Source organism: Pogona vitticeps, chromosome 2 (genome assembly GCF_051106095.1).
Source record: "Pogona vitticeps strain Pit_001003342236 chromosome 2, PviZW2.1, whole genome shotgun sequence".
In the NCBI taxonomy this organism is placed as follows: Eukaryota; Metazoa; Chordata; class Lepidosauria; order Squamata; family Agamidae; genus Pogona; species Pogona vitticeps.
This window is the reverse complement of record NC_135784.1, coordinates 121,188,047-121,260,135: the sequence shown is the minus strand read 5'-3', so window position 1 is coordinate 121,260,135 and position 72,089 is coordinate 121,188,047. Positions and strand designations below refer to the sequence as shown.

At 40.6% G+C, this 72,089-nt stretch overlaps 1 protein-coding gene across 4 annotated transcripts; it reads left to right on the top strand.

The window, feature by feature from the left end:
* Positions 1–17,648: 17,648 nt before the first annotated feature.
* On the top strand, positions 17,649–70,391 carry GABRA6 (gamma-aminobutyric acid type A receptor subunit alpha6). Of its 4 annotated transcripts, XM_072990287.2 has the most exons (11): positions 17,649–17,948; positions 18,162–18,304; positions 19,013–19,080; positions 22,286–22,506; positions 22,599–22,681; positions 27,462–27,605; positions 28,465–28,617; positions 28,705–28,857; positions 30,107–30,366; positions 55,408–55,689; positions 66,546–70,391. In XM_072990287.2, the coding sequence occupies exons 1-11, from the start codon at positions 17,911–17,913 to the stop codon at positions 66,594–66,596; spliced, it is 1,596 nt and encodes a 531-aa protein (XP_072846388.2). In that variant the 5' UTR covers positions 17,649–17,910; the 3' UTR covers positions 66,597–70,391. The 4 variants fall into 4 exon arrangements, with proteins under 4 accessions (XP_072846388.2, XP_020664035.3, XP_020664034.3 ...); XM_020808376.3 differs by lacking the exon at positions 28,465–28,617; XM_020808375.3 differs by lacking the exon at positions 28,705–28,857.
* The last annotated feature ends 1,698 nt before the right edge of the window (positions 70,392–72,089 follow it).

The window sequence follows — 72,089 nt, the reverse complement described above, 5'->3', positions numbered from 1 at the left end:
CAGTAATAAAACCCACTACAGGGAAATTCAGTAGGGCAAGGGAGGTAATTATATGCAACCATATGTGGGTGTGGGTATGTGGGGGGAATAAATCACTGTAATCCCGAACTAAGTGCCAGTTGAAACCAACTCATTCACCTAGTAAACTGCCAATGTCCAAACAGAAACAGGTTTTAAGATGTAGAATGACACTGTAAATTCAGATATATAGCTTCAAAGTGTGTAGGACTCAAAAGGATGATAGTGATGTAGAGGAAAATGTAAACCGTTCCCTTAACTTCTGCACTATATCCAGATGTTCTGCTGATCTTCACATGCTCAACACTAAGGGCTCTGCATAAGCAACTCAAAAGTCACAGAAACAGCTGCACAACTGCCTGTGTAGTCCCTTGTGGCAAACATGTGAAGATTTGAGGGGATTCCAGGTGAGAAGGACAAGGGGAAAGGGCTTAGCATTGTCTTCTTGTTACCACTGCCCTTTGAGCTCTACATGTGTTGGGGATGAAGTCTGAATATATCACCTTATATCAAAGCGAATGGAAAAATGCAATCTCCAAATTGCTGGCCCAAAGATTAACAAGAGCTGCAGGCTTGAGTCTGTAGTTGTTAGCAGCTAGGAAGCAACTGCTGGGCTTTAAGTAGCCTAGCCTATGAAACTGGGAAATGCACAGAACTAGAACACATTGACCATGGACTGACTGAAAATCCAGATGAACATGGAAGACAGCAACAAGACATATTCAGAGGAACTTCAGAAGCAGGTTGAATGAGATGAAAATCTGGATTTAAAAAAAAAGTAGAGATTGACAAAAGTGGGAAGTTAGTCAAGAAACCTTCTATGTTATGTGCCAAAAGGTTAGAACCAACTTACAGTGACCTTAATAATGACATATTTAATCAGTGGTTTTACCAGTTCTACTCCTTTCCCAGAAGTTTCCATAGCCGAGCAGGGATTGGAACCAGGTCTCCAAAGTCCTAGTGGGTAATCCCACATCCCACTCAGTAAGGGAAACTATCAGTAACTTTCATGCAGCCTCTGGTAATAAAGAGAGTGGTCTCAAGCACTACCTGGTTCCTGCCAGGAAGCACAAGCCCTTTCCAATGCATCTACTAGCTTTTTCATATTGTTACACCTTCTATAGCAAGAGGAGTAGAAAACACAAATTTATTGTTCTAATTTTCACTTGTAGTACTTTCTGCGATAGCTTTGTCAGCATTTAGGAGTAATGGTAGGGCCAAAGGGGAAAAGGCCTAGAAGGAGTGGAAAGGGTATTTTTGGGGGGTTGGCCTGCCAGATGAGCAACATCCCACTGCCTGAAACAGTATATCAAAAGTCTGAGACCTAGGGCCAGGCCCTTGCGATGTCACAGGTAGCTGACCATTGTGATGCCGCAAGGGCATGCCCTTCAGTGACAATTGCAAAATTGGTGTATATGTGATGGACAACAAAAAGACTCATTATGTCCAAAACAGCCATTCAAAGGACTTTGGCACAGAGAGACAGCAGTCACATCCCAGCTGTTCTTGGTTCTGCCCTCCCCCAGCAACCATAGTACAGACCATGTGATCATCTTCAGGGAGCCTCTAGCACTGGGTACATCTATGTGAGGGAAGATGCACCTTAGAATTTGCCTGTAATGTTATGTATAACTAAACTTCCATTACAAAATCTAAGAAATTAAATTCTTCCAAAAAAAAAAAAATCATTGAAAGTATTTCTCTACTTTCTCCAAATCTGGCACAGAGCAAGCTTATGCTGCCTGCAGTCACTTGGTTAATATGGTCCTGATTCAAGAACTCAGTCCAAAGTACTGTTTGTACTGCCCTTTCTACCAAGAATGGCTTTTTGGGATGTTGTTTTCTCTGATCAAATTAATTTACAAGGCAATATGTGAACTCCTGTAGAAGCAGTTAAAAACATTCAAGACTCTGGAGAAAATCCTGTTGACAAAGAAAGGGAGAGCATAGTTACATATGTATTGGCATAAACTGGATCCAGACAATGGAAATAATTTAAATGAACTGAAAGCTTTCTATGCACACACACCCTGGACACTTTCACATTTCAAGACTCCCTGGGGCTACCTTTTGCCCTGAAGAAGCTTTTCTGAGCCTTGGGATGGGGGGGGGGGAGACTTTCAGGTTAAAAATCACCACTTGATCGCTGACAGTGGTCCTGATCTCAGCAGCAACAAGCCCGCAGTGATTACAGTGGGGTCTTGACTTGAGAACTTAATCTGTATTGGAAGGCGGTTCTCAAGTCAAAAAGTTCTCAGGTCAAATCTGCATTTCCCATAGGAATGCATTGAAAACCATTTGATCCGTATCTGCTCTTTTCCGTCCATAGAAACTAATGGGAAGTTGCTATTCTGCCTTCGACCACTAGAGGGGGATATTTTGTTTCTTTTTTTTCTTAGGTCAAGAAAGGTTCAGGGAAGGCAAGGAAAATACAGTCCGGGCAGTACAGTACCAGGCAGTCCGAAGACTGTCTCCCAATCCACTCTCTAAACGCTGGGAGGAGTGAGGAAGCAGACAGGCACCCTTTTCACTGGCCAACAGTTAACTGAAAGTTCAAATTTTGCACTTTCCCTGCCTCCCACGTGGTTTTTTTCCAGTTCTTAACTCAAATCTAAGTACTTAAGTCAAGTCAATATTTTCCTACGAGAGCGGTTCTTAAGTCAAAATGTTCTTAACTCAAGCCGTTCTTAAGTCAAGACCCCACTGTATTAACTAGGATACTTTTAACTGAAAAGTATCCCCCTCCCTCCACCTCCCAAAACTCTCAAGGGCTTCCCTTGGGCAAAAAGAAGTCCTAGGGAGACTCAGAACATAAAAGGGGGGAAAGAATGAGAAGCTTTCAAATTGTTTCAAATAATTATTTGCATTGCTGAAATCCGCTTTACATCAGCGGAATTACACCAACAGGATTTTGCCCAGTGGGAAAGGCAGGGGTGTTTCTGAGTACAGTATGTCTAAATTGTATGTGTTCCTTCATTCCATGAAAATGAAAGGTTGCCAGGTAAGCAACACTGTACTCCCTGAGAATTCAGGTCCAAAATCTGAGTGAGTTCCAACTTGACCACCCTTGCTCTTCTAGTTGGCATTCTGGAATTCAAAGGGTTTAATGCAAGAAATTGAACGCAACTGGACTCTCCATTCATCGGTTGACCACTGTTCTGTTTCAACAAATAGAATGATTGGAGTATGGTAGAAATCATCCTTCCAAATTATTCAGGGTGCTGAAGAAAGTTTACCGAGATCATTCAACTTTGGGAAGAAGCCCCACACACACCTCAGAAGGTCTGGATAATATCCAATTCAGTTCAGTCTCCACTTTTCCTTGCTGAAGCTCTGGCCTTTTCCTGAAGAGTCCAGTAATTCATAATCAGATTTGCATCTGTCAGGCAGGTATTAGGCTGTGACTGCATTGTAGAGAACTTCCTTTTTTCACTCATGTTGTAAAAAGAATTATATACAGCAATGATGCAATTTGCCTAAGATGCAACACCATTTTCCAGGCAAAACAGCCAAACGACATTTATCCTCTCTTGTCCTCCCACCCCACCCCTATGAATGTTATTGTTAGAAATGTGTATTTGCTGTTGCCGCAGCAAACTATTTTTATGAATATGTCATGCTTTAGGCGGAGAATGACTTCACATTACTGTCAGAAAGGGGATTAGTGCTGCATGTTATTAGCAGGGAGACAAAAGTGATGAGAAGTGCTTTGCATAAGTAATATTAAGCAACCTTGAAAAGTCTACAAATTCAGCCCAGCTGACTTCAGGGAGACTTATGAGGTGGGTGGGTGGAACAGCTCACTAAATTCCTGCTAGAATAGATTACCTTTGGTATATAAGGCAAGGCTTCTGCATTTTTTAGTAGGTACAAAAATGCAACTCAAAAATCTGAGGCTGGTTAGCATTTTCATGTTGAACAAGGCTTTGTCCAACATGAAAAGAATGCTTGGATTGCTTCCCTATGCTTTAAGAAAGAAGCATACAAATAGGAGAACTTGCTTAGTCAGCTTTCTGGTTTACTAATAGAGTGAAAGGAGGTTTAATGGAAAGCCTCTGTATCTAGAAGCGAAGGGACAAAGCCTTCATAGACATGTTAATAGTGTATAAAATGGATAGGCTGAAATTTGTGGAATTATTTTTTCCACAGGAATGCCTACAAACTGGATTTTCTGTCACCGCCATAAATCTAAAGAGAGAAGACAAATGAATGCTATAAAAAAAGGCAAGAAATACTATTGCATCAAGGTTGGGTATATTTCTTCCCCTTCTTTTTTGCCAGAATTTCTTTCAATTTATTGTAAAAGAAGTAAAATGTCCAACAATTTTCCCCCAACCCCAGATGCGTGCTCTTCTCTTGGCCAAGAATTAATTGGTGTAATCTTTATCAAAGCAGTTAGAACTTTAGCAGCTTGTTCAGGATTGGGAGGGGAACCATCCTGTTCCTGAATCCCCAGCACATATTGCAAGTCCAGGAGACTATTCTGGTGAATGGCATCAAGCCACTAGGATCTCCACAAGTATTAGCAGAATCATACTTCCCTAGTCTTGCTCCTGGCATACATTGTTTACCCTGGAGGGTTCTGTGCTGAACTGGGCCTGGACATTTATTGTATTGGGTCTAGCATATAGGTTTCTTCCCAAAGACCATGGAATTCTACAACCACCATGGAATTCTACAATCAACCTATCCTTTTTATACACTATTAACATGTCTATGAAGGCTTTGTCCCTTAACTTCTAGATACAGAAGCTTTCTAGAGGCTTGTGTTGGTTGATAATTATTGTAATTATTTAAATTCAAAGAAGTCTTCTTAAAAAGCACCTTCGGCTCTGACCCAGTGCTTGGGAAATATAATTTTGGCTATAGCCTCCAGGGTCCAATCCAGCCACCTGATTTGTGGTGGTGGTGGTGGTGGTGGCCATGTAATTCTGGGAGCCCACAGGTCTCACTGGAAATTCTTGGAAGTGCAGATTGTTGGATGTGGACTACAGTTTATTTACGTCAAGAAAATATAAATCTTGATAGGAAAAATACTCCTAAATTGGTCATACAGGGAGGATTATAGGGGCTGGTTTCCATTACTTAATCAGATCCAAATAATTTAAGATTTTAAAAGCTAGCACCAAGACTTTAAATGATACTCTTAACACTAACTGGGAGTCTCTGAAATTAGTACAAGAGTGAGTGACCTGTACAGGTGACCTGTATAACCCGTAAAAGTGAACTGAATTACTCCATTCTGAACTCATTCTCACAGGCAGCAACAAGTGAAACACATTCCAGGTACTTTAGAAGGGTATGTACATCTGCATGGCACAGGCTGCAGGAGCACAGCTCTTCCTTTGTATACTATTACTAAGTCATTTTGAATTGGGTTAGAAGCAGTTCCTCGGGGATACACTGCACCCAACAATTTTCTTTCATGGAAATTAAGAAGGGATAGGCCACAGCAGCCATTGCTGCACTGCACAAAAGAAGTGCATCACCAAGAAAAAAAAGAGGACATGCCAATTCATTTGGAGATACAACTTTTGAAGTAATCACTGTAATTTAATTTGAATTTCGTACAGCTTGCCACAGTGTGGAAGGTGTGATCAGATGACATAAATGTTGGTTTTGCTGTCCAGGTGCTGATTGTGAATAAGTTTAAGGTCTTGTTCTCTTTCTTAGCCTGTACCATTGGAGCTCTGGACTTGGGGTAGACAGCCCTCCAAAAAGAAAAAGAAAAAAAAGGATCTCTTCAAATTCTCACATATCCCCCTCCCCAGATCTACCAAATAATAGCAGATAATTCTTTTGTTGTTGCTGAAGACAACAATTGTTTGCTTCTGTCTGTCCTCACTTTTTACAGCTCTTACTAGCTACATCTTCCCACTAAAATCTATAAATATCAATAAAGCAGCAACTGCAACAATTTCTATATTTTGTAATTAATTAGAATGAACCAAATATTTCAAAATAGGTGTGGTAAATGTGCTTTCCCCTTCATCAAATGATTAACTAGAAGTTTATACTGTAACGGCATAGATGCTTTCTACTGAAAGTGTCATTTTGAGACAAAATATAAGTGATAATATACAATTTGATGCAAACAGCAAATAATTCCAACATTATAAACTTTCATTTTTTATGAACCAGAGTGCAATAGATCTTCTTTCAAAGGGGTGCTTGCCTAACATGTTTAAGATGTTTATCATATTCTTTGATTTGCTCTGAAACATTCTATTACTTCCAGTCTCAGAAGCAAAAAGTAAATATTGAAATAACTACATTTGATAAATTAGGAAAGAATATGGTCCTTTCTTGGATTAAAGTGATTCAAAATATTTCAAGATGTTTGTTGGAGATTATTTCTTTAATTGTTGCAGTGCAATGGATTGTTGCATGTGCTTTTTTGTCATGTGCCTTTTGCCACTTCATGCAACATTATTTTGCTGGGATTATTACACAGTCCAGAAAGCCTGTTGGTATGTTGAACTGGCTCCAATCAATGTACATTATAATTAGAGGCAGAATATTTAATCAGGTCATCTGGCCACTTGACTGATTAAAAACCTTCCTCCTCAATGAAGTGGCCACCATTTCTGAAGGGTATTTCAGTCTTCTCTCTCATTCTTTGCCGGGACCCACCACATTCTTGTTTTCAATCTGTTCCTACTTGGGAGAGAGACTGAGGAGAAGGACTTGGATCAAGAGTGGAGAACTTCATTGTGCCAACTGTTGCATTCTAGTTTGGAAATGCCACCTTCCAGCAGTGGGAATGTGGCTAAGGAGGGGGGGGCAATGGCAGAATAGGTGAGGTAAAGCACTGTAAGCAGGACCAAGTGTAAATTATTAGCAATGTGGATATTATTCAAGCATAGAGCACAAAGCATCTTTTCTCTTTCTAGACCACAGCTCAGCTTCATATACCAGTTTGACTCAATGTAAAACTCAATTTTGAATGCTCAAACCTCTTTTCATTAAAACAAATTATCATACTGATTATCTAAGTTTCTCACTTCATAAAATTCAAATGCATAATATATTTCAGCCTAACCTCCTGTTATGTGTAAATATATTCATAATTCATGAAGCCATTACTTTTAATTTCTGAAATCAAATACTGCCTAGCTTCAATTTTATTGATGTATGCAGGAAAGAAATATAAGCTAAAATCATGCAGTTAACACATCCTCTTTCTGAGAAAAATAAATGTGCTTATTTAAATAAACTATAAATTGTAAACTGACAACTCGAGAGGATTTTTGCAATCCATACTAGTTCTATGAAACTTAAAAATCAGAACCAAATGCTGAGAATTAGCAATGGGACAGTAAAATGGGACAGTAAAACTTCTAAATTTTAAGTGCAAACAATTTGTATATTTAGATGTTATTAAAAAAAACCCTGTGAATTCTTCATCATGCTACAGTACTTTGCTATTAAACAATAAGACAGAAAAAAGACTATAAAAGCCACCTGTTTGCAGCTTAGAAAAGATTACTGTAGTGCAACCCTAAACATCTTTATCAGGGGATAAACTTCAAGGGATGTAAGAGGATTGCACTATTGGACTTCTACTCAGGTGGGAAAATTGCGATTTGAAGCTAGGAGCATTTTGGTTTTACAAAACTGGGGTTCCTGCTTGTGTGGAGAACCTCCACAAAAACAGCTCTCCAGATTTGTCACTTTCCACATGGAGAAACCAATGGTGGTGACAAAAAGCTAAGTGCCCTCTTCTTTGTTTGCTAGACGAGGCAGGGTTCATAATGCCTGAATAGGGCTCTACTGAAAATAGTTGTGAGACCTGGGACAAAAAGAAGTGAGTCAGATAATTTTGGGGGCGAGTGAGTGATGGATATAATTCCAGCCATACAGCATGGTCCATTACTTGATTGTAATGCTGGACCTATGCACCTTTGCTATGTACCTTATAAGATTAGAGCTTCATTCAGTGAATGTCTCTTGGGTCCTGGAGAATGAGAGATGTCAAACGGCTTCAGCAAATGTCCAACAGTTGCTTTTAGTAACATTTTGAGTGACCTTGAGCAGCAAACAGATTCCAGTTGCCTGGGCTGAACCACAAAATCCTGTCCATCAGAAAGATTTGCTCTTGAAACTTGGAAAAAAACATCTGTCAGCTAAAATGGAAAGAGTTACGGGCATGCCCAAGGGCTTGGCTATACCCAGTGGGATTTTGGAATCTTCCTTTCCCTTTCGGACAGCAAAATCCATGCCATATGACAAACTATTTTTAAAGAACGGTTTGGAGGGGGCCCACCTCATGTATCAGCAGACTATGTGTCATGAGCAACTGCTGTTCAATACAGCCAAACCTTAAACCCCTTGGGTAGCATGGCTCCAGCTGCAACTCTCACCTGTCCTTGTCTCTCGTTTATTTCCTAGCTGTGACTCTAAGATGCTCATATACGCAAGAGCTCATACAAAGGGATGTAGTTTGGTAAAGGTTGGTAACCAGCACATCCCCACAGATGTGAAGGTCAATAAAGTTGTGGCCATGCCAAATGGAATGCACATTCCTTCTCATCCACTTGTGCGTTGGACAAGAGAGCCATGCTTTAGCAGGGCAACCCTTTATTGTCCTCAGTTTCTGGGAAGAGTAGCCTACCATATCCTCATTCCAAGTTGTTTAAGGGTCCAAGGATTTTACCACTATAATGGACAAGGTAACCATTAGAAACATTATTTTTTTAACTGGACTGAGTAAACGATAGGGTCCGAAATTGTTAACAGGACACCTACACTATTTCTTAACAGAAATACTCTTAATAGGAATAATGTTCTATTCCTTCTATTTTTCCTTTAGTAGTTGTCCGGTAATCTATGATTCCTGGTGATTAGTATGGAATAGGGAAAGAGAAACCCTCCATTGTTTGAGTTCTTCGGTATTTTCTAGGATATTTTCTGATGTTGTGTAAATTTCAATGTATTGAGGGTTAGCAGCAGACTTTAGAGTTTGAATTACATTTACACATCTCACATATGCTGTCCTGACTCACTGAGAGTTCCAGTGTTCCTAGTCACAATTATATGGCTTAATGATACAGGAAAATGAACAGTTGTGTAAAGCCTAAAATATGCCTACACAACATACAAAGCAGAAGCTAAAATAATGGTATTGTGAGTTCAAATTATTCTTCTTTATACAGTACATGTAGAGTGAAACAAGAGATTTTCAGCCTAAAACCATCAGGATAAAAGATATATTTAATATTGGCCAGAATCTTACTGGGGATTCACATGTGCTTAAGTGGAAGCGCATTAGTCACAGTAGAAAATGCTGCTAATTAATAAAGTGCTGACTGCATTCCTGGTTGTGCACCAGGAGAAATGTGACCAGGAATGCGACTGGAAACTCATTAATTAGCAGCAGTTCACTACATAGATAAAACTTTTAGTTACTTTTTTAAAAAAACATTTCAGTCCCATAATTTGCTGGTCTGTCATGCAAAGCACACACTCCCATCCACTTCTTCATTGCCTCAGTACTGCAAGACAGAATGAGTCACAGCATGAGTCAGCGTTTGAACCACATAATATTCCTCCCCCATCATTTAGTGAAGCTGTATCCTCACTATGATAAAAGTAACAACAAGTAGAGCTATGCTGCAAATAAAATAAAATAAAAATAAAATGCAAAGCTAATGCACTGGAAGTTTAGTGACTGGCCACTTGGGGACAAAAATATTTTGCAGGGCAGGGACATGGATGGAAGAGTTATAATTGTACATTATAATTGCAGTGCAATGCAATTAACTGTAACTGAAATCACATAATTCAGGAGTTGAAATGAAACCCACGAGTCATATAGTCTAACCCTCTCCTAATGAGGAATCCACAGTTAAAGTATTCCTGACAGATGATAATTCAATTTTTAAAAAAACTCCAACAAAGAGCCCATAAATTGCTGTGGTGATCCACTACTAGTTATTTCAGAGCTTGTTTCTGCTCAGAACAATGAATAACCATATACTACTGTTGAAAACAACAGTAGAGGGGACGTGGTGGCACTGTGGGCTAAACCACAGAAGCCTATGCTGCAGGGTCAGAAGACCAAGCAGTCATAAGATCGAATCCACGCGACATTGAGTGCCCATCGCTTGTCCCAGCTTCCGCCAACCTAGCGGTTCGAAAGCATGCAAATGCGAGTAGATTAATAGGGACCACCTCGGTGGGAAGGTAACAGCGTTCCGTGTCTAAGTCGCACTGGCCATGTGACCATGGAAGATTGTATTTGGACAAAACGCTGGCTCTATGGCTTGAAAACGGGGATGAGCACCGCCCCCTAGAGTCGAACACAACTGGAGAAAAATTGTCCAGGGGAACCTTTACCTTTACCTTTTTACTGTTGAAAACATTTACGAAGGTCTTAATACAAATTCTGAGCTGGTATTGTGGTAAATCTCACAATAAATCTTAAATACTACACTTTACTTTATGCCCTCCCACAAAACCCTCTATCCTCCCTCCTACATTCTTATAAATCACATTATAAATTACTCCCCTGAGGCCTTATGAAGGATGGTAATTTGCTATTTAAACATAATTTTACTCTTGGCTAGTCACATCCTGTTTCTAAAAGAAGGCTTTTAAAAGTACTATATAAAACAGGCCTGGGGGATACGATTATGTTCACATGGTATTCCCTAGAGACTCAAATTGTTCTTGGTAGGAAAATATTTCCAAGGGGTATTTGTGGGAGGGGAGAGATAAGCATGTTGGCCCTCTAAGGTCCAGGAGGGACACAAAAAAAAAAGTTCCCCGCCCCGGAAATATATATATCATTGATTTTTTTTTTCACATAAAAATGCCTGAGAGTATGGGAAGAAAAATCACAAGAATCCTAATGTTGCCCAGAATTATGTTTCTAGTTTTAAATCAATCCCTCATGGTACCCAAAGATGTATAGACTGCCATCCATCAATATTGCTATCAGTATATTTGTCAATGGACTGGAGGATAAAAGAGATTCAAGGGCCTTATCTTGGAAGTCAGAGAAAGATTGCTTTGACTCCTGCTATAAAGGAACAAACACACTGATCCAATTGTCTCATTGACCATGGACCTGAAAATTATGTGTTCTACCTGTGCAATTAGCTTTAGAAGAGCTAAAACAACTCTGCTGAAAGAAAACTCTTGAACCTGTGTTCCTCCCAGACTTCCTCTGTATACACAACTGCTGAAAAATCTGCTTATTTTGATTTATATGTTTTGCTATACTCCATATATAGCATGGTGAGTAACAGCAGTATTATGTAAAAGAATGGCAGACAAAACATCAATGTCACTGAGTGACTTGCAGTTAAAAGTTTACTCTCAGACAAAAGACTGTAGATGTTGAGCAAGTTGACAAGGAATGGGGTGTGTGTGGAAGCCAGACCACACAAGATCTTATAATTAAGCCAACAACTGATCAGTTAAGAAAGTAATATGATTTGCAACATATATGTTATTGTTACTATTTTCACAATAAAATGTAAGATACAATGAAACCACCCTCAAATTATTTATCTGAAACTGCACTTCGCAGTTTCCCACCTATAATTGATACAACATTGTGCCATGTGAAATTTTAGTTTTTAGTTTTTACTTTTTCAATGTACATAATATCTTTCCACTGATTGCAACTGCAGACTGCTATCCCCTTGTGTTTAATGTTTTAGCAAAGTTATACCCAGAACTTTTGGATTACACTGACAGAACCTCCACCCCTGATGACCATTTAGCCACGCTGGCTGGGGGATTGTGGGAGTTTTAGTCCAAGAAGTAACTTTCCCAAACACTGTATTATATTGTTATGCAACTGTACAGGAGCCTTGAGAAACTCCAGGAGTGTAGCATTTTCTTTGGTTTTGGTTTCTTTGGCACCAGGTCACTGGAGGCTCACAGCATATGACAACATTTACATTTATTCACACTCCATCAAGCACTTCAGTGTCAAACTTCTGGGGAAACTATTTACTGTACATAATGAGAAGTATTCTTTTCTCTGACTTGTCCCCACCTTTCTCTGACAAAGATTTGTGCCCATTGCTTAGACTATTCCCAAGCTGGTGCCCCCCAAATGTGTTGTACTCAAGGTGTATTTAAGTTAAATAATAAAAAAGTATTTTCTGACCATTTAAATAAAAAATAGTTTTTTAAATATAAATTATGATTTAAATCAACTTGATTTTTAAAAAAGCATTGCTTGTTTTTATTTATCCTGACTGGACAATACTATCCCTAGCCAGCATATTAGGGGCTACCAACAATTGTTTGATAGATCTTATAATTGTCTCTGGACAACTTGTACCAATACTTCCACCCACAGAACCTGAAAGCAAATTTTTAGCAAAAAGATGTAAACAGGCACAGCCAGGGACTGGGAGTTCAATTCCCCTACTGTACCTTCCTGGAGAAGAGCCAGCCTATGTGATTTTGGGTAAGCGGCACAGATCCAGAGTACCACCAGGAGAAAGGAATGAATGGTCCATGACCTCACTAATCTATACCTAGAAAAACCTATAAAAGGTCACCTAAGTCACCATCATCGGGTTTATGCTTGCGGCACTTAATCCAATTAATTGTGAAGGACCATAACCATCCTACTGTTTTCAGTGTGAACTAGGCAGCAAAAGTGGAGAATAACTCAGTCCCTGACAGGCCACTATATGTGGTAGTGGGTAATAGGTGACTCTCAGCTTGTTACAGGTCTGCACACAGCGTAAAGAAGCATGGGAAGGGTATCACCAGCTGAAAGTATCAGAAGTTGCTGATACTGATAGTGATTTTATATCGAAAGCCCTTTTAAATTAACTAGGCACAGTGCGACTATGCCAGTCTTGACCTCTCCCATGTCCTTCTCCAAGAGCAGGGATCATGAACATTTGGCTCTCCAGATGTTTTGGAGTACAACTCCCATGATCCTTTATCCTTGGCAAAAAAGGCTGTGGATTTGAAGAACCACAGTTCAAAATACTGGAGTGCCAAACTTTCACCATCTCTGTCCTAGAAGGATATGAATCATAAAGTCATAGAATAGGAAGTTGGAAGGGGCCATCAAGTAGAAACTCCTGCTCAATGTAGGAATCCAAATCAAAGCAGATCTGACAGATTTGTCCAACTTTTTCTTGAACGCCTCCAGTGTTGCAGTGCTCACCACCTCCAGAATGGTTCCATTGTTGTACTGTTCTAACAGTTAAGTTTTTTGTGACATTCAGCCTAAATCTGGCTTCCTCTAGCTTGAGCCCATTATTATGCCATATGGCCCACTGGAAGGCCCTGAAAAGGGCCCCAGACTGGAAACAATTCTTCACAAACCACCTTGTAAGGTTCGTTATGCGACTTAAAGAATCCTGGTTGGCTTATATTTCTTTCATATTATGTTCATGGCCATGATGAAAGGTTGAGCTAGGTTGCCTTAAGAGTTTGGAAAAATGATTGTTTTGGATGACAACTCCTAGAGTCCCCTTAGCACACAGGCAAAAAGGAATAGCACTCCCCATAACCATTGCTGTTTGAGGCAGTTATTGAAGTTCTAAAATAAGAAATAAGTTACCCAGGCTATGGTCTGAGCACCACAGCTGAAAAACCACTCTTTCGCTTTGCCACCTGATTCACCTCTGTCAGGGATGGCACTCTGAGAAGAGACTTAGCAGAGGATCCAAGTGCATGGACTGGTTCACATGTGAGAATATGGTAATTAATTGACATATTGGTGAAATCTAATAGCAGACCCTTAGCTGAATAAAGCTAATGTCATTTATTTACTTTATTTATTTAAAATATTTTTATCCCACCTTTCTCCTTAAAAGGACTCAAGGCAGCTATCATCACTCATAGTAATTTTTCAGAAATTAAAAATTTCTGACACTCCCCCTATTTTGTTATGGGAAAGCCACTGGAGGTTCCCACCAGGGGTGGGCTTTAATGTCTGAAAAACCACCAGCCATCATGAAAACTTTTGATTTTTAGAAATTAAAGACTTTATCTTGTCCTGTAGCCCCGCCCCTAACTGCTTCGCCATGATGAGATCACAAGGAAGCCTGGAGTCTTCAGGGGGTGGGATGGGGGGGGTCAGAATTTCTCATTTCCTAAAAAAACAAAAAACACACACAACAAAACACTTAATCTGATGATGTCATTTGCATTGTGCAATGTATATTCTGCTGCTAGATTTGAGCCAATAATAAATATACTGCAATTGTTTGGACCCTTTCCCCATTCTCATTCTCTCTTGCTTTCTCCTATGCTCCTCCCCCCCTGCCATACCATTTGCAGGGTTCTAGAAATTGATCTCCATAAAAGTGAACTGTGTATATTACATAGACAGGGAAAAGACAAACTAAAAAATGAGGCAACTTGCTCATTAGCTGTAAATGTGTGTGAGGGAAAGGGAGATCATCCTCTGCTTGATTTTTATATCCTTACTAGTACATCATGCTAGAATGAGAGGAACAGAAAAGATATATATTTTCTTAAAAGGCAAGACCTGACGGCTGTTTCCTCCTGCTGTAATTTAGGATGGCAAAACTGGTCTGATGAAAGATAGTGTCTTTCATCTTTCTCTCCTGCTGTGGGACCAGAGTACCACCAGCACAATGCTCTGATCTTCAACAGATTTAAAATGGGTCACTTAGAATCCATAGATGTGCCACAGTCCTTCCACAGTGTACTCAATATGTGCTTTCACAATGAATGGCATGGCAGCATTCAACTAAGCTCAAGCACAGCTGTCATGTGCCCTTATCTGTGCGCTGCTGAGCAACACCATTTGTTCTTGAATGTGTTAACTTGAAATTCATTGGTTGTCATTATGAGACCCCATGGAACAAGTTAGCTGACATACTGAACATATTTACTAGAAAGAATGTCCTAGTAAACTTAGGTGGGCTTATTTTTAATGGCTAAGATTTCCATAGCTGGATTAGCCAAACTTTCATTTTATTCTGTTTGATACAACACTATGGAACTACAAAGCAGGGGGACCTAGCATCCTAGTAGAGAGTAGAAACCTTTAGGTGGAAGGCAAAGGTATTCTAGTGACCTGAGCATTTACAGTATATTTAATGCTTTTGTAGTTTGTCTGTGGTTTCATTTGCTGCTGCTCATTACATTCTTATATTTTATTATTTATTTCAAACATTTTATTGTATTCTGAAGGCATCACAAGATTTTAAAATACATGAAAACAGAATTACAATTTTAACATTTAATTCACATTCCTGTAGTAGCACCTCCTCCCCTCCCCCCCCCCCCCCCAAATAGCACAGTTTGAGCAAATGCAGACTGGAATAAATATATTTTGAGAAGGTAATTGCTTTTAAAGTTGATTGGATAGTTCAGTTCAATTCCCCACTGTGCCTCCTGCAAGTACAGCCAACCTGTGTGGCCTTCGGCAAGCTGCATCCCATGGTGCTCCCAGAGGAAAGGAATGCTAAACCATTTTTCAGTATTTTCTACCTGGAAAACCCTGAAAAGGGTTGCTATAAATCAAGAGTTGATTTGACAATGCATAGTTGTTATTATTAATTGCTTCTAAATCAGCAGTGATTAGGCATGCATATGTTTTATTTTGTTCACTGCTCAGAGTAGTGCTTTATCACTAAGTGGGGGTATAAATATTAAATAAAACAAACAAGCAAATAAATACATGCATAACTTTCTGCCTGAGGTAGTTCCAAAGGAATGGAACCATTGCTGAGAAAGTTCTCTTCCTAGGACCCGAACTGTGCTGCTGTTCTTAATACTTGGGAACCATATAGGTGTACAGTAGATGGTTGTTCCCTTGGAATCTGAAGGCGAAAATCAGGAGCATGAATTCAGCTTGGAAAGGTAACCAGTACAGACACTGGCTGGAATCTTGTTGACATTCCTCAGTGAATATAACGCTGATGGCAACATGAGCCATGGTATTTCATTTTTAATTGAAAGTTTCCTCTCCCTCCAAATTCAGGTTCTAAGGCTCTCTAGGGATCCCTTTTGACTTGAGGAAGGTTTTGGGGACCTCAGGATAGCAGAGGGAGCCTTTACAGTGGTAATTAAAGATAAAAGGCCACAGCTGATGGTATAAATCAGCCTTATGTGTGTGTGGCTGCACCAACAAGATTCTGGCCAGTATAACTGATTCAACATAAGTGGAATATGAACTGAACATCAGCTAAGTGGCTATCTCCCACAAATGCTCTATCTGCCATTTCCCATACTATTGCACTTTCCAAACTGTTTTAAAGAGCAAACCACTGTATACAGATGATTGCAATAATCTATCCTAGAGTGAATCACCATGGCTAGCTACCTCAGTGGTTTCTAGATGATTTCAACTGCTGAACCAACTTAACTAGATAAAAAACTCCCCTGCTATCCACCTGTGCCTGCTGTGTTAAATCCATTATTTACTGTATATCATCGTAAAATCTGAATTTTATGAAATATACTTTTATAATAAAAAATAAACCAAGGAGAAGGAAAATCATAACCAAAGCCTTACAGTAGAGATAATTACAGTGTGGTCATCCAAATGTTGTTAGACTTCAACTGCCATCAACCTTTTCCATTGGTGGGGATGATGGGAATTACTGTACAGTCTAACAATATCTGGGGAGCCGCATATTCCACACCCTTGCCTTATAGGCTAAGAATGCTTATTCAAAAATAACTTGTTTCATTCAGTTTACTTCAAAGTGAGTGTTCATAAGATTGTAGCAATAGTTGAATCCTGTCCTTATTTGTCAACAAAATTGATACTTTCCAAAAATATTGCTATCTTTGAAAGGGACTGGTTAAATTGTTCTAGGTTTCAAATTGATTTGCTCCAATCAGCTGGAAAACTGCATTGGTTTCACCAGGTTCTCTTTCCAGCTAGTAGTGATGATAATGATAATCACACGATGACCAGCAAGCTGCACAAAGCAGAACCCTCAACTTTGCTGGCTGTGATTATCATTATTCTTTTAGTTTTTTTACACAGCAAGTCACACAAAGCAGAACTGCCAGTTGTACATGACAATAAAAGTAAAGCTGAAATGGAGGTCAAAAAAAGGGCAAAGATTAGGGTAAAAAAAAAAAACCACACACACGCCAAAATCTATGTACATGGGTTTAAGCACAAACCTTTATTGTATTAGTTCCTAAAACAAACTGTTCATAAATGTCGTCTAGGATGTAGAGGCCTGCTCTCAAGGTACAGGATCCAAACTGCAAACTGGACGAAGAGACTTACCAGAACAGAGAAAGGAGGTTCAAACGATGCACAGGCTGCATAATAACCTCTCTGTGAACCATAATAATAATAATAATAATAATAATAATAATAATAATAATAATAATAATAATAATAATAATAATAATAATAAAGCAGAGGCCATTTCCAACGTAATCTCTATCAGCAAGATGCCAGCGCTTTCCCAGATTTCCTAACGGGTCCCTGCTAATTCCATGCCAAAACTAGCAGTGGATTTCTTCCTTTTAATCTCCTCTAATGCCTTATTCGATTATTGTCACTGCTGTCCGACCGAGCCACCACCGTCCCTTCAAACTGTAATTCCCCCAACTGAAGCACTCAGAGGAGGCTGGACGAGGGACGGTGTCGGGGGGGGGGGGGAACAGCGACATTTACACACACACACACACTCGCACACACGGCCAAAGGGAAGAGGAGGCCCAGGCAGGTGGTGGTACTGGTGAGGGCTGCCCAGGGAGAGGGCGGGCGGCCGTCCCAAGGCCATCTGCCCATCGGCCCTCCCTCCTTCCCCTCAGAGCCTCCGGCATGCAGGTCGGCTCCTCGCAGTAGCCCGAGAGCTGAGGGGGGAGGAAACAACTCTCTTCAGGGAGGAAACAAGATGGGCTCTTGGGAGGTTTGCTCCAGTTGACCCGGTGGGCGCGCTGCAGGCTGGGGCGGCCGGCATGGCTTGGGGGCTCTCGTGGATTTGCCTCATGCTGTGGTAAGTGAGACCTTCAACCGCGGCCACGGTTCTGTGGATGGAGGGAGGGCACGGCTTGCTCGCCCTCTTTTTCCGGCCGAGGCGGGCCGGGGCGCGGGAGGCGAGAAGGGCCGGGGCGCGCGTGTGGCGCTCGACGGGAGAAGGAGCCCTTCGTGGCGGGAGAGAGAGAGCGCAAGGTGACGGCGAGGGCGCTCTTTTGCTTGTTCTCGGCAGCCTGGAGAAGGCGCTCTTGGCGGACGAGACCACCCCCAACGAGAGCGACCTCTACTCGGAGAACATCTCCCGAATCCTCGACAAGCTCCTGGACGGCTACGACAACCGGCTCCGGCCGGGCTTTGGCGGCAAAGGCGTGCCAGGTGCTTAAACTTGCCTCTCTCTTTTTTTTTAACGCTCGCTCGCCTCTGATCCCTTGGAAAGTCAAGGCAGAATTTGACCTCGCTTGTTGACCTGAACCCCCCCCCCCAAAAAAAAAACCACCCCCGATTTTCACATAAGTTTCTAGCCGGGACTAATAGTGGGTTTTTTTCTTTCTTCTTTTCCCTGGCTTGGGGTGGAAAGACGGAAACGCCAAGTGCCATATGCAGCGTCATGTTGGTCTCCCACTGCCTTCGTGGGCAGCTGCTCCCAAGTGAAAGGGTACAGGGTGGCAACCAGGCTCCCCAAAGTGAAGGGTTTGGTTGGGGCTCTGAGCCCTTGTGCTCAGCTGGGGGGTGAGGGTGGAAGGCTGCCCCGAAGGCAGATGTCACTGGTTTCGATCTCCTCCGCCGGGCCGTCCTAAGAAGAAGGGCTTTGCCAGGGCGCTTCCCCTCCTGACTTGCTCGTCTCCCAGCGCTGGAGTCATCGAGCAGAACCCCCCCCCCCCCAACCCGCTTTGCAAACAAGGTGCGAGCAAGTTGTTTGCCCCGCTCGGAGGGCGACGCTTCTCCTCGACGGCGGGGGCGGGGGAGACACGCGGGAATAACGACCTACAGTATATTGAATTTTTTTTTCTTCCTTTCGCTTCTCATGCTGGTGCGCAATCGGCCGATCCCTCTCCACCCCCCCCCCCTCGCCACGTTTCTCAGGCACCGTGACTGAAGTCAAGACAGACATCTATGTGACCAGTTTTGGCCCCGTGTCAGACGTGGAAATGGTAAGGCCCAGGCAGGCGCGGCCCCCAGAAGAGTCCCCCCCCGGGGTGGGGGGAAATCATTCCCCTTCTCTCCCCACCCGGCTCCTCCTCAGCGCCTCAGTTGCAAGGGAGCCTCCCCTGCCCCTCTTTTCTAGGATTCATTACGGTGGCATCTGAGTGGACTGTCATTAGAGCAGATTACTCGCTTTAATCTTCTTGACAATCTCTCCCTCGCAGGGGCCCCGGCGATGTCGTTCGCTGTTGGGCGGCAGCCGGAGAAGCTGTTTTTGCCCGAACGAAATGGCCCGGCGAGGCTAGGCTGGGACGCTCTCCTCTCCTTTCCAGGGTGCACAGTTCGTTGGGAAGGAAGAGGAGTTTTCAAGCGCGCTTTTGAATGGAGTATTTCCAATGCAATGCAAAAGCGTGGGGCCTTTTTTTTTTTCATCTTACTGGGCAGGAAGGCGGGTTTGTTGGTTAAGAGGGCATCAGCGCTTTAAGAAGATTGCGGGCAAAGCAGGCCTGTGCTTTACAGTGCAGAGAATTACACAGCAGAGCTCAGAGCTGGGAAGTAAACTTGGCCAAATGTACGTCAAAGGAGGCAGAGTGTTCTCTCTGCTCAGGGCCAGAGCAGATGGCAACAGGCGCTTCTTTATGGACCCTGAGGTTGAATCATCAGTGTGTATGTGTTTTGCCCAGGGAGCGCAAAATGCTCACCCTTCTCCCCGTGGTTAGGACACATTTCATTCGGGAAGACAGACTACATTTCTAATTAGAAGTTTCTTTCGTCTTGTCCCTACTGTTATCAACAGTTGTGCTTGTACTTCTTACCAAAAGCAATGAGGATTAGGCTACAGTTGTTCACTTTATTATTATGTATTATTGTTCTATTGAAAGCAACCTTCACTGCAATCAGCATGTCTTGCTTTAGAGTAGATACGGGGGATAAAGATTGAGCATGGGGGCTGGTGAGAAAAGGAGTTTGAGGGTATGGTTTCTTTGTCCACAGAAGCCATTTTACCTACAAAGGATTTTGAAAAATTCTTGCAAAATGCACGGTAATGCGCTCAGAAAGGATTTGAAAGATGGAGTGTAATCTCACAAATATAAACGGCATCTGTTCCTTCTCTTTTCTTTTTAGTGTAATGCTATAAACATCAGGAAGGCCATGGGGGGCAGGAAGCACGGATTAAAAGAGGGAAATGAAGCTTTTTGTAGCCAGTGTATTCACCTAGAATCTTTACCTAGCCTATCAAATGGGACCCATGGTATTTCATTTGGACATACCAGTAAACTGTGGTTTAATGTGAAGCCTGAAATTGAGCAGTCTCAACTTTGAGCTCCCCGCTTCCCCCACCTCTGTGATAGCTTTGATGTAAGGGCTGGAAACTTTCACTTTTGTTTTTGGTTCATCACAATTTATCCTTACATCCAAACCTAAATGGTTTTTCTTACCAGTAGTTTAGGGAATATGTTTCAATAAACCACGGCTTTTGTACCATTTGTTGCTTTAAACTATAGTTTAAGATACAGATGGGCTTTTGCAACTGTCCAGATATGATTGCACTACAACCCCCTCATCATAAGCTGTGCTGACTAAGACTGATCGGAGTTGAAGTCTAATAAAGTCTGGAGTGCTTGTCTGCCTCCAGTTTCTTCCATCTTCACAAATGAAAGTGAAATGTGGCCACACTGAAATAGGGAAGATGGGAAGTCCAGAAACAATCGATATAATGTTGCCTAGACTACCTATATGAACTCATTGTGCCTGAAGAAACACACACAGCCTGTGGATATAATGATAGTCACTGAGAACATGTTCTGGGTAAGCCACGTTGGACCATGCACGGGAGACAGCAAGGATTGGGTAGCCCTGGGTTTAGGTAGGCACTATGGTACTATGACATGCTTAGACAGTGCTGAGCTAGAAGCTTCCAGTGATAATGTTGCTGTATTGTTCTTATAATTCTTGGTGATGTGCATCAATTTAAAAAAAGGGGGGGGGGAGAGATACGAGACATACTCGTATCATCCCACTCCTGCTCCCACAGGTGCCTCTCACCAAGTCCTCCCTCTTTGAGGTCAAGAGACCTACTGTAAGGAACACTGGGGAAGGCAATTTAAATGGAGAAAGGAATTGGTGTCTGCATGAGTCAGCAAGATTTTTTTTAAGTAGAAGGGATTTAGAGGCAGGGGTTATTATGTCTCTGCTTCTGGCAGCAAAATGTCTTGGGATACCCTTTTTTCTTTAGTCTGTCCTCTGAAGTTGCTTCATCTTCTCATGCATCATTTTGAAATGATTCAATAAGAATGCACTCTGTTTCTTCCCACCCACTCCCTTGACTCTCACACCAGGAAAAGTTTTACCAGACCATAACCTCATTAAATATAAACCTCTGCCAAAAACCTACCTTTACATTAACCTCACATCCATTCTAAGACACTGACATTGGGCATTAACATTCTGTTTTATGAGTGCAGATAAGGTCTGCATTTTAGTCATCACACTTAACCCACTTGTTCATTGAGAAGAATAGGAAAAAATATATAAACTTCATAGTCTGGCTTCTTTTTAGTAACTACTTAAGGATAATAAGATTAAAGTGGTTAAGCAATAATCAAGTGAGGTTAACATGTGCTTATTAGCTTTTCCCCGAGAAACCATATACAGTATTGATACTTTAAACCAAGAGTGGACAGCCTGATGCCCTATGACCATTTGTGGCCCTTGGCCTAATTTCGGGCTGTTCTCTGACTAGTTTCACAAGTCCTCTACAACTAGTAGATATCTGGTAAGAATGAGCACCTCCTCCTTGTATGATGGGTGAGTAAGAAAAGGAGTGAAGGGAGAAATACATAGCAGAGAAAAAATGGTAGCTGAAAGAAATAAAAAGAATAGTTCTATCTACTGCTGGGTTTGGACCACATCTGACAACTGGGCAGAGCATGGGAAAATTATTGTTTTTGAGGAGGGGTGTGTGTGTGTGTGTGTGTGTGTGTGAATGAGTGAGTGAGTGAGTGGGGACCTACAGCTCACATCTTTCAGCTACTGTAGTGTGATAGCCATGCTGGGTAGGTGATTCTGGGAGTTATTGTAAAGAATAACATTCCAAGCTCTGCCCCAGCTGATTTCTTTTGAGGGAATGAGGCCCATGAAACACCAGGAAAAAGGAAAATATTCCCTATAAGGACTTGTGCCCCAGCCTTCAACTGATGTGTTTTTCTGTAGGAATATACTATGGATGTTTTCTTTCGGCAAACGTGGATAGATGAGAGATTGAAATTTGGTGGACCCACCGAAATTCTGAGATTGAACAATTTAATGGTCAGTAAAATATGGACACCAGACACCTTTTTCAGGAATGGAAAAAAGTCAATTGCTCATAATATGACAACTCCTAACAGACTTTTCAGGATAATGCAGAATGGTACTATTCTGTATACAATGAGGTAAGCATGCATTCTGGCTTTTCCCCCTTACATATTTTAACCCCTTTAGCAAAAATTTGGCTCTGCTCAATTTCACTTTTTTTCTTTTTTAGACTTACTATTAATGCTGATTGTCCAATGCGTCTGGTGAACTTTCCTATGGATGGTCATGCTTGTCCACTAAAGTTCGGGAGCTGTAAGTCTGCAAAATAGTTTGTGACTTTCTATAGAAGCAAAGCTTTAACGTGAAAGCAAGGGGTCTCAAGATATAATGCCTGAAATGCAGTAGTAAGTCACAACTAGAATAGGCCCATTGAATCACTGGGGATTGGGTGGGTCAGCTCCATAAGTTTCATTAGCCAAAATCTTGTTGTTTAATGTAGTAAATCGCACAAGTGTAGGCCCCTTGAATCATTGGGGATTTGGTGAGTCAAGTCCTCTGTAAGTTCCATTGATTCAAATGGGCCTATTCTTAACTGCAGTGTATATTAGCATAGTAAGTTGCAGGTAGAGTAAACCCATTTGAATCAATGGAACATATAGAAGATCTAGCAAATCCCCATTAATTCAGTAGGCCTATCTAGTTGTCTTGCTACTAGATTGCAGCCAGTGTGTCATTTGAAGTAGTGCCAGTACACTACAGGAATGAGCAGTGACTATCTATGGAAATAACTGGTGAAAGTGAAAAGAACAGACATATTTATGATTGTAGAAAGTTTTGAGTTTTAAGAACATCACTTCATAATTCAATTTAGCGTTAGATTCACAAGTTCAAAAATGTATTGTTGGACTGTTTGAGAGTTTGTTGAATAGCTCACCACATACTGATAATTACTTTTTTCCTGTTTGAGATTTTGTTTTGACAGGCAGCCAGCTTTATTAGGAAGATAGACAGTATCTCTTGGTCTTTTTTCATACAGAAATCTAGCAAAGTTAATTCATGCATTATTGGTTTATGCAAACCTGTGATAAAATAAGTTTTACATAATACAGGAAAGCATAGTAGCGGATCACATGTGGCTTGTCAATGGCAAATTGTATTAATAGTATCAGCCACAGTCCTCTAGTATAGCTCTGTCTTGTTGATACCAGAAATTTGTAAAATTAGTTTTGGTGAACGGCAAAGCCATTATCTGTACAGTGATTGTAGATTATCTTTGAAGTCTATGTGAAATCTTTATTTAAAAGATTGTGTTATTGAGAACTGAAAAATATTTATAAACAAATTAAGCTATTTATGACAATAACTGATACTTTTGCTGTTTATTTAATAGTATAATGTTTTCATAGAGAGTTCTTTTCTATTTCATATAGAATGGCAGTGGTCAGGGTGGATAGATTCAATTATTTTTTTAAAAAAAAGATTTAAAATCAAATTTTAAAAATTAATTTTTAAATTTTAAATTGTCAAAAAATGATGTTTAAAATATAAATCAGTTTGATTTAACTCAAATCGACACTGGCAGTGGTTCCCAGTATTTGTTTCTCCAGATGTTCTTGAGTTCAAGAATCCCTAGAGAGTATTGGCAATAGTCAGAGTAAGGATGTTGAAGAACAAAACATCTGGAAGAACAAATGTTGTGAATAACTACATTTGTTTTTGTTGTTGTTCTTTACAGATTAGATTTTGAAAGTCTACTTATGACTGACAATTGTCTTCTTAATACATATATTGAATTTGTTTCTCTTTGCCGTGTGAGAAAAGCATGCACGTTGATTTGTAATTTGTTCTTACAACTTTGTTACTGGGACTATTTATTTGTCTATATCAAAAGCATCATTTTGTCAAAGGTCAAACATCCAAATAGCCATCAACAACAAAATATGTTTGTAACTCATAGGGGAGGTAATCTCTTTCTATAGGTATCCTATGTTGCGCAAATGGCTCTAGGCATAACATTATTAGTGCAGTTGGTTTCCTAAGAAATTCTGAACTCATGTAAATAACATTTTAGCAGTCTGGAAATGTTAAACTGATTATGGTATTGGTTTAGGTAGTTAGTTCTAAGCCATTAGTTGTCACTAGGGCAAATATACTCCTGTTTATTATTCCTTTTTAAGGGAGTCTAGGAAAGGCATTTGGATTAGTGCCCAGTCAGACAGACCATGGTGTTGCAAATTCTTTGTGAAGATAAGACTAAGAATTATTGGTGGAAAGCCATATTACTGTTAACCTAATAGCCTTATTCTGCCTATCCTGAAATTTACTCTGTTAGTCTTGTGCTGAATGCTGATTTTAATTGGAAAGGATAAAATATGCGTAAGGTCATGCTTTCATGACACTCTTATTCCTATGTAAATGTTAAATGGTTGCTCCATCCAAAGTTACAGCTGGTCCTGCACATTTGCATGGTGTCCAAATATTTATTGCCAAAATCACTTTGGTACAGTCCTGTAATCTTTAGTAACATTACTTGTTTGAATAATAGTTGTAGTTTTTGAAGTTGTAGCTGTGCTAGTAAGACATGAGAGAATACAGAGACTACATATAAAACATTCATGTAAGGTTGTAAGATAAAGGGATAGTGGTGTTTGGCTGCATTTCATGCCTAGTGATGTTTTAGGACTCCTGTATGGTATTCATTTCTTTTGAAAACTGTTGTTTCCTTTAATCATTGTTTCTGTTTACAGAACTAAACTTCAAAAGGACTGAATACAAACATGGGACATAAATAATTACTATGTGTAAAATGCAGCCAAAAAACCTCTGTCTCTTTATCTTACGTCCTTACATGAATGTGTTACCATGTAGTCTCTGTTCTGACACTTACATATGTCTGATGAAGTGGACATGTTCCATGTAAGCTTGCATTAAAATATAGCAGTTAGTCTTTAAGATTCCACATCTTTTTTTCTTTTCTGTATTTCTTATTTATTTATTTCAAAATATTTTACCCTGCTTTCCCCTTAAAAAGGATCCAAGACAAATTACATCATTAAAAAAATACTTAAAGCTAAAAGCAATAAGCTTTTAATAAAGCTTTAATAAGCTTTTAATAAAAAGGGTCAAACAAATGCCACACTAAAAACGGTAAACAAGAGCAACAACAAATAAACGTTAAAAGCTGTAAGGCACAATGGTCCATTTAAAAAAAATTCAGTCAGTCACCTGCTTGTGGAAGGATAGCAGAGATGGGGCGAGAGATGGAGGAGTTCCAGAGCAGGGATAGAGAAGGCCCTTTCTCGTATATCCCCACCAAGTATTACTCTGAAGGTGATGGAACTTACAGAAAGGCCTCTCAGGATGATCTTAACACCCAAGCAGGCACATAATGGGATATGTGGCCCTTCAGATAGCTCAGGCCCAAGCCATTTAGGACTTTATAGATTAAAACCAGCACTATGAATTGTCTCCAGAAAGGGTTTGGCAGCCAGTGGAGTTGCTGTAAAGGGGGGTTATGTGATCCCTTTGACCATCCCTAGTCAACAATCTGGCTGCTGCGTTTTGGACTTGCTGAAGTTTGCAGACACTTTCCAGAGGTAGCCCTGTAGACCGCTTTTTTGTTTTGTGTTGTGTTTCTTGTTGAATTGGTATACTTTCTCCGAGAGAAGGGGTTGTCCAGCCAAATCAGTGCAGAAAGAGGAAGTGGGCATGCTGTTCTTCGTTTTCAAATATTTATCAGAAAGTTTGCTGCCGAAAGACAAAGTAATGCTGAGACAGATGTTTGCCCAGCTACCTTGCCCTCAAGTTACTTAAAAAGGCTTGTATTGAATCCTGGAATTGCCGGTTTGGGAAGCAAGATGTCATGTTTTAGGTCTGAAACTTAAAATAGCTGTCTTACAGAATTTGTGTGAGGATGTGAAAACAACTTTCACCCTTGCTTCAGGGATCCTTGGCCAAGTGCCATGAAAACTAAAGCATCCTGATTGAATTGAAATCTAGGTTGCACATCTGTAAAGCTTCAGAATTATTTTTTTTACTTGTAAGGCTCCCATAATCCCCAGGCTGTACAGCTGGAGGTCTTGTAGCCTGGTGTTTTTTGGAAGTTTTTTTTTTTGAAGTTGTCCAAAAAGTAAAATTTCCAAGATATACATGTTTCCATAGTCCTATAGTGGGAAGACTTACAACATCTAACCTAGTCAGATCTATTGGAATTGCCTTCTGTGGTTCCCAGCTCTACTGAAGGGACATGAAACTTCTAACTTACTAGTGTGTAATGATGGAGATTTATTAAAATGAGGCTTAAAAACCCAGGAGAAGGCTTGTGTGAAGGATGCCAGACCTCCTCCCATCCAGCCACAATCATATCAGCAACTTGGAAGAAAAAAATAGTACATAATATTGTCGCTTCACCATGGCATAACCAATAACTTTTTTTCTGTTACAATCAAGCCTTTTGGGATAGCTACAAATGAAGGTTTGCTTTTTTAAAAAAGTTGGTGGCATGATGCTGGAATGGTAGTATAATTAATCTTAAAATTTCATCTATTTTGAAACTTGCAGAGCAGTAACTGTGTTAAGCTGATGACAGAATGTATAATAAAATTGAACATGCAGTCTTATCCATGTTCACTTCCATCAAGTTCAGTGGAGCTCGCTGGAGTGAATATTCAGACACTCCAGTCTGAAATGGAAGCTGTAGAATCTGAACTATTCTGAGACTGGTTGTTGTGGGTTTTTCAGGCTGTTTGGCCATGTTCTGGAGGTTTTTCTTCCTAACATTTCGCCAGTCTCTGTGGCCGGCATCTTCAGAGGACAGGAGCTAGAGCTCTGTCTGTGTTCTGGTGTATACATATTCTGAGACTGTTCTGAACTAGAGGGAACTGATCCAGTGGGCATCATTGATCTGTAAAGCAGAGGAACAGTATGTGAAAAGAAAAGCATGCAGAGCAGAGATCATACACTCTGTGTGTTCCAGCTGCATCTAACAAAGCAGAGAACTGCTGCAGATATTTGCAGTGAGCTTTTAGTGCAATAAACACATGATAAATGCTTCTCTCTTTTTTCCTCCTCTCTATTTCTCTCCTTGTCTCAGATGCCTATCCTAAAAGTGAGATTATTTACACCTGGAAAAAAGGACCATTGTATTCAGTAGAAATCCCACAAGAATCTTCTAGTCTTCTCCAGTATGATTTGATAGGGCAAACAGTCTCTAGTGAAACAATAAAATCCAACACAGGTAAGCTCATTGCTTCACTCGTAGAGCCAGTGTTAGAAAGTGAGCATTGAAGGAACCAGCTCAGTTAAGCTTCTGACCATATTTTGCCAAAATGGCGAGCCTTAAATCTGATGAAAATGTTTCACTTATGTTGTCTCCAAGACCGATTTTCCATTTCTACAGCTTCTGTCATGTCACAGCCACTTTCAGAGTGGAAAATGAGGGGGAAATGTTGCTGGGCTCATTCCTCTGAATTTTAGGCCCACTCCCTTTACTGTTGTCCTGCTGGCTGAGCAAAAAAAGCACAGTCAAGAGGGCTGATGCATTATGGATCCTGTCAGTTCAGCCTTTGTCTTTAAAGTTTGTAGATACTGTAAGGCTGCTTATAAAACTGAATTAATAAAATCACATATTTACTAGGTCAGGGACAGAGGAGAAAATGTAGGATGACAGTTGGGCATAGAATTTCAGCTTCCCAAGCTATTCACCTCCTCCCCTTTTAAGAAAAGATTTTAGTCCATATGGCTGTATTTATGCTTGAAACTGTGTGAAACTGTGGGAGTGCCTCCTGAAATGTGAGAAAAAAGAAGTGTAGTTGAAGAGAATTTCCATGTTAGCAGGATCGGAGTGTATTACATTGCCTAGCGCAACCCCCTAATGGCTTAAGAAAAGCAAATTGAGTAATGTGAGATAAAGAGGTGAGGGGAAAACGAGAAGAGGGCAGAATATGTAAATGCACCCACTTTGTACCATTCCATCCAGGTTACAAAATCAAGCTTTTTCCAATTTTCAATATATCCAATTCTGTCTGTCTGTTTATTTGCAATGTTCCAAAGAAAACAGGGACGATGGTAATGCTGATATACTTGTTTCCTAACAGGTGAATACGTAATAATGACTGTTTATTTCCACTTACAAAGGAAGATGGGCTACTTCATGATACAGATATATACTCCTTGCATCATGACTGTCATCCTTTCTCAGGTGTCTTTCTGGATTAATAAGGAGTCTGTTCCAGCTAGAACAGTTTTTGGTATGCAGGAGTCACAGTCTCCATCCAACACCACACTGTATCATTCCCTTTGTCCATCACTGTTCATTGTTTGTGTGTTTCTTTTAGGTGAATATTCACTTCAGGTGCTCTATTTCCATCTACAAAGGAAAATAGGCTACTATCTCATTCAGACATACATCCCATGCATTATGACTGTAATACTATCTCAGGTCGCATTTTGGATCAACAAAGAATCGGTTCCAGCAAGAACTGTGGCCGGTATTCATGTGTTTTTGTTTTAACTCATGACCCCCATTTTGTCCATTTGTCCATTCATGGAGTATGTTGAATCTACTGTTGTGTTGTGCCAGAGAATAGTGTTGTTTTGCAAGACAGAGCATGTGTCTAGGGTTTCCATGTTAGCAAGATTGTAGTGCCTTATAGGGCATAAACCCCATTAAATCAACCAGAGCTGCTTCTAGGCAGAGAGGTGGGAGAGATTTGTTCAGTTCAGGATTGATAACAATCAATGATTTTTTAAAAATTAAATTTATTTAAATCATGGTTTATTTTTTTAACGATTGTTTTGATTTAAATTGTCAAAAAATCTGATTTAAAAAAATTCATTTGTGATTTAAATCAGTTGAATTTAAATCAAATCCACCCTGATTCAGTTTGCATTGCAATAGGAATTTACCTACCTTTTTACTATTGAATTGTAATAGGAACCAAAATTACCTGTGAAAATCTACAGTTCTTCAAATATTGTCATGTTTTTCTCCAAGCAAAACATTTTCATAAGTCAATGTGGACACAAAATGTATATGCTATGAAAATTATATTTGAAATGCATAATATTATTGAAATTTGCTGCAAAAAGTGTATGTTGGGCAAAATTGTTTAGAAAAATATATTTCTATAAATTTCTATGTATTCCAACTTTCAAAAAGAGAACATTGAGAGGTTGGGTGTCAACCAGGACGGGGGGGAGGGGGGGAGAGACTCATCCACCTCTAGTGTGAAGTAAGGCTAAATGGGCTTCGTGAGTTGCTGAGCAGTCAACAAAAAGTGTTCATTCCCTGGTAAAAATGCTTTAGCATGTCCTCATCAGAGTGCTACAGTTTACTTCCTGTAGTTCAGGAAGTAGAAGTCAATTGGATTGTGAGATTTTCCTCAGCAAAATATTCAGAATGTGCTCTTAAATATGCTTCTGTATTGAAAGTAATTGGGCTTCCTTCCCATTAAATAGGCAGCTGTGGATGTCAATTGATGAATTGACTGAAAGAACACATGGTACTTGTGCAAAAAGAGGCTAACATGGGTATTCTTATTCATTTAGTAAAATATTTCTGACCTGCCTGGTTATCAGCAGATCTCCAGGTAGGATACAATCAGTAATATCACCCAAAATGACTCTAAAAATGATTGAGGATATTTTAAAACTAGTTCTTTGAGCTTGCAAGTCTGAAAAGGGGTGATATCTTCAGAAGTAGCTTAATGTGTCCCCTTCCATCCTCCTTTTCTCTAGGCATCACTACCGTCCTGACCATGACCACGCTGAGCATCAGCGCCCGCCACTCTTTGCCCAAGGTGTCTTATGCTACGGCCATGGATTGGTTCATCGCTGTGTGCTTTGCCTTTGTCTTCTCTGCACTTATCGAGTTTGCAGCTGTCAACTACTTTACCAATCTTCAGACTCAGAGAGCAATGAGGAAGGCAGCCAGGGCAGCTGCACTAGCAGCCGCCCTCTCCGCAGCCACCGTACCGGCAGAGGACGAAGTAGTCTCGGTAATTGCTCACATTTCTGATAATAAGCGCCCTATAGGGAGAGACAGGCAAAGGAGTGAGTGCCAAACAATTGAACAATATTCAAGTGATCTTTTTAGTCTGGAAGAGATTGCATAACCAAAGTGCATCTTCCATTCAGGAGCTGTATAATTTGTTGTCCCAATGAAGGTGCTGGGGTTTCTTTAATTTTGTTTTTTGTTTTTTTTTTAAAAAAAACTGTTGTCAGTGAGGATCTTATTCTCTTTCCATGTTATTAGAATATTACTTTCCAACCTCTTAGCTTTTCGTGGAAGGAAATACCCTGAGCTGCCTTAGCCTGTTTCAGACGCATCTTTTTGAGCAGTGCTCTCTGTGGGTGCTGTCATGCAAGCTGTGCAGGATCCCATTTTAAGGCAATATGTACCAGCCAGATATTCTTGGATAGGTTTGTAACTGGTATTCTGTAAGTGGGTCACTGGGGGTGAAAAGAGAAATTAGATTTTATATAAATGTGGCACCTCTGTGTAAGCTTGGCTGTGCTGGAGGAAGCCCAGCAAAAAAGACATGAAACTGGAATCTCAGTGGGCCTAACTAAGTGTTTTCTTTCAGAGGAATTAAAAAAAAAATGCTACACAAGTGGCATTGCTTGAAATCACAAACTAGAAACAGGATTGAAGAATGACTTAGCAGTTGCGGTATTGCCAAGGATTCCTCTGTGACATGACCCATTCTCTTCGAGGGATGTGAAAATCTGTTAAGCTCTTTCTGACTGTATTTATTTATTTATTTATTTATTTATTTATTTATTTATTTATTTATTTATTTATTTGATTTATATCCCGCTCATCTGGTAAATCTATACCACTCTGAGCGGCTAACAGAAACATATATACAATTATAATAAAATAAATTAAAAATCAATTAACAGAAAATGACAAAAATCATAAATAATTGCAAATAATAAATAGATAAAGAAGAGAAAAATAAATTAAGTTAGATTAGGTGCTGGCAGGAGGGAAGGCCTTGACATAGAGCCATGTTTTTAGTTGAGTTTTGAATGTACCCAGCGTAGGGGCCGCGCGAATCTCAGGAGGGAGATTGTTCCAAAGGCGAGGAGCCACCGCCGAGAAGGCCCGGTTTCGTGTCTTCTCCCTCCGGGCCTCCCTCGGCGTCAGGCTCCTCAGCCTCACCTCCTGGGTCGCGCGGGTGGTCCGGGTAGAACTTGGTGGGTGAAGGCGTTCCGCCAAGTATCGAGGTCCCAAACCGTTTAGGGCCTTATAAGTGAGCATTAAAACTTTGAAGTCAATACGGAAACAAATGGGCAGCCAATGCAGTCTAGCCAGGATAGGAGAAATGTGATGGAATTTTCTCCCTCCGGTAAGGAGTCTGGCTGCTGCATTCTGCACCATCTGGAGTTTCCGTATCAGCCTCAAAGGTAGCCCCACGTAGAGCGCATTGCAGTGATCTAATCTTGAGATTACGAGCGCGTGTACTAAGGTGGTGAGTGCCCCCGAGTCAAGATAGGGCCGCAGCCGGGCAATCCGCCAAAGGTGGAAAAAGGCGGAGCGGACAACCGACGCCACCTGTGTTTCCATGGTGAGCGTCGGGTCCAAATGTATGCCCAAGCTGCGGACCCCACTCACCGGAGCCAGGGTGGCCCCCCCAAACGAGAGAGAGCCAACCAAGCCACCAACCACGGGGGGGCCCACCCTCAGGACTTCCGTCTTGTCCGGGTTCAGCCGCAGGCCATTTTCCTGCATCCACTCCAGTACAGTCCCCAGGCAGCGCTGAAGGGACAGGACGGCATCACCTGCAGTTGGTAAAAAGGAGCTGTAGAGCTGGGTGTCATCAGCATACTGATGACACAGCGCTCCACACCCCCTGATGACCCCCGCTAGCGGCCTCATATAGATGTTAAATAGCATTGGGGAGATAATCGACCCCTGTGGAACCCCACAGTTGGAGTTCCACGGGGCCGAGACACTCTCCCCAAGCTGAACTCTCTGGGGGCGGTCCTCCAAGAAGGAACGGAGCCAGGCTAACGCCAGGCCACCGATTCCCAACTCGGAGAGCCTCCCCAGGAGGATACCGTGGTCGACGGTATCAAAGGCCGCCGAAATATCGAGGAGGACCAGCAGAGACGTTTTGCCCCTGTCGGCCTCCCTCAGCAGGTCATCATACAGGGCGACCAATGCCGTCTCTGTCCCGTGGCGCGGCCTGAAGCCCGACTGGAATGGATCCAGGGCATCTGTTTCATCCAGGAGTGCCTGAAGCTGGTCTGCCACCACCCTCTCCACCACTTTGCTCATGAAAGAAATATTGGCGACGAGCCTGTAATTGCCAATTTCGTCCGCCGCCAAACTAGATTTCTTTCGTATGGGCCTAATGAGTGTCTCCTTGAGGGCAGATGGGAATCTGCCCTCAAGGAAAGACCCATTTATTATTGCTGTGGCCCATTCAGTTGTTTTCGGCCTGGCTGCTTTGATTAGCCAGGCCGGGCAAGGGTCCAAGGAGGAGGTGGTGGCCCGACAGCGGTCAAGCACCCTGGCCACAGAATCAGGCATTACTGGCTGGAAAGAGTCGAGAATAACCGGGCAAGACGGAGCGCTGGACATCTCAGCTCGATTCACTGCATTTAAAAAAGGAGAGAGCTCCCGGCGGATGGCCTCCACTTTAGATTTAAAAAATGCCGCAAATTGGTCAGGTGAAAAACTAGGGGGAGGCCCATCACCCGGACCAACTCCGGATAGGTCGCGCACTATACGGAAAAGCTCCGCCTGCTGGTTGGACGCTTCGCTTATCCGGTTAGCGAAGAATGATCTACATGCAGCCTTCACCTTATTCAGGTAAAGGTTAGTTGCGACCTTGACAGCTATCCAGTTGTTGTCCGTCGGGTTCTTCCTCCATCTACGCTCTAGCCTTCTCCTAATTCGCTTCATCGCCCGGAGCTCCAGGTTGAACCAGGGCGCCGGACGAGTTCTGCGCCGGAGAGGGCGTTTGGGCGCGATCGTGTCGACTGCCCGGGTGGCAGCGGTGGACCAGCTGTCCACCAGGACGTCAACAGGAGCGCTAGCCAGGTCAGCCGTAATCCCTCTCATGGCCTCCTGGAAACCGATCGGATCCAGTAGTCTTCGAGGGCGGACCATGGAAATAGGCCCCTGCTCCCTGCGGGGGGAGAGAGCCACTGTGAGGTTAGATTTTATCAGGTGGTGATCTGACCATGACAAGGGGATAGACACAAGGTCCGTCACCATCAGACCACTCTCGCCCCAATTGGAGGAAAAAACCAGGTCTAGCGTGTGGCCACCCACGTGGGTGGGGCCGTTGACATGTTGGGACATGTTCAAGGAAGCCATGGTTTCCAAGAACTCAAGAGCTGGCCCAGTAACCTCTGCCTCCGCATGCACGTTGAAATCACCCAAGACCAGAAGCCTCGGGGATCCCAACAATGCCGCGGAGACAAAGTCAGCCAGCTCCGGAAGGGAAGTGGCTGGGCCGCAGGGAGCACGGTAGCCCAGCAAAATCCCAATTCCATCCCTGGCCCCTATCGACACGTGGAGTGCCTCTAGACCCGGCCTTACCACCGAGGAGCGCCTGGTAACCTCCAAGTTGGATTTATAGACAATGGCTACTCCCCCTCCCCGTCCTTCCAGTCTACCCTGGTGCTGGACATCATAACCGGGCGGGCAGATGAGAGCCAGGGGGGGACCACCCTCCCCATTGAGCCACGTCTCGGTTATGCATGCCAGGTCTGCATTCTCTTCCAGGATAAGGTCTTGAATCACCTGGGGCTTATTCGATACAGACCTGGCATTCAACAGCACCAGGGTTAGAGTATTTCTCTAAATCCCCCTAGTGTTCTTGTCCCATCCAGTTCTGTCTCTGGCTGTGATATTCTTTTCCATTTTCCTCACACATTTGTATGAATTTTTAGGCAACTTTTTCTCTAAAATGAAAGCTTTTAAATTTTTTTTTTGTTAAAAACAACACAGCCTTGCGGTGCTTTAAAGGCTATGACTAATATTAAGTTTCCTGAGTAGAAGGTCACGGCAGCATTGTTATATGGGATCAAGCCATCTGTGTAGGCACTGACATTGCACAAGTGAAGGGCATGTTTTCTTCATGGAAAAGCAGCACTTGTACACATAACTCAGATCCTGTTCACTACTTTGGAGAGACATCCTGGCCTATATGTCTGATTGGTATACTATGTTTTTGTGAATGTGGAATACCCAGTGTGGTGCAGTAAGCAGAGTGATGGACTAGAACTCAGGAGGCCTGGGTTCGAATCTCTGTTCAGCCATGGAAACACATAGGGAGATGTAACTGGTCAAATCACTCCTTAAATATCTAATTTACCTTGAAAACCCTATTAGGGTCACTGTAAGTTGGTTCCAACTTGATGGCATGTAATATAAATTTGTGAATGCATCTGATGAATTGGGATGCAGGGCATGAAAGTTGCCATCAGTTGAAATCTGCTAGGTCTTATAGTGACCCAAGACTCTTTGTTCTTCTTTGTTTTAACAGACTATCAGGGCTCCTATGAGGTATTTTCTATGTACTTTTCCTCTCCCAGCATTTCCAATTCTGTTACCAAGTCCTTGACATTTGTCTCCTCAAAAAATGGAACTTACGGCTACTCAGTGATTGGTAGCTGATTCACAGCACACAATACAAGGCTTTTCTTCACAAAGTATAAATTTATTTAATGGACTTCACTGGTTCAAAATGTGGTGGTGAGCACAAGCTTAGACTCTTTAGAAGGGATTTAGGTTAACAGAGGTCTAAAAGGGCTGGATAATATGTGCCCTTCCAGATAAGTTGACCTACTCCTCTCCTCAGCTCGAACTAGCATGGCCAGCGGTAATAAATTGCTAGTGTTATAGTACCAGCCATCTAGAACAGTGGTCCCCAACCTTTTCTGTACCACGAACCAGTTGGGTGTATGTGGTCTATGCCTAGGGGGGGCACTCCCCAGTGCTTGGGAGTGGGTGGGGCGTGCTTGTGGATGGGCGGGACACTCGCTCACACATGCGTGAGTGGGTGGGGTGCGCTTATGTGCATGTGCGGATGGGTGGGTCACCCCGCACATGTGTGGGTGGGAGCGCGGGCAGGGGAGAGATCTCTCTGCAGCTCGATCGTGCCAAAGCCACGGACAGGCACTGGAGAGAAGACCAGAGACTTCCAATCTTGATCTCCAAATCTGTAGTTAATAGAGATGCAGTGGTGCATGATTTTGGCAGTTTGTGAATATCTGTGTATGGATGTTAAGAGGATCCTTCCCTTCTACATTTGTGGCATTAGGTCCAGGTTATTTAATTCACAGCCAAGTAAAAGTGTGTAATCTTGTATAATACTAATTGTTGCACAAGACGAGAATCACTGAATGCAAGTTATTTACCTTTTTGTACCTTTAAAACATTCTTCTGTATTCACCATCTGTTTCGATGTCTTTGAACTCTAGTAGGTTTGTGAAAATGCACCCTTTTCTAGCTATATGACTCTACGCATGTTCACACAATCTAAAAGCATATTGAGCCACACATGATTCCTTCCATCATTGCTTTCAGTATGCAATAGTGACAATCTGCAAAGGGATAGTGGTGCTCCATCCATGTAGCCTTTCTTTGTAAGCTAAAGCAGGGAGTGAGGGAGAGAATTGGGATTCTGGCTCATGGAGAGGCTACTTGTGCAGAGAACAGCCTCTCCCACATCAGACTGTGGCTTTCACATGTTCAAAACAGAGGTGAAGGGGCAGAACTTTGGTGTCCTCTGAATGAGGCAGAAGGTGTCTTCATGCACAGTCTCCTCCCCATATTTTAGCCATCTGTGTCTCGGACTACTCTCATCTTTATTGCAGACATAATATTGATATAGTTTGATTGTTGTGCCCTCAGTACAATGTTCCATCTTTCTTACTTTCCTGGGTGACCAAACAAACAAACAAACCACCTTCCTGACAACAACAGATTGAGTGAAGGATGGGACATTCTCCACATCAAAGCCTTCCCCCTCAGACAGGATTCCCACAGAAAACCCTTCAGCTTTCAGAATAACAGTGTTTGGTGTGTTTAATTTAGTTTTACTATGTGGGAGCATAAAAGTAGAACAATTCTGGCCAAGAGGAGTTAATCCTCTTTCAGTGGAACAGTGCTTAGGATATATATTCTGTCCTGCCCACAGTTTTCACCACATCTTTATGTTCATGCTGTTTAGTCCTTTGCACATGTTAGTCAGTGTATAGGTTGCTAAAGTGTGGGAGGTCAGCCATGTGTCTGATGATCAAGCTGTGTAGATCTGACAAAAGCTGATTCTGTTGTTTAGTCATATCTCCCTGATGGGGTGAAGGAGGAGGAGATCTACATGGTGCCTTCTGTTCTTGAGGTTTCCACTCAGGGTTCTGATCTCCCCTGTATAGACATAAGTTCTACGGCTGCATGAGACAGATGATTTTGACTGTTAGGAAAGTAAAGGAAATAGTGATTTTATGTATTAGTAACACATTTATTTTAAAGGGATGTGATGGCACTGCAGGTTAAGTTGAGAGCCTTGTGGCGCAGTGGTTAAACTGCTGTACTACAGCCAAAACTGTGCTCATGACCCGGGTTCAATCCCAGGTAGCCGGCTCAAGATTGACTCAGCCTTCTATCCTCCCGAGGTTGGTAAAATGAGTACCCAGCTCGCTGGGGGGGGGGGCAATGTGTAGCCTCCATAATTAACTTGTAAACCACCCAGAGAGTGCTTGAAGCGCTATGGGGCGGTATATAAGCGGCACGCTTTGCTTTGCTTTTAAACCGCAGAAGCCTCTGTGCTGCAGGGTCAGAAGACCAGCAGTCGTAAGATCAAACCCACGTGACGGAGTGAGCTCCTGTTGCTTGTCCCAGCTCTTGCCAACCTAGCAGTTTGAAAGCATGCAAATGTGAGTAGATAAATAGGGACCACCTCGGTGGGAAGGTAACAGCATTCTGTGTCTAGTCACGCTGGCCACGTGACCATGGGAACTGTCTTCGGACAAATGCTAGCTCTACGGCTTGGAGACGGGGATGAGCGCCGCACCCTAGAGTTGGACACGACTGGACTAAATGTCAAGGGGAACCTTTACCTTTATCTTTAATGTATTTATTTACCGCTTAGTATGGGGGTGTAAATCTTTGCTTATTTTGTTCCCTCTAAAGAAGAAATGAGACAATCTGTTTTTTAAAGAGAAATTTGTGGAAGTGTCATTCTGCAAACACTGTGTGCTTTTCACCAAAACCTTTTATTTTCTGTAAAAATCCTGACTTTATGTATTTATTTAAAATATTTATATGCTGCCTTTCCCCTAAAGGTAGCTTATAGTATTAAAAGAAACAAAGTTAAAGACCAAATTATAAATTATTACAGTATTTGAAAAAAATAAACAAATATATTAAAACACACAAGAAGACCAACGTTGAAAACACAAGTAAGGTACAGAATAAAATGATCCTTTAAAAAGCTTTTGTGAAAAAAAATGCTTTTTGCTGTGTAAATAAGATTCTTTTTACACATAAGATTTTTTGGTGAAAAGCCTTGTAGAGGTTTGTTTGTTTGGTTGGTTTTTTTTTTGCTAATGTTGCTTTTGATGAAAAAAGAGCATATCTTCTCTTATAGGAGCAAAAACATCCTTCAGCAGTTGACTGTTTTTTTTCAACAGGGTGGCTCTTTTGAGACACCCATTTTCACCAGGGACAAGAAAAAATTGAGTTGTTCTTATATCTTTAGCCTAGGAGGAGTTGCCTGTGCAGTTGGACTAATTTGACTGCTCTTGAGTAGAATGCACCTTGACTGGGATTTTCTGTATTGGGTGGAGTGCCGTTTTGCTTTCTCAGTTGGTGTAGCCTTGCATAGAGTTACAGAGATTGGAAATGTATGTTCAAGAAGAATTAATATAATGACATGCTAAAACTATCTGTAACTGAGACGTCGTAGGATTCAACCCAGAGTACAGTATTCTCTTATGCTGTGTCACTATGCTGTGATTGAGTGGGGCATATCAACTATGTGTCTGCCTCTTAAATATCTTTTGGGAAATCAAAAAGCAAGGGGTTTAGTATTGGTCTATAAGAAAAAGTTCCAGAATTCCTACAAGTGACCAATACTTTTATTAGGAGCAATCAAAATATCACAAAATAGTGAGCAATCGTTCTCTGGGAGTTGTATTCTGAATGGATGTTAGACAGAGCAGAGGGAGGGAGAAAACAATGTCCCATAGAGTTGAACCTTCAAAGCCTGCCTTGAATGTACAGTGGGAATCTTAAGATCCATGAACAAAAGATTGAGGGAGGTGTTTCTCCCTCCTCAGTTCACAAGGTTTCCTTTTAAAGAACATAACTCTAGGATCTAAAGAGGTCTACAGGTTATGTGGACTCCAGGTTTCACTTTGGACAGCTGGGAAAAAGAAGCAAAACCTGGTCCTCTGTCTCTAAAAATGTCAACCCCGGCTGTTGACCCAGACTTGCCCTTACCCTTTAAGTTATCCTTTTCATATGATGTTACCAAGGGCCAACCCTGACTGCAAACCATATAACCAAATCATCTTGTCTATATTTCTTGCAGATAGATTTATAACTTGGGCCATTGCACCCCATTGGACTAAGATCTGGACTGTTATGAGTAGTGGAATCAAGTAGTAATATTGGCTTGTATCCAAAGGGTAGGACTGCATCAAAATCCCTTTTTAAATTGCACAAAAATCTCTATACAGATAAAGGAAAAATAGTCTGACAGGGCAACATTGAGCTAGATTTTTTAGAAGCTTTTTTCCCTTCTCATGCTATTGTTCTCAAGTGCCAGGATTTTCTCCTCCCATAGAGAAGGATTCAGGCATTTACCTTCTTATCCCAAGCCCTTTGAAGAAGTACAGTCTAGGAAAAGATTCGTTGTTTCTGATTACTTCTCTGGGCCTTTACTTTTGATGACATTTTTAAAAAAAATCAGGGTAGGGTCAATGAGATAGAATGAAAACAGCAGACACACATTTTGTGAAGATTCAGAACTGTCAGATTTCACTTCCTCTGCACTTCTAGGACTTCTAAGTGCCAATAGACAGCTGCTCCCTCCTCCAAATACTGCACGTTGGCAAAATATGCATAGAAAAATGCACACATTTCAAGTATGCAAAGCAACACTGCTTAAAAAATTGAGACAATGGTGGGAATGCATTCAAGCAACATGTAAAGTTTTGAAACTGCATGCACATATGAGCCCATGTGAAAAAATGAAAAGCAAAAGTGATGGCACTGAATGTCTTGTTAAATCAAGTTGAAACCTGATTAAACTGGGCATGGTTTGTATATGGAGATGAGAAATGGAGGAACTCTGAAGATGTGAACTTTAGAGAATTATACATCCATTGCTAAGGCTGTGCTTGAACATGATCACAGATTAGGAAGAATTGACTTTTTACTAGACAATATGCCTCTTTTAAAAAACCTAGCTATGCAGAAATGTGAATTAGCATGTTCAGAGAGGCTGCCTTCTGACTGCAATGGTTAAAAAAGTACTAACCCCAATTTCAAGTTCGATATCCAGTGAAAATGTCTCAAAGAGTTGAAGCAAGCTCTGTCTTCTGCTGCTGGTTAACACTGGCTCTGGTGATGTGCCTGGAAGGCTGCACTGTGCTGCTTTATTATTCACACTTCCTATTGTGAGGCCTTGTAGGAATATCTAAGAATAAGCATACACAATATACTTGTTAACGTTCAGAAAATGTTATACAGCTTCTGAAAAATGTCATGACATTTGAGAAGGGCTTGGCAGATAGGAATGAAATAGCATTTCATATGTTGGCTTCATATTGTATATTAGGTGTATGTTGTTATAGCAAAATAAGATCACAAAAACAGGAAGATTCAGCACCAATTAATCTGTTAGATTGAGCTGGATGTGCTTATCTGAGTGTAAAAATGAAAGTGATTTCTAACTTCATGGTATGCATTTAATGTAGTGGGTTGTATCCTGTTGTGTAACTCTGTGCATGGTGTAACCTGGATTGAGTTCCAGAAATATTAAATTTATACTAATTGAAAGCTTCCAATTCTCCATTTTAGCTTTGATGCTCCTAAATGCTTCCTTTTGTTCTGGAGAAGCCGTTGGGACCCTTTTGTGTGTGGTGTTGAGCCATTAAAAATAAAAATAAATGCTGTAAAATCACTGCCCATGGTCCTGATGCAAACAGTGGCTATGTGGCAGTGAATTTTAATGTTAAAGCTGTCCACTTCAGAGGCTTCCAAAGACTCTGACAATACAAAAGGCGGCCCTAGTGAGCATTGGAACCTAAAATGGGGTACAGAGTTCTGGAACAGGATTTTGTCTCACGTGTCTCTCAGAAGTCAAACTTTGGTTCAGAGGGACCAGCAACTAAGTCCTATTAGTGTGCTTGCCTGCCTCCTTAAGGTATGGTGGAGATTTCTGTCCCATCACCAGTGTCAAAGTAGGTTTGTATCTCGCACTGCACAGCTGTCATCACTTGACACCTGCAACTATCCATTTTGGTGCTCGGGGTTTCACAGTCCTAGTGATTAATAGATTAGCTTACTTTATTTCTATCCCATATTTGTCCTGAAAAGGGATTGAGGGTCTGGATCATGTGAAATAGGTGCAGTATATGCAAGGAGAGGACAGATCAATGGAGAAGAACACATGGTCTGAGCACGTAATGGCTTCACTGGTTTTACCCTGAGCCCTGTGTTTCTGCCTGCCTGCAGGACAAATGTGTGCTCTTGAGACTGGCAGAGTTGTGCCCTTCCACCAGCAGATGCCAATGGGCCTGTTTGTGTCATTCAGGTAGCAGATTTTTGCTCCCTGGAAATCTTGTTGCTGCTGGGTCGAAACCCCACTTGCCCTGTCCTAGTTACTGTTCTGCCACTCTAACGGCATCCCATAGAATCCTGGAATGTATAGTTTGATCATTTCTCTCCTGGAGCTGCATTAGAGCTCTGTAGCAGAGGACATTAAGTATGTCACCAAACTGTAAATTGAAGGACTCCAGAGCCGTGGCCTTTAAACTCTTGTATCTTTGCCACATAGGCTCCAGTAGATTCAGTTGCTGGCTTACTCAGCTTTTGCTCATGGAATGAGACTTTGTCTTTTACCTCAAACAGCAAACTGTCTTGTCCCATCCACATACTTAATTTTAGGTACAGAGGGCACAGTTCTGCTGATCTTATCGACTCACACAATGTTGCATAATGGGGATCTTCCCTCCATCTCTGTCCCATCTCTTCTCAAGCATAGTCTCCTCCCCACCCCATACAGCAAAATACTGCACAGTGTGTGGTGACTGCAGTGTAACAAAGGGTTGTTCCCTCATGTCAGCAGTTTGATTCTTCTGCTGGATCCTACAGAGCTCCAACAAGAGCTCATGCACTTGGAATCCATAAATGTATTTCTGTCTCCCCCACCACCAAAACCTAGTTGGTGTTCCTTTTACTCTCTTCTTCAACCTCTTTGCTGCAGCTGTTTATCCAGTGTCAGGAAGTCTCATTGAAAGATGGAAGTTAATTATTTGGGGAGACTGATCCTTCCTAAGCTTCTTATGCCTGTTAACTTTGGTGTCTAAGGGCAAAAATAAAAGCAGGCATATGTCTGTATTAAGCTGAGAGTCTTCCTGGACTCGACTGCAGTACGGGTATATTAATAAGAGGCAGAATGCTATTGTTGACAGGGGTCAATGATTTTATCACTACATTAGTCCAGTTCTTAACTCAGTTAAGCCTTAATACTTACTGTTAAGTCGACTTAGTCCCCAAATGAAGGAGACCAATTAATCTCAAATCCAAGTACTTCAGTATAGCAGATCAGGCTGGTGAATAAGTTGATGGTGAGTGTCAGTGTACCTTTCTAATAACGACTGCTTGGACACATCATGTTCTAAATCAAGGAATTTGAGTCTGCTTATTTAAGCCATGTTTAGATTTGTAGCTCCTTGTTGAGGTAGGAGTTTAGGGCCACCATGTACCTTTACATCTTCAGCACGGCTTTACTCAAATTCAAAACCAGGGCTGCCTCAAGACATTTTTGTACTTGAGGTAGAATATCAAATAGCTGACATTAATCATCCAGCTCAGAGTATGTAAATACTCAGATCCAGCCAAGTTAAGGCAGTACCTGAGGCAAACAAAGGTAAACAAAGCCACAAACACTTATCCCCATCCCTTGGTGTAATATAAACATAGTAACAAAGTAATGAACAGATTGTCCCTTTTCTGTCCCTAGGCAGCCATTTGCAGTAAGAGCCTCAAAACAAAGGAACAACACCAGAGAAATCTTAACCGTCCAGAGTGGCCTAGGCTGCCAAATGGGCAGTATATAAATCAAATAAATAAATCAAATAAATAAATACTTTCATATTGTCTTTATTTTACAATGATATTACCCGTTGCATGAATCTGTTAGATCTAACTAGAGTATATCTATTTAATCAATAGGGACTCGACAAGTCAACACTTTTGTAAATACCATTGATTCAATGGCTGTACTCTGATAGGGACTCCCTGTTGGATTTAGGCTAGTATGTGCAATATTTAAATGGCTGGGTGCATTGTAGATTTACATCAGAATTAATAAAGTAAAATTCCATACACTGAAATGAAAATATCATTAAGCGAGCAACAGAAAGAAACCAAGCCAAACCCAGTGATGTATGTGTTTGGATAGTGTCTGTGCAAATTGTTGATACGTTGCTTTCCTGAGACTGGAGTCATGTAGAAAGAGCGTAGGAAAGCTTTTTACCTGCCAAGACTCTGTGTGCCTCAGCCACATTCTCCTGCTGCTAGTGTTACTGACATTAATAGCACAAAAAGACTCCAGAGCACATGTTTCCTTCCCCTATGTAGAAGCAGATAGCAGAACAAATGAATGCAAGCTGTCTTTTAATACCTTTAGATTGGACTTTGGAGTGCTGGCATAAGTATGGACAAGAAAAGAAAAGGACATAATTTGTTTTAAAACTGAAGAGAATTTCATAGTATCTCATGGTTTCTGAGTCACTGATGGCCTGATGGAGAAGGATGGCTTCTCTCATAGGATTCTCTGACACATAACTTGCACTGTAGTGGTGGCTCACAAAATTTATGTGTGAGAAATCTAATTGCCTAGGCAGCTGGCTCTCAGTTGAGTTCAGCTGCACAGCGAGACACATTTACTGCACTCTCGTAACTATTGGGAAATCAAAAAGCCCTGCTATATTTAGAATCCTAGGTGTAATTTTGGCTGCTTCATCTAGAAAAAGTATCTTCAGTACACAGATGGTATTGAGAAAGACAGTGACCCCAATCATGCATGGCTTGGTAGCCAACAATTATTTCTGTTAGCCATCAGGAAGTAGTAAAAATGCTTCTGAAGAGTGCAGAGTGCTGTTTCTGCCCAATCTCTCAGGTGTCCATCCTGGCCTCTGAGAATGAAAGAAGCAGACCTATAGAACGAATGGCATTGTTCCCATGAAAATCTCTCTCTATCTCAGAAGTAAGGGCTAACTTTGTTTCTGGGGGAACTTCACTGGGGCACCTGTTTTCCAAAAATCCTGGTGGCAATCTAGAAGTAATATGTTTATACCCCAGATTAAGGGCTGGCTTCATTATCAGAATGTGACAGGCCATTGGGTGTGTCTCTGCTGGTCCCTCTGCTTCATTTCTATGGTGCAAAGCAGCTGTTCTTACCGTAAACTCTCGAAATGGATTAAAAGGTAGCAGCTCCATCATGTTTCAGATACATCAGTCTTCTAAGAGCCACTGCAAGAATCCTAATACAAACTTTATTGGCAATCTATGGCAATTATACCTAAAGCCTCTTGGAATGATGTATCGTCTTGCTTAATTTCTTGTATGCATATCGAGCTGAGGCAACAATTTGATTTCCCCTGCAATAGCATTAGAGCAGCAAACACCTATACCCTGAACCTGATAGATTACAAAGGAAATAAGAGCACTCCACTTCCTGACTGTCAATTTGATGTTATTGTAATTGATTTCTTTCTTCCTTTTTTCACTTCACTGTAGTTGCCACAAGGGCACATAATTCGAAGGATGTTAGGGCCATACAAATGGCATTAAATATATATTTGTAGATCTAAGGTGTTTTTAATGGCACCTTGGAAGCTAGACAAGTATTCATTTTAATGTTATTGTCTCATTGGAAGCTCTGCTGACAGCAGGGTTAAATATCCATAGCAAAAAGGAGCAATAATTTGGAGATATTTTCCTGTGAATGTTCCTTGAAAGTATTTCAGCAAAAATATATGGTAGTTGGTATAAATTGTTTTCTAAAAGTGCAGTGTGAATAAATAATGCAAATAAAATAGATAGATGCAAGTGGCAGCAGAATGCAATGCAGTAAAGCAGTATTTTAAGCCTCACGCTGAGGTCATACAAGTTTAGGAAATGCGTTTGCATTTATGAATCACTCAGGGCAAGTCACAGAAGGTTAGGAAGAAGTATTTTTAGAATTAAAAGTGGAGTACAATTAACAATTGATAGCAACACTGATCTCCCCAACTGCCTTTTTGTTTCTTTAATCTATATCCCATACACCAGCATAACTTCCGCTGATGGAATGAGCTGCAGAATCTAATGGATGTGCGTCAGTATGTCACAGGCATTTGTGGTACTCCTTTTACATATGATGTGGTGTGTTTGATAGAACGCTGTAAGATCCTGGTTCAGCTCCCTACTGAGACATGGAACTAACTAAAACTCCAGGTTGGTCTCTCTATCTCAGCCTGATCTACTTTACAGGGTTGTTGTAATGTTGAAGTAGAGGGGAGGAGAACCAGCTATACCATCTTAGCAGGATGAAAGGCAGGAAATGGAACTTTAAAAAAAGAACCAAGAACAACTAATAAATAAATACTTCAGAACCAAAGAGCCAGTGACTCCCTTAAGGGTACAGACTCATATGGCTCCATCCTGTCTAAACACGGGAGGACATAACCTATACACCAATAGACACCCGTTTTTTAATGGGAAGTGCCTCAGTATACATTCCATTCCATTCAACAGCAGCTGTTCTAAAGAATATGCTTTTATTATGACATAGCCAGAATTTCTTCTGTTGCACTGGCAAAGGCTACAGTCTTGTTGATTAAACACAAAGCAGTAGGGAGATCATGTAGTAAATGGAACTAGAGTATGTCCACTCTTAAGTTCCTTTGATTCAAATAGGCCTACTGTAACTGCAAATTACTATAGTAAGTCACAGCTAGAGTAGGCCCATTGGAATCTATGGAATTTATGGAGGAGATGACCTCATCAAATCCCCATTAATTCAATGTAACTCCCCTTGTGCAGTTTACTACACTAAGCAACAAGATTTTGACCTATGTAAACATCTCTCCTACTCTGGCAGCTTCCATAGTCTATGACCAGTGGCACAACTGATTTCTAAACTAGTACAAGAATGGGAATGTGATGGGAAGCATGTCAAATTCGGGGGGGAGCACTTATGTGATTTCTCTTTCACTCTGCATTTATGCAGCAAGGTATCAGCCCATAAAACTGTGTAGTAGCCATGTAGAATAAAAGGACAGTCTTGAGTATTTCTCAAGTCAGTATCACTGGTCACCAATGATGAGTGGTGTTGACATAGTAGGTTGTCTTGTTCTCTGTCTGTTCTATGTATACCTTCTGTTAAATGTTTGGTGCAGGATTTACATGACAAGGTAGAAGCCTTGATTATGGTAATTGCCTCTTAAATTTTATTTATTTATTTATTTATTTATTTATTTATTTATTTATTTATTTATTTATTTATTTATTTATTTATTTATTTATTTGGTTTATATCCCACCCATCTGGTCTGGTCGACCACTCTGGGCGGCTTCCAATAAAGTGTATACGATAAAACATAAGGATTTTACAAACAGTCCATAACACATACAATAAGAAAACAAATAATAAATCAAAGAAAAAAATAAAGAAAGAATTAAATATTGACAGGAGGGAAGGCCTGAACATACAACCATGGTTTTAGTTGACTCTTAAAAGTGCCCAGTGTAGGGGCCGCACGAATCACCAGAGGAAGGTTATTCCAAAGGCAAGGAGCCACCGCTGAAAAGGTCCGGTTTCGTGGTTTTTAAATGAAAACGGCCTTGTATTTCAAACATTGCCAATCATTTTCATAAATTATAACAATCACTGCATTTGAAAATATTCATGGCACATCTGTTTTTTGAAGTTCTAGTCCCGTCTTCCAGCCTATTATGTAGAAAGAGGATAGTATTGGGTATACAAGAGGTTGGATGGTATAGGAAGTTCATCCCTTACATAAAAGGAACTCTTCTGCACATAACCAGCTAAAGATAGTAGCAGGAGAGTATTATAATGCCTTTACTTAAAAGCAAACAATTAATTTTCATCAGCATTTACATTATGCTTTCTCACTTGCAACCTTATCTACAGCTCAGTGAAATGTAAGGTTTTTTTTTTTCAAATATCATTTTCTATTTGTATAAATTATATATGTAAAGAATCAATAAAATATACATTTTCCGCAGCAGTCAATAAGATATCCCTTCTCTTGGTTTATTAGGGTACATACAAGGTTTTTCACACTCATGTTGTACAAAATGAATATAACATCAGACTATTTTTAAAATTTTCTATATATCTACCGTATTTGCCGGCGTATAAGATTACTTTTTTGCTCTGAAAAACATGCCTCCAAGTGTGGGGGGGGGTCATCTTATACGCCGGGTGCACTTCAAAATTCAAAAGCAACAGACACGTACTCACATATACACATATATACACACACTCACACAAGGGGGGTAGCTAAAGGCTTCCGCACCCCCACGGACCAGCCCTCTTGATTGTTGCTCACTTAACAACGCTTGCACTGTGGCGCAGCGGCAAAACCACAGCGCTGCAGTGAGAAGTCAGACCAGCAAAAGTTTTACTTTAAAGAAAGGGGAAAAAAGGCTACTCCTTAAAAGCAAACCCTCCAATGAAACCAAATTATAGCTACCCAGCCCGCTTAAACAACCAGTCAAACCCAGCAAACCCTCACTCTCTCCCAGTGAAGTCACTTACCTGGTAGTAAGACCGAGTAGACCGAGCCCCGCTCCTCCTTGGTAGCCTCCGAACAGCCGGACTCTAGTGCCAAACAGCTGACTGTCGGGAACCAGCAGAGAGGCGACCACATGGCTGCTGCCTGTCAAAATGGCTGCCGCCTCTCCAAAATGGATGCCACCTCTCTGCTGGTTCCCGACAGTCAGCTGTTCAGTGCTGATGCTGTCCTTCTTTCAGCAAACCCTCGCTCTCTCCTGTGAAAGGAACCAAAAGCAGCAAAACGAACTCTCCCCATGATGCAGGCAAAGCAGAATCACGCTTGCGGAAGAGGGGGTAGTCTTATACGGCGAGTATATAATGAATTCTACATTTTGAGTGGAAATGTTGGGGGGTCGTCTTATACTCCCAGTTGTCTTACACGCCAGCAAATACGTAATTTAGCTGCATTAGGTTAATGAAAACAAAGCCAAACATTAAAACATATTTCTTCGCTTGTGCAAAATTTAATCATAGAACATAGCTTCCTTCAAATTTGACTCCCACTCTTTTTTTCCTATTCTAATGTGTAGGGGGGGAAGGGTGGAAGTCAAATGTTATATGTTGGTTTTGGCCTAGCAACAAAATTTCATCTTTCCTACAGCTATTCTGAGAAGGTACTGTTTGGACGATGTAACTTTTTAATGGAATATTCTTGTTTGGCATTCGTATACATGTTATTAATTCTTTATGCTGCAGACTAAACAATTCATTCATAAAATGGAAGATGAAGCAAGGGTTTTAATAATCCAAAATTTTCTCCATAGTGGTTTTAATCCTTTTTTAATGCTGCTTTTCTTTTATTTTTACTTTGGCACAGTGCATTCCCCCCTCCCCCAAATGATAGAATCGTCTACTTCTAACATTTCCTACAATTGATTAGATAAGCTGTATTTGTTTTCTTTTAACTACTGTTACATCATCATCTCCATACAGATTTTCTATTTTATCTTTTTAATGAGAAAAATTGGTTCTTACTTTGTAAGTTTCCCCATATTTCCACTGGAATATACTTCTCCAATTTTGTCTTAACCATGTAGTCTTTAACTTATTATGATTCTTGTTTCATATTTTAAAAGCAACTTATTGAGCTTAGATTATGAGTGTTCTTTATGCCTCATTATTAGTCTTTCATATATTTCTGGATTTAGTTTAAGATAATCAGTGGTAGTTGTTTTAAGAAATTTGGCAGTGGGGGAGAAACATCATTTGATTACCTCTTCATGTCTGAACAGGATATTATGCTATTCAGTTCTAAAACTGGCCTCCTTCAGAATTTGCTATCCTGTCTTAAAGGTAATTCAGGTGGCATTTAGTGTATAGGATTAGAGGGTTTTTACTTATATATTTTTCTAAAAGTATTGCAAGGAGGCCTTTATAGAAGCACTTTCTAATGAGGAAATGAAGGAATTAGGTTCTGATAATTAATCTGCAAGGCATGTAATATAGCTTGAAGTATAGTGCATATTCAGAATAGACAGACAGCTAGCTTTCTATCTTTTAGCATATAATATCAAAGATTTCATTCTACATATCCTAAGAAACACTAAAAAAAACGATGTCATTTACTGATTTGCTGGATGAAGTTTTAAACTGAAAATCATAAAGTTAATAATTCATCTTTATGCAGCATTCTTTTCTAAAAAATGGATTGAGAAGGAATGAAATTTAAACACTCAGTTTTATTGACGTCAATGAGACTTTGTTGGTTTAAACCTAAGAGCCAGAATTCTGTTAGGTTTGTGAAGTAGAAATGGACATAGTTTAAATGGTATGTGTTGCCTGTTGTGTTCTTGGACACACCTCCAGTGCACACTTGATTGTACACTCAGTTATGTACTTTGGCAGACCAACATTGGTGAGGAAATTTCAAGAAACACTTGCATTTGCAATTATATGGTGCAGTATTTTGGCCAAGGTGTCTAAAAAAGAGTAAAAAAACATGCCTTTGTAGATGTACAGAAGCTTTTGGAGTAGGCACTGACATTTATTTCGCCATCAGAATCTATAGAATCTAGTTGTAAGAGTTATGTAGCTAGTTCATAAGTGATGGTCCAACTATTTACTGTGATCTTACTGAGACTTACATTTGAGTTGACAAACATACACAGAATTCCAGCATTAGAGGGTGTAAGTGGCTATCAAACCTTTCTTGGATGAATACATCTATTTGCCATTTACAAAAAAATGCTGTTAAATTTGACATATTATGGAGAGGTAGATTGTGGAATATATGGCTTTCCAGGAGTTTATGGAAGGCAGGTCCCAACATCCCATGGTCATCATGGCTGATAATGATGGATGATGAACATTTTAATTGGCAACATCTGGAGAACTATATCTTCTCCATCCCTGTGATAAAGAACTATAGACTAGTATCTACTTCATAATAGTGATGCCAATTTTATTTCATGACTGATGCACTTCCTTTGGTTAAACTCTCTGAATATTCCTTCTGGTCCTGTTGGCTGCTTTGGGACAAACCTTTTCTGCTTATGGAAGCTTATGATCTCATGCCCCAAGAACCATAGCTGGAACTGAAAAGAAACGTGGGAGAAGCTGGAATTGTATGTGAATCCCAGGCCTGTCTTTTTGACATTGTGATGTAATCTGATTGGGGTGTAAGCTGTTCATGGGCTGAATGGACAAGGATCCTAACAGTGTAATATTTCAAGCATAAAAGATAGGCCACGGCACTTTCATCCTTCATTTTGTGAAGTAAGGCACCCCAAGCAAAATCTGATAACAACTGTGAGCAAAAGCAATGGCTCAAAGATTCTTGTCTGTTTATAGAGCAGGATTATTATGATTAGTGCAAGTGGACATGGATAACCCTCTTTCTGCTTCTGTGGCACATCTGTGGATGATATCCCCTTTAAATCTGTCTTCAGCTTGCTGTGTAAGAGGAAAAATAGAAAACCAGACATCTGTGTGCCTCCCTGATAGGCAGAGCCCCATAGTCTATATGTATAGCCTTTCAAACCATCTGCAGAGTATTTTCTCTGTCAGTTATTTGGGTTAATGTGAGTGGCAGCAGAATGAAGATTCAAGAAATGGACATTTTAGAATGGGGAGAGAGGAGGGAGCAGATGAGTTCATTTGGTCTGCAGGAAAGTAGGTCGATCTTCTTTTTCTTAAAAAGGCAACAACAATTTGATGAGAGAGCACATGGTTGCTTCATTGATAAATATCTTGGTCATGTACCTAAATATTTTTTCCCTTTAAGTTTTTTCTCTAAACATTAGAGCAAGGGCTGCTATGCTAGGGAAATAAGAGCTGTTTCCAGCCTCTTCCTCCAGTATACTTATATGTGTCTCAACGGAGCTAGGATATGAAGATTGAGTTTTCCTCCCTCCCTCCCTTCCTTGACCATGCTACCCTGTTTCCCTGAAAATAAGACCTAACCTGAAAATAAGCCCTAGTATGATTTTTCAGGGTGCCTGTAATATAAGCCCTACCCCAAAAATAAGCCCCAGTTAAGTGAAACCCCGCCTTCCACCATTGTGCAGCATTGTGCAGCAACCAGAAGAAGATGACATGACTGTAAAATAAAACATCCCCTGATAATAAGCTCTAATGCATTTTGTGGAGCAAAAATTAATACAAGACCCTGTCTTATTTTCGGGGAAACACGATATATGTGGGACAGCTTGCGGGGCCTTCTCAGCCCTGTTGAGAAAATGGCTGAAATCCAGTCATAAGTTGCAACTGGAGTAGACCTATTGAATCAGTGGAGATTTGGTAAATCAATGCTTATGTAAAGTTCAGTTGATTGAGTAGACCTATACTAGTTGCAACTTACTACTGGGTTTCAGCCAATTTATTCTGAGGAGAGTATTTCACAGTATTCTCATCTCACTTGGCACTGGAAACATACGACATGCAGGGTCATCACTTAAACAGTCTTGCTCTCATGTCATGACCTGAGCTGTGATATTTATATTAACAAAGAGGTGTGCATGTGTGTGTGTGCACAGGGAAGGGAGCGCACTTATGTGTCTGTTAGTCTCTACCATAGCTCCAAGATCATGAAACAAAGACATCTAAAACTTGGCAGGGATACTAAGGCCACGCCAAACCTGACTGCCACGTCTCTGCAAGCTCCTGAATAAAAAGAAAGAGAGAGAGAGAAAAGGACATGCTGCCTGGTTAGGAGGGGGAAGAGAATGGACAGAGGGAAAAGCTGAATGAGCACTTGGACTTGGGGGAGGAGAAAGACTAGCAAAGATCACCTGGATGAGTGGCTGAGGGACAAGACGGAGCACACACGTAGGTGGGGTGAGGAGAAAGACTGATTGCCTACATGGCTGGAAAAGAAAAAGGCAATGGAGTGTTGAGGGGAGAGCTAAGGAATTTCTGACTCATGAAAAAAACTGGCATTTCTGCCAGAAAGAGAGTAAGAAGATCCAAGTTCCTTAAAGACTGACTGGTGTTGAACAGCCAACAACACAGGCAGCTTGCTCAAGCACCAAAGGTTTGGGTCTGGAGAGGACTTTCCTCCCCTGAAAAAGACATTGCTGAGCAGGGAGTGATTCAGTCCCAGACCTCCTGAGTCCTACGTAGTTCATTATCTCTCCACTGCACCACACTGGGACTTAGCAAAGATTAGTAATCCCTTAGTTCCACTGCCACACCACACTGCTGTATCTCTGCTCTCCCCGTCCAAAAATAAACCTTTTTTTCACTGACATGGGCTTTTGTCCTCCATGTACTTGGTATTCACTTCAACTCACATGGAAATGGAGCTCCTTATTTAGAAGTTAGGTTATAGAAATTTCACAATTAAATTCATTCAGTTGTTATGGTTTTTTCACCTCGTACTGTATTGTTTGTTCAGTCTTTTTGCATCCTAATGCATCATCATGAACCAACCTTTTTTAAAAATTATTGATTATGATACACAGTGCTGCATGATAGAATGAAAGATGGTTCACAGAAATCTTGTGGACAACAAGTGGACTACTTAGTTGATAGCCAGATTTATATGATAAGCTTAACTGAAAAAACCCAAGCAATGCTTATAATCAGGTACTACTATAAGTTAATTGTCAGTGGCCTTAAATGAGATTGCTGGAAACTGGTTCCAAGATACAATCAGTTCCATTATTTAACTTCCGAAATTAGTCTCCCTTTAAAGCTTTTCAGGCTTTTACTGTTGCAGAGATGGGGTGGCGAGCGTCAAAAATATTCCCAAAAATATTTATAAGACTATTTAGTTTATAAGCAGAGGGAAAGGATCTTGTCACTGACATTTATTTATATGACACTTTTAACCTAAGAGTCCATGAAATGCCTATGATCGGGCACTACTTACCGTAAAGCTGATGATCAGTCAGCCCAATTTTGTAATACAACCTACCCACTTAATTAATTTTGGGACATCACCAGTATCCTTGTAGAATTTCATGTGTTTAGCTCTTACTGTTTCAGAGACCTTCTGGGACTACTGAACACACTTTTGAAAATTTTTTAAATGAAGAGAATGAGATTTCAACTGCTGTTTTCTTTTATTGTTTCACAAGTTTGCATTCATTTCTATTCCAGTCCTCTAGAGTGCTGGTGTAAGGGAAGTTTAGAAATTAATCCCAGTATGCAAAAATGTACAATTTGCTGTTTCAGTTCCTTTATCTTCTTTACATCTCTTCTCCTCCCTGCTGCTGATGTTTATAGGTATATTGCAAAATAAATAAACAAATAAACTGTATTTTTAAAGCAATTGTGTGTTCGACCACTGCAAGATTCTTTTTGTATGGTGCAGCACTTGTTAAACAATATACAAAAATAATTTTAATCAAAGCAATAAAACCACATCAGGATTGTTTTTTTTTCCTGTGGATGTTTCATTAGTATGTACAATACAGTACATCTGTACTGGGGTGCACAGATAACATATGCTTTGATTCAGTCAAATTTGTTTGTTTTACACATAACAACCCATTCGCATTGATAACCGAATACGTATTAGAAAGTGTTTGTACATGTTTGTATGGGTCTGAATAGAGGAAAAATATGAAAATGGGGAAAATAAAGGGCTCTGCCCTTGGTTGGTACCATCAACTACTGCTGGACCTTCCAGTTTCCTTCCTTCCCTCCCTCCCTTCCTCCCTTCAGAAACTGTGCAATTCATTCAGCAATGTTCCTGGAAGGGGGGAAAACATCCCCAGTTAATAGCTTTGCTACCTTGTACATCATGTTTGCCACCCAACACATCTAGAACAGACAAGCACAGAGGGGCAGGTGGGAAATGCCAAAGCTCTGAAAAAAATAAAAGCTGCCAGCAGGTATTTTTTAAAAAAGTCTTAATTGTGGTGCAAGATAGTTTAGGTTATACTTCTAACACTGCTCATGAGGGCATTAAATAATTTATCCAGGAGTCCATGGTAGGTGTTCCCAGGAGACCACTGGCTTTTCATTGGTGCGGAAAATGTCAATCTGCTTTGAACTTCCTGGCACTGTTAAAGTAATAGATTTGTTCTCAGAGTGGGAGTTGCTGGTGCCAAGTGATTTTAATTTTTTTAACTGATGTGCCCAAACAATACTGGAGGAACCCAATTTGATTCAAGCACCTTTCGGGTTTCCTCCTATCACATTCAGTCAGTTTAAAAATTGACTAATAGTCCTGTTTCACTTTAGTTGTCATATAAGGTATCTTGTAAAAGCTTTTTTTGTAATGTTTGGTAATTGCAACGACACTTATATTGCAGTGCATGGTGGACCAGGTGAAGACAAGAATATGCTGCAGCATTCAGAGCCAGATATAATTTTTATTGCTTGTTTATGCTATCTTAAGGGAACTGTAATTCAAATAGTGACTTATCCAAGCTCTGTTTTTATCTCCAGTTTCCCTTTGTTAATGGGGAAGATCTGTAGTGAGACTATTGGCCTCAGCAGTTGTAGTTCTCCACAGGATCAGACATCCTCAGTGCCCACAATTTCTGATCTTGTGGAGTGTTGCCACTGGATCTATTGCATGCACTTATGGCCTCGCTGGAGACTATCCCTCTCATTATGGAGCAGTGGGAGGAGGAAAGCAGATGCGGCAGGGCTAATCAGTGCATTTTTATCTGCTCTCCTTCTCTGCTTTCAGTGCCCACAAGCCTGAAGAGAGGCACTCTTCTTCCATTGACTCCCACATTTACTGTACTTGTCTTCAAACAGTGTAACATTCAGTAACTTCTAGCTGCCAATTAACAAGTTGCTTTTGGGGTTCTTGGTGACGTTTGTCTGCTGGCTTGGTGCAGTCGTCAGAATCCCTGTGGAGGACTCATTAATTGTCAGCTTGGAAGCAGTGGAATATTGTGCTGTTGCTTTCCACATGCTTAGCAAAGCAACAGAATTTCAGCCATTGATTCTTACATGGTTATTATTATTGTTAGATTCATGGGCTGTGCTCCCATAGATAGAGTGGCATTGAGATCATAAACAGCATTAACAGCCTACGTAAATTAGAGATGGAACCTGAGAAAATTAGGCCTACAGGAAGTCTGGTTTGCAGAGTTTAGTTCTCTGGTTGTAATATCCAGGGTTAGAATTTCTCTCTGAAAATTATAGTTTATTATGAGAAAATGGAGAACACTTGGGAAAATTAATCTAAAATTAATCTGGAGATGTAAAGTGTGAGTTTACATCTTTCCTCCTGTATTAGCTTTCTTTCTTTTCCAATCATAATTTAAAACACACACATAAATGTGTGCTTTGCCTTCTTACATAAACAGTGCTCTCTCATACCATGTCATGTCAAAGAAATTTCACCAAACATAACCTGCTGACAAACAATGGAGATCAGAGGGATGAAGCACACATACATAGATTTGATGACAGTGCCTTTCTGTGTCTGTGTGCTTGTTTCTTTCATGTTCATTTTAGATCATGCTGCAAAAGAGCAGTAAGGAGAAAATTATAAAAAGTGGAAGAACAAGAAACAGAACAAGGCTGTAAATACAATCTTACAATTAGATTTCCTTCAACATTTTGCCACATCTCTGTTGTCTTCTTGCAGCACTCAGACTCCAACTGTAACCTGAAGAAGCGAATGAACTCCATGACCTCTCAGATTGATCAATCCCCTGAAACAAGCATATTGTCCAACAGTCCATCTCAAGGTCAAAGAGCATCTCTTCCTTCACTGCAGCCGCCACCACCGTCTCCTCCTCCACTACCACCACCAGGATTCGGAGGCCCAAGTAAAATAGATCAGTACTCCAGGATTCTCTTTCCAGTGGCATTTGCAGGATTCAACCTAGTCTACTGGGTGGTTTACCTTTCCAAAGACACCATGGAAGTGAGTAGTAATATTTCTTAGTCAGGTGAAGTCTGAGGGTGTTTCCAGATGCTCGCAGTACTTCCCATTAGAAGAGATTATCCAACTATGCTATCTTTTGGGGTAAGAAAACAGAAGTAAGTGGTGATGGGAAAGCAGATAAGGGTTATAAATAAAAGTTTATATAATCAGGACTGCCCTCCACATACAATTCTGAATGAGGGTAAATGCAGCATTGAAACCTCTGGAAGCACTTTCTCATTTGATTGATCTGGTATTCAGTTGGCCACTAATGCACCCATCAATTAAGTTTGTTAACTTAAAGGTGCATTAGTGAAATGAATGATACAACTGGTATCTTAAAGTTAACTTTGATGAACTGTATACAGTTGTGATAAAAAAATCACACATGAAAAAGCATGTGGATGGATCTGCTCTGTACTCTGAATTAACTGACAAGTTGGCTCTTGGAGGAGTGGCATTTATTTATTTATTATGTGTTTATCACATTTATACCCCATCTTACTACTAAGAGATAGCATTCAAAGTCTCTTCCAAACTTTTAAAAGAATCAAAACAGATAAAACCACATTTAGCTAAAAATTATAAAATCATATAAACCCACTGGAAAAAAATTACAATTAAGCAAATACATTAAAAAAACATTAAAATCAAAGAAAGACACTGATTAGAAACAGCACAGCAGGGCAAGGTAAACATTGTATGCAAGCCTAAAAATGTGTTTTTACTCTCTTCTTAAAATCAATCAGAGTGAAAACCAATCACAGCTCAAGGGAGTGCATCTCATAGTCTAGGAGCCAAACGGGATTGAAGCCTAATTTGGTTTTCTCCTTCTTCTAGCTGAAGCTTATTTCATGTTAAAAAAAAAACTTGCATTACTTTTTGATGGATGCAGATGACTCTAGGGTGGAAGTAAAGTGAACTTTGACTGAACTTTCTTCAGGGTCCAGGCCAAAGTATTAATAAGCTGGTAAGAGGGAAAGATGTAAGTTATATACTGTTACAGATACTGTTCCCTAGGAGACAGAGGATATGGGGCAGTTTGTTGTCTTGACTTCTCATGTGGCCTATCCATGGCAGGACCGGGCCGTGGAGACAGATCTCCCACTCCTCCCACGCACCCCACCTGCACGCATGGCCTACCACCCGCATGCACTGGTGCCCTGCCCCTCTCCAAGCATGCCCCACCCACCTGCAAGCATGGGGGGCCCCTGCCCCCCACGCACAGTCCCCACCTACCCCAACTGGTCCACTGGGGACACTGGCCTACAACATCGTTTTGGCACTTCATACATTATACCTATTAAGCAGCACACTTTTAAAAAATGGAAATGATATCAGTCATTCAGATATATATTTTAATCCATGAGCCTGTAATTCTACCAGTTCTTAGCTGCACATTAACCCGTTTCACATAGAGCAGAAAATTAGACATTGCGGTTTTGCTCTTACGTGCTTGGCTGAATGGGGTAAGCATTCTAAATCTGAAAATCCCTTTTCATTGGCCAAGATCCAGCAGGACATATTCACTGACAGAACTGTTCTTGACGGTGGAATTGGGAGAGTCAGTCTCCCTTCTCCACTATAGTTGCCATGCACTTCCAAAACCTGCCCCATAGCTTTGCAAAAGCCTATGGATGCTGTTTCCAAGGTTTTTCAAGGAATGGGAGAGGGAGAAGACAAGAAAATTGCATTGCAGTGTATTAATGGTAGCACAATGTTGGATTTAGGCCAGTGAAGTTATTACTATTAAATCCTCCCCCTTTTTTGGTTTTTTTGCATTATTAACATAGCAATATGAACTTAAATTACACTAAAAAGAAAAAAAGAGTTTAAAATGAGCAAAACAGAACCAAGAGAATAAAACAAAACAGACAGACAGAAGGTCAATACAATACAAAATAACATGGTATTATATACGTTTGCAATAAACTGTCTTATGCATTTACAATGAGCCAGTGAAGGGCTTCCATCTATCTACATAGATATCCACACAGAGTTGCTTTCTGTATGATATTCATTCAAAAGAAGCTAATTGTCTCAGGTCTTCCGACCAAAGTGTGAAGGGTGGAGGATGCTAATCTTCCCAGGCTTTTAATATAAGTCTTTTTGACACCACAAGTGCTCTCAGAATCCAATTTCGTTGACCCTTTGTTAGACCCCATACAGTGGGAATATAATTTAAAAGAATGTGAATATCATGAAATATCAGGGATTTCCCCAAAACTACATTAATACAAGTAAGAACTTCTACCCAAAACAAGTGTGTTACCGGACATGTCCAAACCGTATGTATGTATGTATGTATGTATGTATGTATGTATGTATGTATGTATGTATGTATGTATGTATGTATTTATTTATTTATTTATTTATTTATTTATTTATTTATTTATTTATTTATTTATTTACAATATTTTTAGCCGCACCATTGCCAGTATTAAGGATGTGTTTCTACAATTGCATCTTCAACATCTATCAGAATTTATGAATTTCATCCTAAATAGCCATTGTGGGGGTCCAATATATTCTAAATATATTCTAAATACTATTTTTTGTTGGATTAATCTCAATTTCAACTCCAAGGAAACATCTTTTATAGAATCTAGTATTCCAATGCTTAGCTTGTATTTTACTCTCCAATTCCCTTTTCCATATTTCTTTAAGTTCTTGAATATCTATTTTATAAGTATTTATACACTGTAGCTATTGGTTTAGGTTTCTCATTAGATCCAATAATTGCCTCTAACAGTCTGGGAGATTCCAAAGCACTCATTGCAGATGGGCCAAAAACAGACACCAAAAGGTGTTGGAGTCGAAGATATTGCCATTGTGTGGTTGCAGATAGGTTATATTTAGAATGTAGAATGGAAAAAGATATAAATTCATCATCTGTACCTATTAAGTGGTCTAAGGTTTATATACCACATTCTGCCCACTGTTTCCACAAAAAGGGCTTTTTCTCAATTCTTAGTATTGGATTTCCACATAGAGTGCAGAAGCCTCTGTGCTGCAAGGTTGGAAGACCAGCAGTCATAAAATCAAATCCATGTGACGGAGTGAGTGCCCGTTGCTTGTCCCAGCTCCCGCCAACCTAGCATTTCGAAAGCATGCAAAATGCGAGTAGATAAATAGGTACCACCTCGGTGGGAAGGTAACAGTGTTCCGTGCCTAGTTGCACTGGCCACGTGACCATGGAAACTGTCTTTTGACAAACGCTGGCTCTATGGCTTGGAAACGGGGATGAGCACCTCCCCCTAGAGTCGGACATGACTGGAATAAATGTCAAGGGGAACCTTTACCTAAATATGTTAATACCTCTGGACACTGACAGAACTGCCATTTTTAATACAATTAAATTCTTCTTTGAGCCCACTGTGTTTGCCACAAGACAGGAATATGGTGAAAACAGAGCATCTTCTAACAGTATGGCGCTACCTGAGAGTCTCAGGATCAGCATCAGAAGTGCACTGGAAGATTTCTTGGATTACTGCATTATTTAAGAATCCTGCTTGTTGTTATCCCTGGTATAATTTATGTGGATATTGTGGCTAGTTCAAAACATGCTATTTGTGGTGATATTACTCATGGTAGTAGCATTTGGAGCACAGGACCTTGGGGTTGTCAGGCTCTGACCATCACATTTTTTCTCTGGAAAAATGTGGGATTAATATTGAAAAGCTGACAGATGTTTAATTGCAGAGCCATGCATGGCAATACAGTATTTATAAAGAGTAGAATTGAGATACAGTATTAAAATCATTGGTGTAAGAGGGCAGACACCCTCTTCTACATAAGATCAGTTTGTAGTTAATTTAGATGGAATGTACCACTATATACCAGTGCCACGTTTCATAATTTATCTATTCTAAACACACTTTTCTGATAATCACAGTGATGTCGATTACTTGGCAAATTAGCACAGACAGGCACAAGCCAGATACAGAGAGGGATGGCGAAAGAATTCCCCTCTCCCACATCATTTCTGTTAAAAGAGATTGCTTCTGTGAATACAAAATTAAGGATGAGAGAACATTGATTTTAGAAGTAATACAAATAGTTGTCCAGTCTTTGGCTGAACTGTTATGATGTTGTTAAATTTCAAGGATATGCTGTGAGTCAATAACAAATAACAGCTGAGTTTCTCAGGTAAAGCAAAGGGCTAGGTTTGCTCAGAATAAACTTTGCACTGTATGGTTGGGGAGTGAAGCATCATCATAAACAAAAGTGGGGAGTTGTGCAGAATGAGGAGTGAGTGGAAACAGGACCAGAAAAAGGACAGGGAAACCTTCTTGAAGGAAGGATAGAAGGTAGGATAGACGCTATAAAAAGTGCACCGAAGGTTTTAAAAAATCCCAATAAAAAAGGGAACATAGGAAAATCTTGACATATGACCTAGTGATAGGTGGAGGAGGAACAGGGTAATAATAAATGGGGAGTGAAACTTGGGAGAAAAGGAACAAACACCAAAGTGGGGGCAGGAAATCAAATGAGGCAGGAATAGGAATAAGCTAAAATAAAGAGAGGCTAAAATCCATATATTGATTTGAAATTAACAGCCAAATCCTTGGCTCTGAGATAATTTGCTAGAAAGTCTTTTGTTACGTCTCTCAAAATACACTATTTTACTGTCTACTTCTTGGTGAAATCTGTTTCCACCAGTGGATTAAGGAGAAAGTGAATCCTGCCTTTAGCTGCTTAAAACATAGTTCAGGAACTCCTTGGGAACAAGTTTGTGGTGTTGTGCAGAGGAGAGGAGGGGAAGAGAACTCTGAGGCTCATCCGTTGTGGAGCACTGGGTGTAGGCAGATAGATTCTTCCACACGCAGGGCTGCTGCTGCTCCCAGCTAAAAGGCACTAGGCAGCTGTTCCATCTTGCTCTCCTTAATGGATTTCCTGCAGTAGAAAAAAAGAGATGATAGAAATAGTGGACAAACATGGGAAGATTCTGAATGAGAGATTATGTTTTCTAACCCCTTGCACGCACACACAAACCAGCCATAGCATTCAATGAATGAGACATGATGTCATCATAAAGACCTAATCTGGAAAATATTAACACCAGCGTGCTACTTCCCATTTCAAAGCACAGTAAATGTATCAGGGCTTTGGCATGAGAATGTATGTGTGCAATTTTTACCCTTCCCCCACTAGGATCCTAGTCAGCCTTTAAGTCCACTATTCTTTAAGCCTTGATTGAAGAGCAGAAGTAAACATATAGAGCAACAAGTTATTATTTTTCAATATAAAATGTAGAGATGGTAGGACTGATCTGGATTTGCCACACATGTTACAGTTGCTACCAAGAGTAGGATCATTGCATTTAGCTTAGTTTAAAATTGGAAAAATTCAAGACTGTTTGTCCTGTCTTTAAAACAGCATCTGCTTTGGCTGTGATTCTGACAGATTCACATCTGTAGAGAGCAACATAGTTTCAGACGATTTGACAGAATACCTGTAGTAAGCAATCAGATAGCAGTTTACACACTGAAAGCATTTTAAAATAGAATTTAGTTTGGAAGGTAAGTGATTTAAATTGTTAGTTTGGGGCTGCTTGTGGTTACCACATCGTGTCAAGAATTACACAGGAATCAAAACCAGAAAAAAAAAAGAAAGGAAGGAAGGAAGGAAGAAAGGAAGGAAGAAAGGAAGAAAGAAAGAAAGAAAGAACAGAATAATCAGATTCATGTTTGCAACCCAGCCAGTGTTGTGCTTATTTGATTTCAGTGGGAGAGATGGGACCATGTATATTGCTCCCCCTTCCCTTCATGGATTGCTACCTTGTCGTGGCGAAGGGGCTTGAGTAACTCAGAGAAGCTATGGGCTATGCCGTGCGGGGACACCCAAGACGGACAGGACATAGTGGAGAGTTCTGACTAAACGCAATCCACCTGCAGTAGGAAATGGCAATGCCACTCCAGTATCTTTGCCAAGAACGCCCCATGATCAGAAACAAAAGGTTAAAAGATATGACACTGGAAGATGGGCCCCTCAGGTCGAAAGGCGTCCAACATGCTACTGAGGAAGAGTGGAGGACAAGTACAAGTAGCTCCAGAGCTAATGAAGTGGTTGTGCCAAAGCCGAAAGGATGCTCAGCTGTGGACGTGCCTGGAAGTGAAAGGAAAGTCCAATGCTGCAAAGAAAAATACTGCATAGGAACCTGGAATGTAAGATCTATGATCCTTGGGAAGCTGGTTGTGGTCAAACAGGAGATGGCAAGATTAAACATCAACATCCTGGGCATCAGCGAACTAAAATGGACAGGAATGGGCGAATTCAGCTCAGATGATTATCATATCTACTATTGTGGGCAAGAATCCCGTAGAAGGAATGGAACAGCCCTCATAGTCAACAAAAGAGTGGGAAAAGCTGTAATGGGATACAATCTAAAAAATGATAGAATGATGTCAATTTGAATCCAAGGCAGACCTTTCAACATCACAATAATCCAAGTTTATGCACCAACCAGCATTGCTGAGGAGACTGAAATTGAACAATTTTATGAAGATTTACAACACCTTCTAGAACTGACACCAAAGAAAGATGTTCTTCTCATTCTAGGGGACTGGAATGCTAAAGTAGGGAGCCAAGAGATAAAAGGAACAACAGGGAAGTTTGGCCTTGGAGTTCAGAACAAATCAGGGTAAAGGCTAATAGAGTTTTGTCAAGAGAACAAGCTGGTCATCACAAACACTCTTTTCCAACAACACAGGAGGTGACTCTATATGTGGAAATCACCAGATGGGCAATATTGAAATCAGATTGATTGTATTCTCTGCAACCAAAGATGGAGAAGCTCTATACAGTCAGCAAAAACAAGACCTGGAGCTGATTGTGGCTCTGATCATCAGCTTCTCATAGCAAAATTCAAGCTTAAACTGAAGAGAGTAGGAAAAACCACAGGGCTACTCTGGTATAATCTAAACCAAATCCCTTATGAATACATAGTGAAAGTAAAGAACAAATTTAAGGAACTAGATTTGGTGGACAGAGTGCCTGAAGAACTTTGGACAGAGGCTCGTAACATTGTACAGGAGGCAGCAACAAAAACCATCCCAAAGAAAAGGAAATGCAAGAAAGCAAAGTGGCTGTCCAACGAGGCCTTAGAAATAGCAGAGAGGAGAAGGGAAACAAAATGCAAGGGAGATAGGGAAAGCTACAGAAAACTGAATGCAGACTTCCAAAGAATAGCAAGGAGAGACAAGAGGGCCTTCTTAAATGAACAATGCAAAGAAATAGAGGAAAATAACAGAAAAGGAAAAACCAGAGATCTGTTCAGGAAAATTGGAGATATTAGAGGAACATTTTGTGAAAAGATGGACATGATAAAGGACAAAAATGAGAGGGACCTAACAGAATCAGAAGACATCAAGAAGAGGTGGCAAGAATACACAGAGGAATTATATCAGAAAGATTTGGATATCCCAGACGACCCAGACAATGTAGTTGCTGACCTTGAGCCAGACATCCTGGAGAGTGAAGTCAAGTGGGCCCTAGAAAGCCTGGCTAACAACAAGGCCAGTGGCGGTGATGACATTCCAGTTGAACTATTTAAAATCTTAAAAGATGATGCTGTTAAGGTGCTACATTCAATATGCCAGCAAGTTTGGAAAACTCAACAGTGGCCAGAGGACTGGAAAAGATCAGTCTACATCCCAATCCCAAAGAATGCTCCAACTACCGTATAATTGCACTAATTTCACAAGCTAGCAAGGTTATGCTCAAAATCCTCCAAGGCAGTATGCGGACTGAGAACTCCCAGAAGTAGAAGTTGGATTCCGAAGGGGCAGAGGAACTAGAGACCAAAATGCTAACATGCGCTGGATTATAGAGAAAACCAGAGAGTTCCAGAAAAACATCTACTTCTGCTTCATTTATGCAAAAGTTTTTGACTGTGTGGACCACAGCAAACTATGGCAAGTCCTTAAAGAAATGGGAGTGCCTGATCACCTTATCTATCTCCTGAGAAACCTATATGTGGGACAGGAAGCAACAGTTAGAACTGGATATGGAACAACTGATTGGTTCAAAATTGGGAAAGGAGTACGACAAGGCTGTATATTGTCCCCCAGCTTATTTAACTTATATGCAGAATACATCATGCGGAAGGCTGGACTGGAATTAAGATTGCCGGAAGAAATATCAACAACCTCTGATATGCAGATGATACCACTCTGATGGCAGAAAATGAGGAGGAATTAAAGAACCTTGTAATGAGGGTGAAAGAGGAGAGTGCAAAAACCAGTCTGAAACTCAACATAAAAAAACTAAGATCATGGCCACTGGTCCCATCACCTCCTGGGAAATAGAAGGGGAAGATATGGAGGCAGTGACAGATTTTATTGTCTTGGGCTCCATGCAGATGGAGACAGCAGCCGCGAAATTAAAAGACGCCTGCTTCTTGGGAGGAAAGCGATGACAAACCTTGACAGCATCTTAAAAAGCAGACATCACCTTGCCAACAAAAGTCCGAATAGTCAAAGCTATGGTTTTTCCTGTTGTGATGTATGGAAGTGAGAGCTGGACCATAAAGAAAGCAGACTGCCGAAGAATTGATGCCTTTGAACTGTGGTGCTGGAGGAGGATCTTGAGAGTCCTCTGGACTGCAAGGAGAACAAACCTATCAATTCTAAAGGAAATCAACCCTGAGTGCTCACTGGAAGGACAGATCCTGAAGCTGAGGCTCCAGTACTTTGGCCATCTCATGAGAAGAGAAGACTCCTTGGAAAAGTCCTTGATTTTAAGAAAGTGTGAGGGCAAGAGGAGAAGGGGATGACCGAGGGTGAGATGGCTGGACAGTGTCTGCGAAGCTACCAACATGAATTTGAAACAATTACGGGAGGCATTGGAAGATAGGAGGGCCTGGCGTGCTCTGGTCCATGGGGTCACGAAGAGTCGTACACAACTAAACGATTAAACGAATGAACGATATTGCTCCCACTAAGTCAGAAGAACATGAGAGTGCTTAATTTTAATTGATTTTTCCAAGGTGTAGCTTTTGTCAGTTTGTGGCAGCAAAATTAACAGTGATTCTTTTGAGATCTTTAAAAATAACAAATTTTATTTAGCATGTTGTTTGGTGGACTGTAGCCAACCTGCCCACCTGAACATAATGGTGATACCTAAAGTCAAAATGAAATTTACAGGATGCAATCACAAATAAGCAAATTTGGAGTCAGGAAAATATGGCCTTGATTTATTCCAAGCCCAATCCTGACTATGTTCGGAATTAACCCAGTTGGGTTACCTTGGCCCGAGGCTTTGCCTAACTCTTTCCCCTACATAAGCCTCAAGTCCTTATCAGTGCAAATGTTTGGCCACTTTACAGTTGCCAGTTGACTCCCTTGGGTTCAGGGCAGAGCATTGTGATGACAGAGTGGGAGGGAGGGCAAAACTATTCACTAGCTGATTGTAGAAATAGTTACAAGGGGAATCTTAGTAAATGCACAAAAACTCTCAGTAAAACCTGATTACTAGATAATATAACTCAGAAACAGGGGAGAAAAAATAATGTTTGCTAGGTAGGCAACAAATTGTATCATAATTCCCACCAGGCCATGCCTTCATTCACTAACACTCATAACACATGGGGAATTTTTCCAGACCTTACACTGCTGCTGAGGCTTGTGAACGGTTTGTCACTAACCTGTGGGGAGCATTTTCCCCTAAAGGTGCATCACTGCTGAAAAGCTGTCTGCAAGAAGAAGGCTTAAGAGTCACAGTGTTCCATGCAATTCTCCAAATAGTAATGATGAGCCCACTGGCTTTAAGAAGTAAACAGCTACAATCATTTCCAAAAAGTAGTTCCATTATAGCCACATTCAAAAATTGACATTTTACTTCCTTGTTTCTTGAAAGTTACTAGAATAGGTACTTTCAGTTACTTTTTGAAAATTCTGAATAGTATGTGCCTATGGGGGGATAAGGATGCTCTCTTCGCAGCCACTTTATTCTTCCCTTAACACCCACAGTAGAGCACGAGGTACTGCAGAAACCAGCACTTGAACCACAACATACTTTTCATTCCCCATTTTATGAAGTCCTGCCCCAGAGACTATAGAAGTAGTCAAAAAGCTACACTGCAAAAGGAGGGAAGTTTTACCTCGTTACTTCACAGTTGAAATGCAGCGCTGCCATACCTTTGTTAATGGGAAAGGAAATTAAAGACAAGTAGCCAGTTGCTTTTAGGCTTTGGACTTGAGACATCTGCCTCTGTGGACTAAGTGTGGGGTAAGGGGACAATGTACATTTGCACTGTGCTGTAATAGTAATGCTAACTGTAAAGCAGAATATATTACTTTACTCTTCTTCTGATCCAGCTACATGGAACATATTATCGTGTTTTCTTAATATTTCACATGTGTAATGTGTAAGGAATATATTGACTTGTATCCAGTTGTTTGTCCCAATTACAGCTCTACATAGTCTGTAGAAACTTTGTAAATTAGTACTTACGTTACGTTCCTCTGATTCAGCGGGTTTCCTTTAATTCTCAGAAATGATTTGGTTTTGGCCACTATGGTTATTGCTTTGATTTGAAAAAAAGTAAATAAGTTAAACCACCTCTTTTTTGCTATATCGTTTTTAACAGTGTGAGCTAAACCATTACTAGCATGAGGAATGTAAGCCCTTATCAAGCTGGGAAAAGTGTGTGTGTGAGTTTTTAACCCACAATGTCACTGCCATGCACAGTTACTATGAGGCTATATTGAGTCAAGACAGCTATGATTCTTCTATACAATATGCTTCTGATTTGAGCTTTCTGAGACAAATGAAAATCAATAGTAACTGTGTGGCTGATTGATTGCCCTTTAGGGAGTATTTGACTGAATTTTCCTTTGAATTTTTCCTTTCAGTTTTTTGAACCTACTGCAATGCATCTTCGAAGTGATCATCAAGCCAACTGATGAGTACAGACTGTAGCGTGACACAGAACTAAAACGATTTGCCGGACTTAATGACTTTGGCCAAAGGAAGATTGTAGAACTCTGGTCACTGTGAATGTAGACTGCTTCTGCATTTTTAAGATACCACCAGCAGACAAGACCTGTAGCACATGAAAGACACAATCCACATAATGCTTCTACCCTACAGAGGGTGATTGGTAGAACAAGTTCTTCTGTTAATGTGCTTCATGTTGTAGCTAGCTTGCTAAACAACTCAGGGGCAATGTCCAGGATTAATTAATTCAGTTTTATTATGACGTGACTGTTCCAAACATAGTGCTGCCAAGTACAAATTCAGATAGTGCACTTTTATGGCAGAGATACCACTTTGTACATATGAACACAAATGTACAAATTATGTGAACAGGTATATGTTTGCAGAATTTATTTGGTCTTATTCCCAGGTAACTGTACCTGGGATTATAGTTTAGTCCTACCAATTTAAGTGAAAAAAACCATCTTATGCTAGAGCTGTTATTTAAATATTTCAGGAATGTGTGCTCTCTAAAGTCTTTATTGAGCTATTTAGACTCATACAGACTCATACAAAATAGCATTCATCATCTCCTGATCAAGGTGGGGAAGAGTGTCATTTCCACCCCTTTCTGTGCATAACTGAAAATAATCCACACTCGTGATTCACTGGGAACAACCCTGTACACATGTATTCAACAATGTGTGCCACTCTGTTCAGTAGAGCTTATTCTCAGGTAGGTATATGTAGGATTTTAGCCTGAGTAGAGTAATTAGGAGTGATGTTACAGATTAAAGGCTGTGGGGTATAAGGTGATGGGCATTATGTTGGTAAACACTGGACATAAAGCTGTTCATAGTTTTGGATACTGTAATAATATTATGAATGTTTTTATTCTACAGTGGCATTGATTGCATTATTGTTCTGCAGTGAAGTTCTAGTTGATGTGCAATCTGAGGTAATTACACATTATCTAGACTAAGTCATGGTTCGAACCTGACAGCAGGGGATAGTTACAGAGAGGGATCTGGAAGAAAGCTGCTTCCTCATCAGTTCATTCCCTCCAGGAAATAGTTTCCCTGTCCACATTTGTCACCTTTTCAACTCTCTTTCTGTTTTGGAATCTACCTGCAGGTGGAGAGTGGGAAACATAACTTCAGATGGCTGCAGTTCACGTTTATTGTAGTTAACTATGCACAGGTGGTATTTCAATTCAGAGGTGAAAAGTGACTTTATTGCAATACAGATCCTGGGATGCCCTAGGCAGCAGCTATTTAATGCTTTAAGAACCAGCAGGTTGAATTGCACTCAGAAACAAATCAGAAGTCAATGCAGTTGATTCAAGACAAATACAATTTGAGCAACAAAGCAAAGGCCAGAGGAGTCTGGCTACTGCATTTCGTATTAAATGCAGTTTCAAAACATTCTTTAGGAGCCACTCCACACAGAGGACACTGCAGCAATCTAACTAGGTCATAATTAAGGCAGAGATTATTATGGCCAAATCTGCCTTCTCCAGGAAGGAATGGACCTCAGTGCACCAACTAAGACTGTACAGTATAAAGGAGCCCTGGGACGCAGCAGGGTTGACCATCCAGGTGCTAAACTGCAGTTTATTTTAACTATCATACCTGTTTAATAATCAATTTTCATAGCCCATGGTCTGAGCTGACTTGTTTCCAGCAAATAAAAAATTGTATTTAATGACTTCCCCTCATGCTCCTGTGATATAACAAACCATGGTTAAAAGAATGTAAATCTAAGCTTCCAAATTTCCCCTCCTGGGGAAAGGAGGAGAGCTCTGTGCGTGTGTACGCGCATGTGGGGAGTGTCAGACCCCAAAGGTGGAGGCTAGGCATGTTCTCATAATGTTGCACTACAGTTGAGCATCACATGTGAACCACACCACCTTTCTTGTTTTTTTTTAAGGGATGCTGTGCATTCCATCATTTAAACGAAAAAGACTAGCACTGAAATATTTGAATTGCTTGAAAGAAGTTGAAATGTCAACTGTTGGCCTTGGCATTCTGTTTGCTTGCATATATATTTTGCATCTCTTTTTACATAATATTTCAGTACAAAGTATTGCCATCAAGTTGAACAGTTCTTTCATCTCGTTCTGGAGGTATTTCATATTGTGGAACAATTTTATAGCATGTATTTTTGCTACACGTTTTTTAGATGTTATGATCTTGAGAATGTCTTGGCATAACTGTAATTAAAGGAAACTTTACTAATCAAATTGATCCCCAACACTTTTTCCTTCTAGGAAAAACTGGATTGAAAGTCCATAATATAATAAAACCCACAATACACTGTATATTCTATTCAAAACACATTGTGAGTGAAGACTGCATAACAGAGTTTGGAAAAGTTACTTTTTGGATGAGAACTTCCAGAACCATCTGGCCGGCATGGCCACTATCTATACTGACAGGGGTTTTTGAGAGTTTAAGCCTAAAACACGACCTGGGGTTCAAATCCCAGGTAGCCGGCTCAAGGTTGACTCAGCCTTCCATCCTTCCGAGGTCGGTAAAATGAGTACCCAGCTTGCTGGGGGGCCAATGTGTAGCCTGTATAATGAAATTGTAAACCGCCCAGAGAGTGCTTGTAGCACTATGGGGCGGTATATAAGTCCAAAAAATAAAATAAAATAAATAAATAAATAAATTATGAGCTCTATAGTTCATTGGTTTAGGCATCTGGCTGCAAAACCAGAGGTTGGGAGTTTGATTCCCCACTGTGCCTCCTTGACAGGGGCTGGACTTGATTATAGGGTCCAATCTGCAATTCTAAAATTATGATGGTGATGATCCAGTTCTACTATTGCTTTAGTATGTGCTGGAAAGCAGGAGAAGAACTGCAGGTGGTTTTCATTCTTTCACAAAATAACTGCAAAGGGAGTGGGGCCTGTCATATTTCCCTCCCCAGAGAGACAAGTTGAGTTTTACTAAAATAACTCCTACATTGCCTTGTGAAGAGAGGTACATGATGAACTGTTGTTCATTTATTGAGGAAGCATAAAGAAAAGGAATAACCTTTTACATTTTAATTTTACACTGTTAGTAATCAGGCACTTTGAAATATAGAATCCTACCTTATAATTTGTTATTACAGTATGTGCAATTATTTTCTTCCTTCCTTATAATAAAGAATGTATATTATATTTTATATATATATGCACACAGTTGTAAATATACAACCATAGTTTTAATAGAGTGATATATATATATAGCTTGATATGATATAGTATGACTATGGAAATACTACTTTTGGGTGGAGGGGAACCTGGTTATGCAGTTGAATGTATTTGATCCATCCATTATTTCTGCATTTTGGCATAATAATATAACGATTAAGTAGAAAAATATGGAAAGATGGGACTGCTGTAAAAATGGCAAGGCTTGTTTTTGAATGTATCTTTTTAAAATGATCAAAGCCAGAACTCTCCACTTTTATGTATAAAATCTGTATTACAACTGTACAGTTTTGCTGTCAGTGATGGCCTACATCCAAAATATCACTTAATAAGTCACTCCAATGTTAACCTTGAGATAACTGGGTTTGGACCCTTTCCCTGATGTTTTGCTTTCTGCACAGATGACTTCTTGGATCTTCTTATGTAGGCAAAAGGAAGAAGATTTGAATATGGTATTTGTTTTCATAGTTGCAAAATAATAATTATTTTGGTTCTTAAATGCTTTGTAGAAATATATTGTGGCTTTACAACGGCTTTGTAATAATGTCACCTTATGTTTCATAATAAATCCAAATGACTTGTATTTTGTGTCAAGCATTAACATCACTGGAGGTAATTCAAGTCATGGTGTGAGTTAAAACTGATTTCATTTGGTCCACCATATTACAGAAACCAATCTGATTTGCACTTCCCAGACTAATATCTCCCTTGGAAAATAACAATCCTTTGGCTTTCCTACTTCTCGAGATGTGGTTGCTGAATATCATGATTTAAAAAAATATATAGTAAAGAGCAAAAGAGTGGTATAAATACCTCACTTGTTCACACAACACATTTTCTAACACAACATTTAAATGCAATCAGCTTGAAAAGCAATTCTTCATCAGACTGATGTACAGCAGACATCATACATTTTGTCCAAAAAACAAAACAAAATGAAACAAATTCTTGGTGGCCTTGTTAAATGTGAATGTTTAGGTTTGTAGTAGAGGCCATGCTTTGTTTGCATTGGGCATTACACATCACACCTGGACAAGCAATATGTTTCCACACAAACCCCATCTGATTTTGGTGGGTTTGTTTCTAGCCCAGGTTTACAAGGTGAGAGATGCTTTAATTCTTCTTGCTTGCTCAAAGTTGCCCCAACAGCACATTTTGTCTTCAAGGGGATGAGAAAGAGGGGGGAGGGAAAGAAAGATAGAGAGAGATGGGATATCATTTGAAGAAAAGCAACTGGAAAAAAAGTTATTTGGAAGGGATTCACATTGAAGGTCAAGCAGCTCTTCCCTTACTGCTGCGGTGTTCAGATGAACAGCTTTCTGCCATAGCTACCTGGCACAGGCATAAATTGGAAAAGAGGCAGAGTGGTTTTGTTTTTTCTAATTTAAAGACAACTGTGCCAATTTGTTTTAAACTGAAAATGGTTGGGGAAAAATAGACTACTTTGCAAGCACACAGATCTGTTCAATTTTGCTAAGAGGCAAAGTGTGGCAAAAAAGGTGCTATCCTTTAATCAGACCAGCTTTGGTTAGTACAAGGGTGCAAGTTTGTGCTTGCAAATCAATGTCAAAAATTCTTGAACATCCAAGGGGTGGGTTGAAGAATGATTGACACTTTAATTCCATTTGTTTGGGTATTCAGGTTTTTTTTTTTTATAATTCCAAACAATATTGCTGAGAAATGAACAGTTGTTGTTGCGAGGAAAGGAAGGAAGGAAGGAAGGAAGGAAGGAAGGAAGGAAGGAAGGAAGGAAGGAAGGAAGGAAGGAGGGAGGGAGGGAGGGAGGGAGGAAGGAAGGAAGGAAGGAAGGAAGGAAGGAAGGAAGGAAGGATACTTATAGCAAAAATAGACACAGACATTCAGACTCAAGAATATGTCATACTGGTGAGGCAGGAAGCATAAGGCTTCCTGCTTTATTTTAAGCTGTTAGGTGATTATTCTTGACTGGGAAATATCCTTCAGGAACTATAGATGTATCAAAGTGACATCTTCCTTTTTCATCCAATTACTCATTCTTTCTGCTCCCAATTCCACGAGGAGGTTGTCAAAAGGACCAATGGGTCTTGACATCAAGGTTGGAGTCAAAGTTTCTTCTGCAACTCAGCTTTAACAACCAGACTATGAAGATAGCTACAAACTACTTTAAATGTTCAGATCTCCCTTTAATCCAGTCTGATTTTGGGCAGTTCTCAAGTCCAAAGATGGGGTACGGTTACTGGACCTTCCTCATACACGTTTCTGGAGGCCTCAAAGGCCCTTAACTCTACCCTGTGTTATGGGA

Excerpts from the sequence above, each read along its gene's own strand:
- GABRA6 (XM_072990287.2), top strand. The coding sequence starts at position 17,911 with ATGGCTTGGGGGCTCTCGTGGATTTGCCTCATGCTGTG. Across the intron at positions 18,305-19,012 it reads TGGCGGCAAAGGCGTGCCAG|GCACCGTGACTGAAGTCAAG; the intron begins GTGCTTAAACTT and ends CACGTTTCTCAG. Across the intron at positions 22,507-22,598 it reads ACTATTCTGTATACAATGAG|ACTTACTATTAATGCTGATT; the intron begins GTAAGCATGCAT and ends TTTCTTTTTTAG.